Source organism: Pelobates fuscus, chromosome 9 (genome assembly GCF_036172605.1).
Source record: "Pelobates fuscus isolate aPelFus1 chromosome 9, aPelFus1.pri, whole genome shotgun sequence".
Classification (NCBI taxonomy): Eukaryota; Metazoa; Chordata; class Amphibia; order Anura; family Pelobatidae; genus Pelobates; species Pelobates fuscus.
This window is the reverse complement of record NC_086325.1, coordinates 171,554,279-171,609,206: the sequence shown is the minus strand read 5'-3', so window position 1 is coordinate 171,609,206 and position 54,928 is coordinate 171,554,279. Positions and strand designations below refer to the sequence as shown.

At 51.8% G+C, this 54,928-nt stretch overlaps 1 protein-coding gene across 1 annotated transcript; it reads right to left on the bottom strand.

The window, feature by feature from the left end:
- Positions 1–411: 411 nt before the first annotated feature.
- On the bottom strand, positions 412–20,499 carry TFE3 (transcription factor binding to IGHM enhancer 3). The gene is made up of 10 exons (XM_063433155.1): positions 20,277–20,499; positions 9,555–9,672; positions 8,395–8,622; positions 7,137–7,382; positions 6,966–7,058; positions 6,614–6,725; positions 6,474–6,530; positions 4,448–4,523; positions 2,843–2,990; positions 412–2,760 (listed from the first exon to the last, which is right to left on the bottom strand). Exons 1-10 carry the CDS (start codon positions 20,378–20,380, stop codon positions 2,398–2,400), a joined length of 1,545 nt encoding a protein of 514 aa, XP_063289225.1. The 5' UTR covers positions 20,381–20,499; the 3' UTR covers positions 412–2,397.
- Positions 20,500–54,928: the final 34,429 nt, after the last annotated feature.

Here is a 54,928-nt window from a genome sequence, read left to right as displayed (position 1 = left end):
GAGAAAGAGAGAGAGAGATGTGATCAATAAACGTGTTCATTTTATCCCCTGAAGATAGTCTTGGCTAATGTGGGGGGGGGGGAGGGGGAGGTAATTAATCATTGCCTTTCTACATGGGAGAAGGTATACAGAGAAAGGTCTATAACCATGGTAGTCCTTCCAGCAAAAGACAGGTCCCAGAGATCCTGGATCTAGCTTTGATGACTATGTGTGGAGCGCTCCATAATGGCCTGGGTTCCTCCGTTACACTCATACTCCCTATATTCTCCTTACTGGCCGAGGTATGGCTCTGTGTTGTTCTGCAGTTTGGTACCTGGGGGAGGTGTGGGATACAGTGTGCTTGCTGCTGTGGATGGTTTTGATACCACCCCTCCCAGAGATATAACACCAGAAATTGTCTTACTTTAAAGATAATGTAAAATGTTTTATTAAAGAATTTGCAGCTATATGTAATAATTTTGTAATATGCAAAATACATGACAATCCTAAATTATATAGAAGCACAAAGAAGATATGGGGTGAGGCCTGCTCCCCCAATATACTCATAACAATGTCCCCCAATACAAATATAGCCCTGTCCACACACACACACACACCCCAACATATTTTATACATCATTACTCTGTTTACAGATAGAGTAATGATATAAGTCCCAGCAAAAACGACATACTCTCACAGCTCTGTCCCGGCACGCTCCGCATACACCGCATACACTCACAGCTCTGTCCCGGCACGCTCCGCATACACTCACAGCAGTGTCCCGTAACAGTCCGCATACACTCACAGCTCTATCGTCGCCCACTCCACATACACTCACAGCTCTATCGTCGCCCACTCCACATACACTCACAGCTCTATCGTCGCCCACTCCACATACACTCACAGCTCTATCGTCGCCCACTCCACATACACTCACAGCTCTATCGTCGCCCACTCCACATACACTCACAGCTCTATCGCCGCACACTCATTACTATATTGCAAATTTTCCCACATTATAACTAATCCCATCCAGGCATGTCTTTAGCCATTATTCATTATATGACACATTGCTTCTCAGTCCCCCTCCATCTAGGTAGGGGCATGCACTTAAACAGTGCAGCCTAGTTTTACAGCGACTTTTTAATTTGTAGAGAGTCCTTCAGGATTATTAGAAGAGGGTTAAATAATGTGGCGGCACCTCGCTGTGGCTAGACAGTTAGGACTCTGCCGTCAGTGTGGGTTCTGTCTGCAGTAACAATCACTTAATTTCTGCATCAATAAAATGAATCTTGCCCCATTCCCAAAGCTCGCCCTGGGATCATCATACAACATCCATAGCAACATTACCTTTCATCTACAGAATGGCTACAATTAGCCCTGACATGAGAGCCCACGGTCACAGCATTGTCCTAAACCTCCACAGCATATCTGGTGATTATTTTATTTTTAAATAAAAACTTATTGTGGTTGAAGAATACGAGAGATCTGTCCACCTACTGCGGCCTCTGGTATAATAATGTCCATGTACTGTGGCCTCTGGTATAGTAAAAGAAATGTCCACATATGGTGGCCTCTGGTGTGAGACCTGTCCACCTACTGCGGCCTCTGGTATAATAATGTCCATGTACTGTAGCCTCTGGTTTAGTAAAAGATCTGTACATCTGTAATGACCCCCAGTATAATAAGAGAAGAGCCCACATATGGTGGCCTCTGGTGTGAGACCTGTCCACCTACTGTGGCTTCTGGTATAGTAAGAGGCCTTTCCACCTACAGTAGCCTCTGGTACTACCTGTAAAGTAGCATCCTTTAGCGCCTTCTCCTATGCCATGTCTGGGGTAGTGGGGGACATTCTACTCTGCAAATTACCATCAAGAAAATTTGAGGACATCTTAAACCGAAAAAAATAAAAGTAGTATGTTCCAATAACACGAAGGAACATGCATGTTTTAAGAAATCCATGGAGTGCTTGGGGGCAGAAAAGTTCATATTTATCAAACGTCATCGTTGCCCACTATATGTGTAAGCCGGAGTCATACTAGGGAGAATGCTTATGAATTCAGTATGTACTCTGCCAGGGAATGTTTATTGGCCCAGCCAGTGATCCCACCAGGGTTCTTTCTTGCTTTAATGCCATTTTATGTTAGATTAGAACCCACATATTTACAACCACGGGAGACGAGACCCCAGGACTGAAAACGTCACCACCACTCCATTTAGTAGGCAAGGCTGATGGAAATGAAATCTCATGAACAGCTAATTAGTGAAGATATGTGTTCTGTAGCTACAGTTGGTCTACCCTAGAGCGTACCTCCAGGGTCTGTTTGACGGGACTTGCTCTGTAGGTCAGTTTTATAGGCTTATGGTTGTAGATCGGAGGCCAGCACTGGGGTCAGTTTGGTAAAAGTTTAAATCCAGTCAAGGGTCGTCCTCCATGCTGAAGGTGCTGTGCGGACTGCTGGTTTTGGAGGCACCAGGAGAAACCGAGGAGAGGAGAGGATCTTCTCTGCCCATTGGGGACAAGGCATCATCCATAAGAATGTCTTCAATAGCCGAGTCTCCTGTCAGATTGAGGTGAAAACTTAGGCTACTGTCCACCAAGTCACTCAGTGGGTCAGAGTAGGTGGCAGTTCCCAAGTCTAAAGAGGATGTATTGAGGGGCTGAGAGAGGTTGGTGAAGAAATCTGACAATGCTTCGGATGTGGACTCTGTCTTAGGAGTGTCTGCGGAGATGGTGGAATGAGGGTTGAGTCCATGCATCTGAGCCTGCATCTCCAACTCCTGCAAATGACATGTACAGTAAGTGAGGAACACATGTGGAATGTCAGTGTCTGTCAGTGTACAGAGCTGTACTCCCGGTTACCTGGATACGCAGCATCAAACTCTGGTTAACATGCTCCAGTTTGCGCTGTCTGCCTTCCAGCTCACGGACACGCTGTTGTTCTTTTTGCAATTTTCGGATGTACTCAACAGACGCCTTTAGGATAGTTCCTTTATTCCAGCGAACCTCCCTGAAGGAACAGGAGGAGAGCATACAGACTAGGACTACCACTAACCAGGAAAGAGGACAGTGTCACATGTGTGCAAGATAATAGTGGGTGAACAGGCGTACAAGATAATGGGGAGGTTACAGGTGTGCAAGATAATGGGGAGGTAACAGGCATGTGAGATAGTGGGGGGGGGGCTAACAGGCATGTGAGATAGTGGGGGGGGGGCTAACAGGCATGTGAGATAGTGGGGGGGGCTAACAGGCATGTGAGATAGTGGGGGGGGCTAACAGGCATGTGAGATAGTGGGGGGGGCTAACAGGCATGTGAGATAGTGGGGGGGGCTAACAGGCATGTGAGATAGTGGGGGGGGCTAACAGGCATGTGAGATAGTGGGGGGGCTAACAGGCATGTGAGATAGTGGGGGGGGCTAACAGGCATGTGAGATAGTGGGGGGGGCTAACAGGCATGTGAGATAGTGGGGGGGCTAACAGGCATGTGAGATAGTGGGGGGGGCTAACAGGCATGTGAGATAGTGGGGGGGGCTAACAGGCATGTGAGATAGTGGGGGGGGGCTAACAGGCATGTGAGATAGTGGGGGGGGCTAACAGGCATGTGAGATAGTGGGGGGGGGCTAACAGGCATGTGAGATAGTGGGGGGGGGCTAACAGGCATGTGAGATAGTGGGGGGGGGCTAACAGGCATGTGAGATAGTGGGGGGGGGCTAACAGGCATGTGAGATAGTGGGGGGGGGCTAACAGGCATGTGAGATAGTGGGGGGGGGCTAACAGGCATGTGAGATAGTGGGGGGGGGCTAACAGGCATGTGAGATAGTGGGGAGGGCTAACAGGCATGTGAGATAGTGGGGAGGGCTAACAGGCATGTGAGATAGTGGGGGGGGCTAACAGGCATGTGAGATAGTGGGGGGGGCTAACAGGCATGTGAGATAGTGGGGGGGGCTAACAGGCATGTGAGATAGTGGGGGGGGCTAACAGGCATGTGAGATAGTGGGGGGGCCAACAGGCATGTGAGATAGTGGGGGGGCCAACAGGCATGTGAGATAGTGGGGGGGCCAACAGGCATGTGAGATAGTGGGGGGGCCAACAGGCATGTGAGATAGTGGGGGGGCCAACAGGCATGTGAGATAGTGGGGGGGCCAACAGGCATGTGAGATAGTGGGGGGGGCCAACAGGCATGTGAGATAGTGGGGGGGCCAACAGGCATGTGAGATAGTGGGGGGGCTAACAGGCATGTGAGATAGCGGGGGGGCTAACAGGCATGTGAGATAGCGGGGGGGGCTAACAGGCATGTGAGATAGCGGGGGGGCTAACAGGCATGTGAGATAGCGGGGGGGCTAACAGGCATGTGAGATAGCGGGGGGGCTAACAGGCATGTGAGATAGCGGGGGGGCTAACAGGCATGTGAGATAGTGGGGGGGCTAACAGGCATGTGAGATAATGAGGGGATAAATTTCCACTCACGGGTCACTGGATTTTGGGATTAATGTTCCAAGCTCCTTAATTCGGTCATTAATATTAAATCTTCGCCGACGTTCAACTGCATACAGAAGAGAAGATAGAAACATACATTTTGTTACGTTTGAAAGAAGGAAATCGTCTGCAATGGCAAGTAGAGCCTCGGAATCACATTGCTTCCTTTTTGTAATAATACAGGAACAAAGTATTATTAGAGGGGAACGAGGAGGCCTGGATCGGCTCGTCTGGTGAACACAGTAGGTTATAGAACGCCTGTCTCTCTCCTGCAGGCCCAAGCTTGTGCTGGTCAGACCGGTTTGGGTGCGGTTCTTACATACCTGCCCATTTATTGTTCCCAGAATAAATACGCTCTCTGTACTAACTGCGTCTCTGGTTAATTTGATTACTGTATCACCATTATGTGTAATAGAGAGGGAGACTGGCTTCCAGTCTTTCAGTAGACTTCAGTCAGTGGGGGCTACGTAAAGAGCTCAGCTGGAAAGGCAGTGTTTAGCGCTCTATGTGGCACACTCCACACACTTACAAAGACAACATTGTGCAGGACATCATTTTTAGCTCCTCTCCCTTCTCTTACAGGAGGAAGACATGAGAACGAGCTAATTGTACCCTGGTGCTGGCCGGGCCGGACTACGTTATAAAGAATACTGCTCCTCCGTTTCCCTCCACTAATGACAGAACCAATGTCTTCTACAAGAATGGAAGCATTTGTTGCAAATAAAAACCTACCAATCAACATGCAAAGGCATTGCCAGGGCTCAGCAGGATTATACAACAAGCTACAATTGGGGAATTGCCTAAACTCCAGCTATCAGAGAATAATACACAGTGATTTGAATAGTTGCTGGGGACAGGTGACACAATTCAGCTCCGGCTGGGAAATATCAACCAGAAATTGTGTTTAAAGAGACGCTGTGGGCTGGAGCGGACGCGTTATTTTGTGATGGACTTGATCGAGAATACATAGAAAATAGAGGCAAAAATAAATTTAAAAAAAAAGTGTTTATACATGAAATGTCTGTATGTTCTGCTGATACCAAACTGGGATTGAAGGCAAAATATTAAAACAAAATCTAAAAAGATAAAATCCAGCCGTGTGAGCTGGGCCATCATTTCCTGTCTTACTGTGGCCGATTTCTATTCTAGATTAAGAGTTAGATCAAGTCCCTAGAGCAAATCCTGCCGGATCTTGATGGCGGCTTATACACTGCGCTCCCTGCATTCTAATGGGGATGACATGACAGGGAGTGAAGGGGTTCACGTGACGCAAGGTGCGTGGGATAATCACTATTCCACAAGTATCATACATTGATGCTCCATTAATGGTCCCTCTGCTCCAGCTACTCCAATCATGGACCCCGTCCCCATCACGTCTTAACAGACTTCCCCTTCCATCTTCTCTACTAATGGTAACATGCCCCATTCATGATTCCCCTACCCGGTCTCACCAATCATGGACCACCAAGCCTATGTCCCCAATGAAAGACATTCCCTCCATTCATGGTTCCCCCACTCTATGACCCCTATTCTCTGTCTGCTGGACAGACTTCCCCATTCATAGTGTCCCCCACTGTAGCGCTATCACTCTCAATCTCTTGGCCCATCTCACCCATTCAAGGTGTTCTCCACTGTAGCTCCCCCATTCTCGGTCTGCTGGACAGACTCTTCCCTTTATGGTGTTCCCCACTGTATGTCCCCAATTCTTGGTCTCCTGGCCCATCTCCCCCATTCATGATGTCCCAATTGTATGTCCCCCTATTATCGGTCTCCTGGACAGACTCCCCAACTGTATGTCCCCCTATTCTCGGTCTCCTGGACAGACTGCCCCGTTGTATGTCCCCCTATTCTCGGTCTGGACAGACTCTCCCGTTGTATGTCCCCCTATTCTCGGTCTCCTGGACAGACTCTCCCGTTGTATGTCCCCCTATTCTCGGTCTCCTGGACAGACTCTCCCGTTGTATGTCCCCCATTCACGGTCTCCTGCCCTGTCCCTCCCCATTAATTATCCCCTTACTCAGGTTGTGATTGTCTTTCTTCTGTCGCTCCTTGGACAATGCTTTCACTTCGTGATCTGAAAGAGGAAGACATGGATGAGATTATTTGCTGGGCAACTCATTGATTTGTTGAACTGGTAATGAGCCTCCATTCACCCACCTGGATATTCTTTCTTTATATTGGTCAGGTCAGCCGGACAGGAATTGCTCACAGTGATCACTGGGGCGGACATTCCAGAAGTGCAATAAACATCAAGAATATTTCCAGGTAGCTGTATGCAAAGTCAGTGGGTTAAACACAGACAAGGTCACGTGTTTCAGTATTTTTACTGAGTGTTTTGGCATAGAAAGGACAACATATAGGCCTCTAGACCACTCTTTCATGTATTCCTGAATTTCAGGGCATTATCACTGGCTTTACCAAGGGCTAGATCACCAGATAGAAAGGCTATTTGCCCCATTACCATGCAAGATGTGTCCACATTGTTACTGGAATCCATTTAGTGACTTACTGTACTAGGCAGCTGACTTCTGTCCACAAATCCCATCATTTCATCATTAAAGCTGGATTCTAGGCTAATGATTTCATCAATGACATCATCAATCTAAAAAGTTAATGATAAATATAAGCAATAGCAGGAAAGTCCTATTCACTTCACTGGTCTCAGAGTGCAACTACTCACCTCTTTTTCGGAGTTTGAGCCAATGTTGAGCATTGCCAGGGGACTGTTCGGGGCACTGCTTGCTGACGGCATGGCAGGCTGCGCTGGGAGCGGAGATGTGCCAGCGTTGTTGGCAGTGCTGGTACCTGGAGCAGAGCCTAGAAGGGGCAGTTTGGCCCCCATGGTTGTGGAGAGATACTGCTTAACTTGCTGGCGCTGTGACTGCTGGATGTGGTACTTGGTTGGGTTTTCCAGGTGGGTTTGGACCTGCAATGTAACAGGTTTATAGAGAGCTTGTTGATAGCCATTGGGAGGGAAGCAATCCTATGCTGCACAGCACTGGTGATTAGCAGCAGACTCCATGTCTGAACGTGGCAGACATTTTGTATATAGACCATCCCTAAAACAAGAGTCTAAACATGGAGCGCTCACCAAGGAAACAAATATAGTATGCCTGCCCTTTGTTCCACGTTTAGCACTTGTTCTTCATAGAGTCTCCCTGTAGGTACACGCTGGGGGTACTCGGGGGGGGGGTTCTCCCTGTAGGTACACGCTGGGGGTACGCGAGGGGTGGTTCTCCCTGTAGGTACACGCTGGGGGTACTCGAGGGGGGGGGGGGGTCTCCCAGTATGTGTACGCTGGGGGTACTCGAGGGGGGTGGGGGTCTCCCAGTATGTGTACGCTGGGGGTAATCGAAGGGGGGGTCTCCCAGTATGTGCACGCTGGGGGTAATCGAAGGGGGGGGTCTCCCAGTATGTGCACGCTGGGGGTAATCGAAGGGGGGGTCTCCCAGTATGTGCACGCTGGGGGTAATCGAGGGGGGGTCTCCCAGTATGTGCACGCTGGGGGTAATCGAGGGGGGGGGGGTCTCCCAGTATGTGCACGCTGGGGGTAATCGAGGGGGGGGGGGTCTCCCAGTATGTGCACGCTGGGGGTAATCGAGGGGGGGGGTGGTCTCCCAGTATGTGCACGCTGGGGGTAATCGAGGGGGGGGGGGGGTCTCCCAGTATGTGCACGCTGGGGGTAATCGAGGGGGGGGGGAGGGGTCTCCCAGTATGTGCACGCTGGGGATAATCGAGGGGGGGTCATCAGGGGGGATGGGGGGGGCACCCTGTATGTGCATGCTAGTGGTACTCGGGGGGGGGGGGGGGGCAGGCACCCTGTATGTGCATGCTAGTGGTACCCGGGGGGGGTCTCCCTGTATATGCATGTTGGGGGGTATTTGAGGAGTCTTTTGATGAAAGAGTAATTTCTGCAGGTAGCTTGCCACAAAACTTACCTTTAGTACCTCTAGTGGCACCTGTGTGGGGCGGGTTACATTGTTAACGCTGATGGCTGGTGTGGCGGGTATAGGATTCCCACGTTCTATCAGGTTCTGAGCTGCCTGTTGCTCCTGCTCTCTGCGCTCCTGTTCCTGGGTCTGAGCCCTCATCAGCTGCTGGCGTTGCAGTACCCGCAATGTCATTGTGCCAGGTGTCTGTAGGGGTGCTAACGGAGTCTCTTTGTTCTGACTATGAAAAAAACCCAAATGTGAGTTGGCATAATATGTGCAGGTATATTCTGAGACTGGCATTAAAACCACTATAACTCTTGGCCTGGGCTTTAATGTGCCACTCTGACCGTGTTTGCTCTAGAATGCCACCTGTCACTGTGCCGCCCTCTGTGTCTGTTGTATAATGCCACCTGTCACTGTACGTCCTGTGCCACCCATCGTTGTACGTCCTGTGCCACCCTCTGACTGTACCCGCTGTATACCACCTGTCACTGTACGTCCTGTGCCACCCATCGTTGTACGTCCTGTGCCACCCTCTGACCGTACCTGCTGTATACCACCTGTCACTGTACGTCCTGTGCCACCCATCGTTGTACGTCCTGTGCCACCCTCTGACCGTACCTGCTGTATACCACCTGTCACTGTACGTCCTGTGCCACCCTCTGACCGTACCTGCTGTATACCACCTGTCACTGTACGTCCTGTGCCACCCTCTGACCGTACCTGCTGTATACCACCTGTCACTGTACGTCCTGTGCCACCCTCTGACTGTACCTGCTGTATACCACCTGTCACTGTACGTCCTGTGCCACCCTCTGACCGTACCTGCTGTATACCACCTGTCACTGTACGTCCTGTGCCACCCTCTGACCGTACCTGCTGTATACCACCTGTCACTGTACGTCCTGTGCCACCCTCTGACCGTACCTGCTGTATACCACCTGTCACTGTACGTCCTGTGCCACCCTCTGACTGTACCCGCTGTATACCACCTGTCACTGTACGTCCTGTGCCACCCTCTGACTGTACCTGCTGTATACCACCTGTCACTGTACGTCCTGTGCCACCCTCTGACCGTACCCGCTGTATACCACCTGTCACTGTACGTCCTGTGCCACCCTCTGACTGTACCCGCTGTATAATGCCACATTTTTTGTCTAGTACACTTGCCTTGTCGCAATGGGTTGGCTCTTTAACTGGTAGAATTGCTCCTTGTTTGTTTCAAGAGCAGTTTCCACATCAATATCTTCAACAATTCCAGATTCGGGCAGGAGGGGGCTCAAACTGTGTGCGGAGAACAGCGTTAGTATGTTATACCATCCTCTCACCACAGACATCAGGACACGTACCTCTCACCTCCTAATACACAGACATCAGGACACCTACCTCTCACCTCCTCCTAATACACAGACATCAGGACACGTACCTCTCACCGCCTCCTAATACACAGACATCAGGACACCTACCTCTCACCTCCTAATACACAGACATCAGGACACCTACCTCTCACCTCCTCCTAATACACAGACATCAGGACACCTACCTCTCCCCTCCTCCTAATACACAGGTATCAGGACACGTACCTCTCCCCTCCTCCTAATACACAGGTATCAGGACACCTACCTCTCACCTCCTCCTAATACACAGACATCAGGACACCTACCTCTCACCGCCTCCTAATACACAGACATCAGGACACCTACCTCTCACCCCCTCCTAATACACAGACATCAGGACACCTACCTCTCACCTCCTCCTAATACACAGACATCAGGACACCTACCTCCCACCTCCTCCTAATACACAGACATCAGGACACCTACCTCTCACCTCCTAATACACAGACATCAGGACACCTACCTCTCACCTCCTCCTAATACACAGGTATCAGGACACGTACCTCTCATCTCCTCCTATTACACAGACATCAGGACACGTACCTCTCCCCTCCTCCTAATACACAGACATCAGGACACGTACCTCTCACCGCCTCCTAATACACAGACATCAGGACACCTACCTCTCATCTCCTCCTATTACACAGACATCAGGACACGTACCTCTCCCCTCCTCCTAATACACAGACATCAGGACACGTACCTCTCACCGCCTCCTAATACACAGACATCAGGACACCTACCTCTCACCTCCTAATACACAGACATCAGGACACCTACCTCTCACCTCCTCCTAATACACAGACATCAGGACACCTACCTCTCACCTCCTCCTAATACACAGGTATCAGGACACGTACCTCTCCCCTCCTCCTAATACACAGGTATCAGGACACCTACCTCTCACCTCCTCCTAATACACAGACATCAGGACACCTACCTCTCACCGCCTCCTAATACACAGACATCAGGACACCTACCTCTCACCCCCTCCTAATACACAGACATCAGGACACCTACCTCTCACCTCCTCCTAATACACAGACATCAGGACACCTACCTCCCACCTCCTCCTAATACACAGACATCAGGACACCTACCTCTCACCTCCTAATACACAGACATCAGGACACCTACCTCTCACCTCCTCCTAATACACAGGTATCAGGACACGTACCTCTCCCCTCCTCCTAATACACAGGTATCAGGACACCTACCTCTCACCTCCTCCTAATACACAGACATCAGGACACGTACCTCTCCCCTCCTCCTAATACACAGACATCAGGACACGTACCTCTCCCCTCCTCCTAATACACAGGTATCAGGACACCTACCTCTCACCTCCTCCTAATACACAGACATCAGGACACGTACCTCTCACCTCCTCCTAATACACAGACATCAGGACACCTACCTCTCACCTCCTCCTAATACACAGACATCAGGACACCTACCTCTCACCTCCTCCTAATACACAGGTATCAGGACACCTACCTCTCACCTCCTCCTAATACACAGGTATCAGGACACCTACCTCTCACCTCCTCCTAATACACAGGTATCAGGACACCTACCGCTCACCTCCTCCTAATACACAGACAACAGGAGGAGGTGAGAGGTACGTGTCCTAATACATAGACATCACTACTACAAGTGCTATGGTATCATCATTTTGCTAGTCTTTATATAACTTGTTTCCCTCTATGATACAAGGAATGTATGTGTAAAACACATAGTATGTAGGAGGGTATCGCAGAGCTCCAGAGTTAATAAAACTCACAGTAATATGCAATGTGTATGAGTAATCACAGAGCTCCACAGCAATAAAGCTAGAAGGTCATTTAAATAATATTTAAATTGCAGACAATGTATTTTCTTTAAGTAGATCTTCCCCAAGCGAGCTCCTGTCTTGTTTATTAATTGTCATTACAATGTGACCCAGCACGGCGACCATTACTGCGTGACCCAGCACGGCGACCATTACTGCGTGACCCAGCGCGGCGACCATTACTGCGTGACCCAGGACGTCCCAGCGCGGCGACCATTACTGCGTGACCCAGGACGTCCCAGCGCGGCAACCATTACTGCGTGACCCAGGACGTCCCAGCGCGGCAACCATTACTGCGTGACCCAGGACGTCCCAGCGCGGCAACCATTACTGCGTGACCCAGGACGTCCCAGCGCGGCAACCATTACTGCGTGACCCAGGACGTCCCAGCGCGGCAACCATTACTGCGTGACCCAGGACGTCCCAGCGCGGCAACCATTACTGCGTGACCCAGGACGTCCCAGCGCGGCAACCATTACTGCGTGACCCAGGACGTCCCAGCGCGGCAACCATTACTGCGTGACCCAGGACGTCCCAGCGCGGCAACCATTACTGCGTGACCCAGGACGTCCCAGCGCGGCAACCATTACTGCGTGACCCAGGACGTCCCAGCGCGGCAACCATTACTGCGTGACCCAGGACGTCCCAGCGCGGCAACCATTACTGCGTGACCCAGGACGTCCCAGCGCGGCAACCATTACTGCGTGACCCAGGACGTCCCAGCGCGGCAACCATTACTGCGTGACCCAGGACGTCCCAGCGCGGCAACCATTACTGCGTGACCCAGGACGTCCCAGCGCGGCAACCATTACTGCGTGACCCAGGACGTCCCAGCGCGGCAACCATTACTGCGTGACCCAGGACGTCCCAGCGCGGCAACCATTACTGCGTGACCCAGGACGTCCCAGCGCGGCAACCATTACTGCGTGACCCAGGACGTCCCAGCGCGGCAACCATTACTGCGTGACCCAGGACGTCCCAGCGCGGCAACCATTACTGCGTGACCCAGGACGTCCCAGCGCGGCAACCATTACTGCGTGACCCAGGACGTCCCAGCGCGGCAACCATTACTGCGTGACCCAGGACGTCCCAGCGCGGCAACCATTACTGCGTGACCCAGGACGTCCCAGCGCGGCAACCATTACTGCGTGACCCAGGACGTCCCAGCGCGGCAACCATTACTGCGTGACCCAGGACGTCCCAGCGCGGCAACCATTACTGCGTGACCCAGGACGTCCCAGCGCGGCAACCATTACTGTGTGACCCAGGACGTCCCAGCACGGCAACCATTACTGTGTGACCCAGGACGTCCCAGCACGGCAACCATTACTGCGTGACCCAGGACGTCCCAGCACGGCAACCATTACTGCGGGACCAAGAGCCTCTCCCTACGGCGGCCATTACTGCGTGACCAAGGGCCTCTCCCTACCGTGGCCATTACTGCGTGACCAAGGGCCTCTCCCTACCGTGGCCATTACTGCGTGACCAAGGGCCTCTCCCTACCGTGGCCATTACTGCGTGACCAAGGGCCTCTCCCTACCGTGGCCATTACTGCGTGACCAAGGGCCTCTCCCTACCGTGGCCATTACTGCGTGACCAAGGGCCTCTCCCTACCGTGGCCATTACTGCGTGACCAAGGGCCTCTCCCTACCGTGGCCATTACTGCGTGACCAAGGGCCTCTCCCTACCGTGGCCATTACTGCGTGACCAAGGGCCTCTCCCTACCGTGGCCATTACTGCGTGACCAAGGGCCTCTCCCTACCGTGGCCATTACTGCGTGACCAAGGGCCTCTCCCTACCGTGGCCATTACTGCGTGACCAAGGGCCTCTCCCTACCGTGGCCATTACTGCGTGACCAAGGGCCTCTCCCTACCGTGGCCATTACTGCGTGACCAAGGGCCTCTCCCTACCGTGGCCATTACTGCGTGACCAAGGGCCTCTCCCTACCGTGGCCATTACTGCGTGACCAAGGGCCTCTCCCTACCGTGGCCATTACTGCGTGACCAAGGGCCTCTCCCTACTGTGGCCATTACTGCGTGACCAAGGGCCTCTCCCTACCGTGGCCATTACTGCGTGACCAAGGGCCTCTCCCTACCGTGGCCATTACTGCGTGACCAAGGGCCTCTCCCTACCGTGGCCATTATTGTGTGACCAAGGGCCTCTTACTACGGCAACCATTACTGCGTGACCAAGGACGTCCCAGCACGGCAACCATTACTGCGTGACCCAGGACGTCCCAGCACGGCAACCATTACTGCGTGACCAAGAGCCTCTCACTAAGGCGGCCATTACTGCGTGACCAAGGACGTCCCAGCACGGCAACCATTACTGCGTGACCCAGGACGTCCCAGCACGGCAACCATTACTGCGGGACCAAGAGCCTCTCCCTACGGCGGCCATTACTGCGTGACCAAGGGCCTCTCCCTACCGTGGCCATTACTGCGTGACCAAGGGCCTCTCCCTACCGTGGCCATTACTGCGTGACCAAGGGCCTCTCCCTACCGTGGCCATTACTGCGTGACCAAGGGCCTCTCCCTACCGTGGCAATTATTGTGTGACCAAGGGCCTCTCCCTACCGTGGCAATTATTGTGTGACCAAGGGCCTCGCCCTACCGTGGCCATTACTGCGTGACCAAGGGCCTCTCCCTACCGTGGCCATTACTGCGTGACCAAGGGCCTCTCCCTACCGTGGCCATTACTGCGTGACCAAGGGCCTCTCCCTACCGTGGCAATTATTGTGTGACCAAGGGCCTCGCCCTACCGTGGCCATTACTGCATGACCAAGGGCCTCTTACTACGGCAACCATTACTGCGTGACCAAGGGCCTCTCCCTACCGTGGCAATTATTGTGTGACCAAGGGCCTCCCAGCACGGAAACCATTACTGTGTGTAACGGATCGCCCTGTACACCTGGCTGGGTACCACCACCAAGGACCGCTTCCTAGCTGAAACAGGGGACAAACCGCAGCACTTCTGCCCACAGTTGCCGTGGCTTGACTGGGGTCCTAGAACCGCTCTGCTCTAGACACCCCCAGGCACTGGACGATACTTCGTCCTGGGAGCTCTAGTCCTTACAAGAACTTTCCCCGCTGAATCCTCCACACTGGAACAGTGATTAAAGAATAGCCCTTTCCCCTCCCAGTAACCAGACGACACATAGTTCAGGGAGTACAACCTGGAATATGTTTATTGGCAGCCACAATTGGCCTTATATGCAGGTCCCCATGCAAGGGGCACACCCACTGGACCTGAGAGTAGACTACAGTAAAAACATACACACGATTACATTGGCTCTCAGGTGCAGGTCATTTACATACAAAACAAGTTAATCCCTCCCCTGTGCCTGGGAGATAATGGAGTCAAGCACTGTATTAAACTCAATTATACACCTTTCCCAAACACCCCAAAAGTACCTTAAAAATACATAAAAAATAGAAAGAGACCACATAAAGTATCTGGGGATTCACCTAACCCGAGACCCGACCAAATTATTCCAACAAAATTACACACCACTCATGCACACCCTGAGGCGGGACATGGAGAAATGGATAGATAAACCCATATCCTGGATAGGCCGTATTCATGCTATCAAAATGAACATACTACCCCGTATCCTGTTCCTTTTCCAAGCACTACCTGTTAAACTCCTTAAATCAGATTTAGCCCCACTGCAAAAGGCCATAGGGGAATTTGTGTGGCAAAACCGACGCCATAGAATATCCCGAAATATATTATACAGGCAGAAACAGAGGGGGGGGTTAGGATTGCCACATTTATATTTTTATTATTTGGCGGCACAGCTCGCACAGGTGGCTATGTGGCACGCGCCCCTAGACATGAGGAGATGGGTAGATCTGGAGTCCCTCCTTACTGGCCCCGACCTGCCCCAATATCACATGTGGGTATCTAGGGATGAAAGACCCATCCTGAGAACCGACTGCCCCGCAATACTGAACTCCCTACGAATATGGGACCTATCGGCACACAAATACAAATTGGCATCATCACCATCCCCATTAACACCCCTGTTGAGAAATAGGGCCTTCCCCCCTGGTATGGCACCCAGAGAGTTCGCAAATCTCGAAAACGTGGGACTACAAAGAATATGTCATATGTTTCAAAATAACGAGGTCATATCATTCGAACACCTCAAACAGAAAGCACACCTTACACCAGCGGATTTTTTCCGCTACCTACAACTACGGGACTACATACAGCACCCCCAAATACAAAAAGCGGGCAAGGGTCCTCTGACCTTTTTTGAGAGAATGTGCCTTCGCGAAGCAACTCCACAGAGCCTAATATCCACGTTATATGGGCACATTAGCTCCGAAACTGAGGAATGGGGCACATTGACATACACAGACACATGGGAAAGGGAATTAGGAGAAGTACTGGAGGGGGTGGAATGGAGGGACATATGGGAGGCCAACAACTCAGTATCCATCAGCGTAACTCTTCAAGAACAATCCCTCAAAACAATGCTTAGATGGTACACCACCCCGGTCAAACTATTCCACATGAAACAAACTCCATCTGATGACTGTTGGAGGGGGTGTGGCCACAGGGGCACCTACCTCCACATGTGGTGGGAATGCCCTAAGGTACAAATTTTTTGGAAGCAAATATACAACATTATTGAGAAAATATTTCAGAGAGCCCCGGAGCTCAACCCTTGGACATACTTATTAAACAGACAAATAGACAACTGGACAAATAGGGAACTGAGGTTAATACAAAAACTGACGTTAGCAGCTAGGAGAGCCTTAGCTCAATCGTGGCTTAAGATAGATATGCCGCCAATTAAACGGGTCATATCCAATATTAAAGAAGTCTACCTGATGGACAACCTCACAGCTAGAGTTCGGGGTACCACGTCCAAATTTGAAAGGATGTGGGAACCTTGGGTAAATAGCGAGTACGCCTGACCCACCCCAGACCACCCCACTGAGAAACAGGAAAAGGACTCGAGGCATAGCCGCACTCTGCACCACACCGGCGCACCTCCCCCCCCCCCTCCATACCTCCCTCTATCCCTTCATCTTCCTCTTAAATACTCCCCCCCCCCCTCTTACTATCCTCTTCTCACCACTGTTCTCTACTCTTTCTTCTTTCCGTACACGGGAAGGGACACGAACGCAGAACTCACCACAAGGGATCACACAACAGACCTCCGACACTAGACGGGGATCACATTAACGAGCTTAGCAAAAAGTCCCATCCCACATACTCTACATGACCATAAGCCACCACAGGCTGTTCATTATAGAAAGTTTGTTGAAATGCTCACCGCTGGTATTTTTTCCTCCGAGTTATATAATAACGAAACTGAAAGATCACCGTTCCAACTAGTAACAAATTGTCATACCGAATGTAAAACGACATGTTGTTGTTATCATTGAGACTAACTCATCCTATAAGTCAAATGCCACTACTCTGACACGTATGGTATTGTAATTTTTTCAAAATGATCTTTCATACAAAAATAAAGTTTACAAAAAAAAAAAAAATACATAAAAAGCCCTAAAAGGTATCCAAAAAATCACCCAGATCGGTTTATGGGTTTAGGATTTTCCTGGAACTCATAATTTGACCGACCACACGATCCTATGTCAAAAATAGTTCCACAGAATTGCGGCTAAGGGCCGCTGGGGACCGACTGGGAACCACAAAGTCTTGATGCCGAAAATAGTTCCAGGGAATTCGCTGCTAAGTCCCCCTGAAATCTATTAGCGGTTTTGGTCCATGTGAACGGCTGCCAGGGAGCTAGCGTTCTGTTCTATGCACACGAATTGAAAGTGCCAAACCAGGGGGAATTAAATATGGGTCTTTACAGTCGGTGGGCAGGAGGCCAGCTTCCACACTCCTCCAGAAGTCTGTGGCAAACGTCTGTGGAAAGTGGCGTTTGTCACATATATTCCCCCTTCTGCGGAGACTAACCAGACCCCAGAGCTCCAACCGGTCTGGGTCTGTGTTAGTCTGGTGACCCTTCCCAAAAGGGTCAGCTGTAAAGAGGGCCTCCTGCCACAAGGTTCCGTTTGTAAATTCCAGGTCCTGTTGGGGAGGAAAACTGCTGCACTCCACTCTGTGTAGACCAAGTTGTCGCTGGGGATGAAGGGTGCAATTATCCTCTCTAGGTGAACTCCTGCCGCTAGGAAGTGGGACCAGCTGTCCCCACTCACAGTAACTTGCACTGCTACTGGGGAAAGAGACCGGTTGTCTCCTCTCCCTGTAAAAAGCCCTGCCACTGGGGAGAGGGACCGGCCGTCTCCTCCCCCTGGGACCCACACTGCTGCTGGGAACGGAGGACGATACTCTCCTCTCCATGGGTTGCACACTGCTGCTGGGGAGTGAGAACGACCGTCTCCACTCCCTGTATAGTACCCTGCCCCTGAGGAGAGAGGACGATACGCTCCTCTCCCTGTTATGCACACTGCCGCTGGGGAATGAGACCGACCGTTTCCACTCCCAATAACTCGCCCTGCCGCTGGGGAGTGGAACCAGTTGTCTCCACTCCCTGTAACATACTTGGCCGCTGGGGAGTGAGACCGACTGTCTCCACTCCCTGTGTTGCACACTGCTGCTGGGGAGTGAGACCGACCGTCTCCACTCATTGTAACTCATACTGCTGATGGGGATGGAGGACAATACTCTCCTCTCCCTGTAAGTCTGTCTGCCGCTGGGGAGAGAGATTGTTTGTCTCCTTTTCCCTGCATGATACACTGCCGCTGGGAGGGAGACCAATGGTCTCTTCTCCCAATAACACACTGCCGCTGGGGAGGAAGGACGTCACACTTCCCTCCCTGTAATTCGCTCGGGAGCAGGAGGGGGGGGAGGGGGGGAACAGACTGTCCCCACTCCTAACATCTCCATCTGGGGTTGGAGAGCTGGGCAGGCTGCTCAGCTTCCCTGTATGGCCGGTGGATACCGAGGTCCTATCCCCACCTGCCAACTAGGGGTCTTCCCAGGACCAGTCGATAAGTTCTCTTATCTCTGGGGTTGTTTGGGAAGTAGGTGGTACAGTACCCAGGTCTCCTGATGACAGGCTTAGTTGCTTGGGAGGAGGGACGAAATTCAATGCTGCCGGTGGTATACAGCCCATAAGTCCCATCATGTCGGAGACAGATGGTTACACTTTGGAGCAAGCGAGCATAGACCTGTTATGGCTCCAAGCATGGCGTGACCCACAGCGACCAATGACCAGACCCCCGCCATGGAGCTCCAAGCATGGCGTGACCCACAGCGACCAATGACCAGACAACCGCCATGGAGCTCCAAGCATGGCATGACCCACAGCGACCAATGACCAGACACCTGCCCGGAGATCCAAGCATGGTGTGACCCACAGCGACCAATGACCAGACACCTGCCCGGAGATCCAAGCATGACATGACCCACAGCGACCAATGACCAGACACCCGCCATGGAGCTCCAAGCATGACATGACCCACAGCGACCAATGACCAGACACCCGCCATGGAGCTCCAAGCATGACATGACCCACAGCGACCAATGACCAGACACCCGCCATGGAGCTCCAAGCATGACATGACCCACAGCAACCAATGACCAGACACCCTCCACAGACTGCGCAGTTTGCACCTTTTAGGACAGCGTTTCTTGGTCTAGGAGTTGATGCTGATGACACCCAAACAGTCAAAATTGTGCAGTTTCTGGTCCATACTTTGTTTTGAAAAAAACTGTTCAACACAGCATCCATTTTGCCTGTCTGATCTCATTTGCATGTTGAGTTGGGCATTCTTGGAGAATTGTGGAAACAATTCCTCTAGGCTTTTCCCAGTGTCCTCCTTGAGATAGACAGGCGATGCACAGCGTTCATTGCGGAATAAATATATTTTATTGTGATTGGTCTCACTCACTACATATTCACCAAGCTTACCTACACATTCTACTCACAGATAGAGATTAGCCCCGCTCAACTGGATCACCAACACATGCCCTCATCTCGGCCAGATCTTGCTACGTGCTCACTCATCCCAGCCGGATCACGCCACGTGCCCCCATTCCAGCCAGATCTCACCACATGCCTCCTATCCCAGCCCGATCCTGTCACGTGCTTCCAATCCCAGCCCAATCCTGCCACGTGCCCCCAGCCAGATCTCGTCACGTGCCTCCAATACCTCAATGTGCCCACCCATATCTCACCACATTCCCACTCTGATCCCGCCACATGCCCCCATCTCAGCCAGATCCCGCCACGTGTCCTCATCCCAGCCAGATCCTACCATGTACCCACCCATCCTGCTACGTGCCCAAACATCACACACCGATCCTGCCAAGTGCCCCCCCCACCAGATCTCGTCACGTACCTCAAATCCCGCCACATTCCCACACATCCCAGTTTGATCCCGCTGCGTGCCCACCCAGATCCCACCACGTGCCCCCATCCCAGTCAGATCCCGCCACGTGCCCCCATCCCAGCCAAATCCTACCATGTACCCACCCATCCCGCTACTTGCCCAAACATCACACACTGAGCCTGTCACGTGCCCCCCATCCCAGCCAGATCTCGTCACGTGCCCCCATCCCAGGTGGATAGAGTTCCACACTAGAAAATGCATGTAGCCCGTACTTCACCGCCATGGGAATTACTACAAAATAAGCATATAGAGCAGTGCTGAGTATTAGACCTGCTTTACCTGAGCAGCTGGATGCTGTCAGCACTGGAGTCCACCAGGACATAGACAGTGTGCTGTGTGGGGCTGTGCAATGTGGGGGTCTCACAGCCTATATCATGAGACATCGCAGGGGAGAGTCCTGTCTAGCAGGCTGTCTCTGTCAGTCTCCCGTCTATTTGGGGGTCTGTTTCAACTGATTGGTGTCTTCTTTCCTGTCTTGGCTGGATTGGAGCCTCAATCGGCTGTATGTGGGGGGGATAGGGGGGCTGTATGTGGGCTGGCTGAGGGTGTCTCTCTCTGTACCCTGGCTGGCTGAGGGTGTCTCTCTCTGTACCCTGGCTGGCTGAGGGTGTCTCTCTCTGTACCCTGGCTGGCTGAGGGTGTCTCTCTCTGTACCCTGGCTGGCTGAGGGTGTCTCTCTCTGTACCCTGGCTGGCTGAGGGTGTCTCTCTCTGTACCCTGGCTGGCTGAGGGTGTCTCTCTCTGTACCCTGGCTGGCTGAGGGTGTCTCTCTCTGTACCCTGGCTGGCTGAGGGTGTCTCTCTCTGTACCCTGGCTGGCTGAGGGTGTCTCTCTCTGTACCCTGGCTGGCTGAGGGTGTCTCTCTCTGTACCCTGGCTGGCTGAGGGTGTCTCTCTCTGTACCCTGGCTGGCTGAGGGTGTCTCTCTCTGTACCCTGGCTGGCTGAGGGTGTCTCTCTCTGTACCCTGGCTGGCTGAGGGTGTCTCTCTCTGTACCCTGGCTGGCTGAGGGTGTCTCTCTCTGTACCCTGGCTGGCTGAGGGTGTCTCTCTCTGTACCCTGGCTGGCTGAGGGTGTCTCTCTCTGTACCCTGGCTGGCTGAGGGTGTCTCTCTCAGTACCCTGGCTGGCTGAGGGTGTCTCTCTGTACCCTGGCTGGCTGAGGGTGTCTCTCTCAGTACCCTGGCTGGCTGAGGGTGTCTCTCTCAGTACCCTGGCTGGCTGAGGGTGTCTCTCTCAGTACCCTGGCTGGCTGAGGGTGTCTCTCTCTGTACCCTGGCTGGCTGAGGGTGTCTCTCTCTGTACCCTGGCTGGCTGAGGGTGTCTCTCTCTGTACCCTGGCTGGCTGAGGGTGTCTCTCTCTGTACCCTGGCTGGCTGAGGGTGTCTCTCTCAGTACCCTGGCTGGCTGAGGGTGTCTCTCTGTACCCTGGCTGGCTGAGGGTGTCTCTCTGTACCCTGGCTGGCTGAGGGTGTCTCTCTCTGTACCCTGGCTGGCTGAGGGTGTCTCTCTCTGTACCCTGGCTGGCTGAGGGTGTCTCTCTCTGTACCCTGGCTGGCTGAGGGTGTCTCTCTCTGTACCCTGGCTGGCTGAGGGTGTCTCTCTCTGTACCCTGGCTGGCTGAGGGTGTCTCTCTCTGTACCCTGGCTGGCTGAGGGTGTCTCTCTCTGTACCCTGGCTGGCTGAGGGTGTCTCTCTCTGTACCCTGGCTGGCTGAGGGTGTCTCTCTCTGTACCCTGGCTGGCTGAGGGTGTCTCTCTCTGTACCCTGGCTGGCTGAGGGTGTCTCTCTCTGTACCCTGGCTGGCTGAGGGTGTCTCTCTCTGTACCCTGGCTGGCTGAGGGTGTCTCTCTCTGTACCCTGGCTGGCTGAGGGTGTCTCTCTCAGTACCCTGGCTGGCTGAGGGTGTCTCTCTCAGTACCCTGGCTGGCTGAGGGTGTCTCTCTCAGTACCCTGGCTGGCTGAGGGTGTCTCTCTCTGTACCCTGGCTGGCTGAGGGTGTCTCTCTCAGTACCCTGGCTGGCTGAGGGTGTCTCTCTCAGTACCCTGGCTGGCTGAGGGTGTCTCTCTCTGTACCCTGGCTGGCTGAGGGTGTCTCTCTCAGTACCCTGGCTGGCTGAGGGTGTCTCTCTCAGTACCCTGGCTGGCTGAGGGTGTCTCTCTGTACCCTGGCTGGCTGAGGGGGTCTCCCCTGGCCCTGTCTCTTCCTCCTGGCCGTGTTCTCTGTGTCAGCATTTACTGCACTTCCCATAAGTAGGACAGAGCAAAACAACCCCCTCCTCCCTGCTCCCCTCCCCCTCCCAGCCTCATTAACCCCCTGTGTCCCGGACAGGAAGCTGGCCCTGCCCTGGGCCCGGCTGTCTGGCTGTCCACTCCGGCCCTGCAGGGGTTAATGGCTGACTCATAGGGAATGGGGAATTCCGGGGCAGCCGGCAGCCAATCAGCAGCCTGGGAGCTGCCACGTCACACATTAACCCCTTCCCTCCCAGACACTGATTGTTTACACATTATCCTTCAATAAAATAAAGAAATGGGAATATTTCATAAAATACCAAAAAATCCTCCGCAAAACACCCAACATGGGCTTAAATGGCCAGACTATAGGGACCACAACTACATTATGGGGGGCTGTATGTGGGGGGGCAGGGGGCTGTATGTGGGGTGGCAGGGGGCTGTATGTAGGGGGGATAGGGGGGCTGTATGTGGGGGGGGGGAAGGGGGCTGTATGTGGGGGGGGGGGAGGGGGCTGTATGTGGGGGGGCAGGGGGCTGTATGTAGGGGGATAGGGGGGCTGTATGTGGGGGGGGAAGGGGGCTGTATGTGGGGGGGATAGAGGGCTGTATAAGGGGGGCGATAGGGGGCTGTATGTGGGGGGGATAGAGGGGCTGTATGTAGGGGGGATAGGGGGGCTGTATGTGGGGGGATAGGGGGGCTGTATGTGGGGGGGATAGGGGGGCTGTATGTGGGGGGGGAAGGGGGCTGTATGTGGGGGGATAGGGGGCTGTATGTGGGGGGGGGGCAGGGGGGCTGTATGAGGGGGGATAAGGGGGGCGATAGGGGGCTGTATGTGGGTGGGCAGGGGGCTGTATGTAGGGGGGATAGGGGGGCTGTATGTGGGGGGGATAGGGGGGCTGTATGTGGGGGGGAAGGGGGCTGTATGTGGGGGGATAGGGGGCTGTATGTGGGGGGGCAGGGGGGCTGTATGAGGGGGATAAGGGGGGCGATAGGGGGCTGTATGTGGGGGGGCTGTATGTGGGGGGTATAGGGGGCTGTATGAGGGGGGATAAGGGGGGGCGATAGGGGGCTGTATGTGGGGGGGATAGAGGGGCTGTATGTGGGGGTATAGGGGGCTGTATGTGGGGGGTATAGGGGGCTGTATGTGGGGGGTATAGGGGGCTGTATGTTGGGGGATAAGGGGGCTGTATGTGGGGGGTATAGGGGGCTGTGTGTGGGGGGTATAGGGGGCTGTATGTGGGGGGATAAGGGGGCTGTATGTGGGCGGGAACAGGGGAGCTGTATGTGGGGAGGTTAAGGGGACAGGGGGCTGTATGTGGGGGGATAGAGGGGCTGTATGTGGGGGGAACAGGGGGCTGTATGTAGGGGGATAGGGGGCTGTATGTGGGGTGGATAGGGGGGCTGTATGTGAGGGGGATAGGGGGGATGTATGTGGGGGGATAGGGGGTCAGGGGGCTGTATGTGGGGTATAAGGGGGCTGTATGTGGGGGGACAGGGGGCAGTATGTGAGGGGATAGGGGGCTGTATGTGAGGGGATAGGGGGCTGTATGTGGGGGATAGGGGGGCTGCATGTGGGGGGATAGGGGCTGCATGTGGGGGATAGGGGGGCTGCATGTGGGGGGATAGGGGGGCTGCATGTGGGGGGACAGGGGGCTGTATGTGGGGGGACAGGGGGCTGTATGTGGGGGGGATAGGGGGCTGTATGTGGGGGACAGGGGGCTGCATGTGGGGGGACAGGGGGCTGTATGTGGGGGGGATAGAGGGGATGTATGTGGGGGGGACAGGGGGCTGTATGTAGGGGGGATAGGGGGGCTGTATGTGAGGGGGATAGGGGGCTGTATGTGGGGGACAGGGGGCTGTATGTGGGGGGGATAGGGGGGCTGTATGTGGGGGGGATAGGGGGCTGTATGTGGGGGGGATAGGGGGATTGTATGTGGAGGTACAGGGGGCTGTATGGGGGGGGACAGAGGGGCTGTATGTGGTGGGAACAGGGGGCTGTATGTGGGGGGATAGGGGGGCTGTATTTGGGGGGATAAGGGGACAGGGGGCTGTATGTGAGGGGATAGGGGGGCTGTATGTGGGGGGATAGGGGGACAGGGGGCTGTATGTGGGGGGCATAAGGGGGCTGTATGTGGGGGGACAGGGGGCAGTATGTGAGGGGATAGGGGGGCTGTATGTGGGGGGATAGGGGGACAGGGGGTTATATGTAGGGGAGACAGGGGGCTGCATGTGGGGGGATAGGGGGACAGGGGGCTGTATGTGGGGGGGATAGGGGGGCTGTATGTGGGGGGATAAGGGGACAGGGGGCTGTATGTGGGGGGGATAGGGGGGGCTGTATGTGGGGGGGATAGGGGGGCTGTATGTGGGGGGGATAGGGGGACAGGGGGCTGTATGTGGGGGGCATAAGGGGGCTGTATGTGGGGGGACAGGGGGCAGTATGTGAGGGGACAGGGGGGCTGTATGTGGGGGGATAGGGGGACAGGGGGTTATATGTAGGGGAGACAGGGGGCTGCATGTGGGGGGATAGGGGGACAGGGGGCTGTATGTGGGGTGACAGTATGTGGGGGGATAGGGGGCCCTATGTGGGGGGACAGAGGGGCTGTATGTGGTGGGAACAGGGGGCTGTATGTAGGGGATAGGGGGGCTGTATGTGGGGGGATAAGGGGACAGGGGGCTGTATGTGGGGGGATAGCAGGGCTGTATGAGGGGGATAAGGGGGGCGATAGGGGGCTGTATGTGGGGGGGATAGAGGGGCTGTATGTGGGGGGTATAGGGGGCTGTATGAGGGGGGATAAGGGGGGGCGATAGGGGGCTGTATGTGGGGGGGATAGAGGGGCTGTATGTGGGGGGTATAGGGGGCTGTATGTGGGGGGTATAGGGGGCTGTATGTGGGGGGTATAGGGGGCTGTATGTGGGGGGATAAGGGGGCTGTATGTGGGGGGTATAGGGGGCTGTATGTGGGGGGATAAGGGGGCTGTATGTGGGCGGGAACAGGGGAGCTGTATGTGGGGAGGTTAAGGGGACAGGGGGCTGTATGTGGGGGGATAGAGGGGCTGTATGTGGGGGGAACAGGGGGCTGTATGTAGGGGGATAGGGGGCTGTATGTGGGGTGGATAGGGGGGCTGTATGTGAGGGGGATAGGGGGGATGTATGTGGGGGGATAGGGGGTCAGGGGGCTGTATGTGGGGTATAAGGGGGCTGTATGTGGGGGGACAGGGGGCAGTATGTGAGGGGATAGGGGGCTGTATGTGAGGGGATAGGGGGCTGTATGTGGGGGATAGGGGGGCTGCATGTGGGGGGATAGGGGCTGCATGTGGGGGATAGGGGGGCTGCATGTGGGGGGACAGGGGGCTGTATGTGGGGGGACAGGGGGCTGTATGTGGGGGGGATAGGGGGCTGTATGTGGGGGACAGGGGGCTGCATGTGGGGGGACAGGGGGCTGTATGTGGGGGGGATAGAGGGGATGTATGTGGGGGGGACAGGGGGCTGTATGTAGGGGGGATAGGGGGGCTGTATGTGAGGGGGATAGGGGGCTGTATGTGGGGGACAGGGGGCTGTATGTGGGGGGGATAGGGGGGCTGTATGTGGGGGGGATAGGGGGATTGTATGTGGAGGTACAGGGGGCTGTATGGGGGGGGACAGAGGGGCTGTATGTGGTGGGAACAGGGGGCTGTATGTGGGGGGATAGGGGGGCTGTATTTGGGGGGATAAGGGGACAGGGGGCTGTATGTGAGGGGATAGGGGGGCTGTATGTGGGGGGATAGGGGGACAGGGGGCTGTATGTGGGGGGCATAAGGGGGCTGTATGTGGGGGGACAGGGGGCAGTATGTGAGGGGATAGGGGGGCTGTATGTGGGGGGATAGGGGGACAGGGGGGTTATATGTAGGGGAGACAGGGGGCTGCATGTGGGGGGATAGGGGGACAGGGGGCTGTATGTGGGGGGGATAGGGGGGCTGTATGTGGGGGGATAAGGGGACAGGGGGCTGTATGTGGGGGGGATAGGGGGGGCTGTATGTGGGGGGGATAGGGGGGCTGTATGTGGGGGGGATAGGGGGACAGGGGGCTGTATGTGGGGGGCATAAGGGGGCTGTATGTGGGGGGACAGGGGGCAGTATGTGAGGGGATAGGGGGGCTGTATGTGGGGGGATAGGGGGACAGGGGGTTATATGTAGGGGAGACAGGGGGCTGCATGTGGGGGGATAGGGGGACAGGGGGCTGTATGTGGGGTGACAGTATGTGGGGGGATAGGGGGCCCTATGTGGGGGGACAGAGGGGCTGTATGTGGTGGGAACAGGGGGCTGTATGTAGGGGATAGGGGGGCTGTATGTGGGGGGATAAGGGGACAGGGGGCTGTATGTGGGGGGATAGCAGGGCTGTATGTGGGGGGATAGGGGGGCTGTATGTGGGGGGATAAGGGGCTGTATGTGGGGGATAAGGGGGCTGTATGTGGGGGGACAGTGGGCTGTATGTGGGGGGGATAGAGGGGCTGTATGTGGGGGGGATAGAGGGTCTGTATGTGGGGGGGATAGAGGGTCTGTATGTGGGGGGTATAGGGGGCTGTATGTGGGGGACAGGGGGCTGTATGTGGGGGATAGAGGGGCTGTATGTGGGGGGAACAGGGGGCTGTATGTAGGGGGATAGGGGGGCTGTATGTGGGGTGGATAGGGAGGCTGTATGTGAGGGGGATATGGGGGGCTGTATCGGAGGGGGGATAGGGGGTCAGGGGCTGTATGTGGGGGGGATAAGGGGGCTGTATGTGGGGGACAGGGGGGCTGTATGTGGGGGGGACAGGGGGCTGCATGTGGGGGGATAGGGGGGCTGCATGTGGGGGACAGGGGGCTGTATGTGGGGGGATAGAGGGGATGTATGCGGGGGGATAGAGGGGATGTATGTGGGGGGATAGGGGGGCTGTATGTGGGAGGGATAGGGGGGCTGTATGTGGGAGGGATAGGGGCTGTATGTGAGGGGAACAGGGGGCTCTATGTGGGGGGATAGGGGGCTGTATGTGGGAGATAGGGGGGCTGTATGTGGGGGACAGGGGGGCTGTATGTGGGGGGGATAGGGGGGCTGTATGTGGGGGGGACAGGGGGCTGTATGTGGGGGGGATTGTATGTGGAGGGACAGGGGGCTGTATGTGGGGGGGCAGAGGGGCTGTATGTGGTAGGAACAGGGGGCTGTATGTAGGGGGATAGGGGGCTGTATGTGGGGGGATAAGGGGACAGGGGGCTGTATGTGGGGGGATAAGGGGACAGGGGGCTGTATGTGGGGAGCATAAGGGGGCTGTATGTGGGGGGACAGGGGGCAGTATGTGAGGGGATAGGGGGCTGTATGTGGGGGGATAGGGGGCTGTATTTGGGGACAGGGGGCTGTATGTGGGGGTATAAGGGGTCTGTATGTGGGGGGACAGTATGTGGGGGGATAGGGGGGCTGTATGTGGGGGGACAGGGGGGCTGTATGTGGTGGGAACAGGGGGGCTGTATGTAGGGGGATAGGGGGGCTGTATGTGGGGGGGATAAGGGGACAGGGGGCTGTATGTGGGGGGATAGGGGGGGCTGTATGTGGGGGGGATAGAGGGGCTGTATGTGGGGGGGATAGGGGGACAGGGGCTGTATGTGGGGGGCATAAGGGGGCTGTATGTGGGGGGACAGGGGGCAGTATGTGAGGGGGATAGGGGGGCTGTATGTGGGGGGATAGGGGGCTGTATTTGGGGGACAGGGGGGCTGCATGTGGGGGATAGGGGGACAGGGGGCTGTACGTGGGGGGATAAGGGGTCTGTATGTGGGGGGACAGTATGTGGGGGGGATAGGGGGGCTGTATGTGGGGGGACAGGGGGCTGTATGGCGGGGACAGGGGGGCTGTATGTGGGGGATAGGGGGACAGGGGGACTGTTTGTGGGGGGCAGGGGGCATTATGTGGGGGGATAGTGGGCTGTATGTGGGGGGCATAAGGGGGCTGTATGTGGGGGGACAGGGGGCAGTATGTGAGGGGATAGGGGGGCTGTATGTGGGGGGATAGGGGGCTGTATTTGGGGGACAGGGGGGCTGCATGTGGGGGATAGGGGGACAGGGGGCTGTACGTGGGGGAATAAGGGGTCTGTATGTGGGGGGACAGTATGTGGGGGGGATAGGGGGGCTGTATGTAGGGGGACAGGGGGCTGTATGTGGGGGACAGGGGGGCTGTATGTGGGGGATAGGGGGACAGGGGGGCTGTTTGTGGGGGGCAGGGGGCATTATGTGGGGGGATAGTGGGCTGTATGTGGGGGTACAGGGGGCTGTATGTGGGGGGACAGGGGGGCTGTATGTGGGGGGACAGGTGGTTGTATGTGGGGGGACAGGGGGCTGTATGTGGGGGGACAGGGGGTTGTATGTGGGGGGACAGGGGGTTGTATGTGGGGGGACAGGGGGCTGTATGTGGGGGGGATAGGGGGCTGTATGTGGGGGACAGGGGGAGGGGGCTGTATGTGGGAGGGACAGGGGGACAGGGGGTGTATGTGGGGGGATAGGGAGACAGGGGGCTGTATGTGGGGGGATAAGGGGGCTGTGTGTGGGGGGATAGGGAGCTGTATGTGGGGGGATAGGGGGCTGTATGTGAGGGGATAGGGGGCTGTATGGGGGGACAGGGGGGCTGTATGGGGGGGGATAGGGGGGGACAGGGGGCTGTATGTTGGGGGGATAGGGGGATTGTATGTGGAGGGACAGGGGGCTGTATGTGGGGGGCAGAGGGGCTGTATGTGGGGGGAACAGGTGGCTGTATGTAGGGGGATGGGGGCTTTATGTGGGGGGATAGGGGGCCTGTATGTGGGGGGCATAAGGGGGCTGTATGTGGGGGACAGGGGCAGTATGTGAGGGGATAGGGGGGCTGTATGTGGGGGGATAGGGGGCTGTATGTGGGGGACAGGCGGGCTGTATGTGGGGGGATAGGGGGGCAGGGGGTTATATGTGGGGGGACAGGGGGCTGCATGTGGGGGGATAGGGGGACAGGGGGCTGTATGTGGGGGGATAAGGGGGCTGTATGTGGGGGGACAGTATGTGGGGGGATAGGGGGGCTGTATGTGGGGGTACAGGGGGCTGTATGTGGGGGGGTAGGGGGTTGTATGTGGGGGACAGGGGGGCTGTATGTGGGGGGACAGGGGGCTGTATGTGGAGGGATAGGGGGACAGGGGGCTGTATGTCGGGGGATAAGGGGACTGTATGTGGGGGGCAGGGGGCTGTATGTGGGGGACAGGGGCAGTATGTGAGGGGATAGGGGGGCTGTATGTGGGGGGATAGGGGGCTGTATGTGGGGGACAGGGGGGCTGTATGTGGGGGGATAGGGGGACAGGGGTCTGTATGTGGGGGGACAGTATGTGGGGGGATAGGGGGGCTGTATGTGGGGGTACAGGGGCTGTATTTGGGGGGTAGGGGGTTGTATGTGGGGACAGGGGGGCTGTATGTGGGTGGATAGGGGGACAGGGGGGCTGTATGTGGGGGGGACAGGGGGCTGTATGTGGGGGGATAGGGGGGCTGTATGTGGGGGGCATAAGGGGGCTGTATGTGGGGGACAGGGGGCAGTATGTGAGGGGATAGGGGGGCTGTATGTGGGGGGATAGGGGGCTGTATGTGGGGGACAGGGGGGCTGTATGTGGGGGGATAGGGGGACAGGGGGTTATATGTGGGGGACAGGGGGCTGCATGTGGGGGGATAGGGGCTGTATGTGGGGGGGGATAAGGGGTCTGTATGTGGGGGGACAGTATGTGGGGGGATAGGGGGGCTGTATGTGGGGGTACAGGGGTCTGTATGTGGGGGGGTAGGGGGTTGTATGTGGGGGACAGGGGGGCTGTATGTGGGGGGACAGGGGGCTGTATGTGGGGGGATAGGGGGACAGGGGGCTGTATGTCGGGGGATAAGGGGGCTGTATGTGGGGGGCAGGGGGCATTATGTGGGGGGATAGGGGTCTGTAGCTGGGGGGACAGGGGGGCTGTATGTAGGGGGACAGGGGGCTGTATGTGGGGGGACAGGGGGCTGTATATGGGGGGACATGGGGCAGTATGTGAGGGGATAGGGGTCTGTATGTGGGGGGACAGGGGGTTGTATGTGGGGGGACAGGGGGCTGTATGTGGGGGGATAGGGGGCTGTATGTAGGGGACAGGGGGGCTGTATGTGGGGGACAGGGGGGCTGTATGTGGGGGGACAGGTGGGCTCTATGTGGGGGGGATTAGGGGGCTGTGTGTGGGGGGACAGGGGGCTGTATGTGGGAGGGACAGGGGGCTGTATGTGGGGGGGACAGGGGGCTGTATGTGGGGGATAGGGGGTGTATGTGGGGTGGGACAGGGGGCTGTGTGTGGGGGGACAGAAGGCTGTATGTGGGGGGATAGGGGGGCTGAATGTGGGAGGGACAGGGGGCTGTATATGGGGGGATAGGGGGACAGGGGTCTGTATGTGGGAGGGACAGGGGGCTGTATATGGGGGATAGGGGGACAGGGGTCTGTATGTGGGGACAGGGGGCTGTATCTGGGGGATAGGGGGCTGTATGTGGGGGGGACAGGGGGCTGTGTGTGTGGGGGGTCAGGAGGCTGTGTGTGGGGGGGTCAGGAGGCTGTATGTGGGGGGATAGGGGTCTGTATGTGGGGGGATAGGGGGGCTGTATGTGCGGGGTATAGGGGGACTGTATGTGCGGGGGACAGGGGGCTGTATGTGGAGGGGACAGGGGGCTGTATTTTTTTAGGGGGACAGGGGGCTGTATGTGGGGGGGATAAGTGGGCTGTATGTGAGGGGGACAGGGAGCTTTATGTGGGGGGGACAGAGGGGCTGTATGTGGGGGGGACAGAGGAGCTGTATGTGGGGGGGACAGAGGGGCTGTATGTGGGGGGATAGGGGGGCTGTATGTGGGGGGGAAAGGTGAGCTGTATGTGGGGGGGATAGGGGGGCTGTATGTGGGGGGGACAGGGGGGCTGTATGTGGGGGGACAGGGGGGCTGTATATGGGGGGACAGGGGGCTGTATGTGGGGGGATAAGGGGGCTGTATGTGGGGGACAGGGGGGCTGTATGTGGGGGGACAGGGGGCCGTATATGGGGGGACAGGGGGCTGTATGTGGGGGGATAAGGGGGCTGTATGTGGGGGACAGGGGGGCTGTATGTGGGGGACAGGGGGGCTGTATGTGGGGGACAGGGGGGCTGTATGTGGGGGGATAGGGGTGTTGTGGATCAAACCAAGTGTTTGTTTATTTGAGTATCTGTTATGTACTTTGTAGCACTCTACTCTCGGGTCCAGTGGGGAATGCCCCTGGAATATGTAAAAGGAAACCCCTTGCATGGAGTTTCACATAAAAGGACGTGTGTGGTCCCATTAAAACCAGTTCCTGCTTACCCTCAACACAGAGCCTCGCGATTATAGGGAACCGTTATACCTGCTTTGTTACCACTTGGATTACTGCTTGGGAATACTTCAGCATTGCTCATACTAGGGGAAAAGGACATCTCTGGCGGTGGAAACCCCTCTTCTCTCGGGGTGGCCGCCACAACGTTGCAGAGGCATCCCTGTAGGTCTGGTGCAGAGACCTCTTTCCCATCTGCACCGTCTATGGCACCGCTGCTGGGGAGTGGGACAGGTCGTCTCCACTCCCAGTATCTCCGGCTGCCGTTTGGGAGGGGGACCGATTATCCCTTCTCCCTGTATGGTATGCTGCTGCTGAGGAGTAGGACCACCTTTCCTTCCTCCTGGTACTTCCAGCTGCAGTTGGGGATCTGGGCTGGCTGCCCAGCATCCCTGTAGGGCCGGTGGAGAGACGTCGGTCCCATCTCCATCTGCCAGTTGGGGTTTCCCCCCAGGACTAGTCTATAAGGTCCCCCTGTAATTGGGAAGAGGGACCAGCTGTCTCCTCTTTCGGCATCTCCGGCTGCCGCTGGGGAGAGGGATCGGTTGTCTCCTCTCCTGAATCTCGTTCAGCATCCTTTTACTGGCGGCTTCAGGGATACGGTAGGGATTTTGCCATAGGGGGTTTTCTCCCTGGGTCTCAACTCTGTGGACCGCAGCAGAGAGATGTACCCTTGCAATGAGGAGAACATGTCCCCCGTATCCCTGGAGCAGTCGGGTTGCCTTGGCCCTGGTTTAGTTGGTATCCTAGGTTGACCTGTTCTACCATACCCGGGGACGGTGTGAGCAAATTAGGTAGGGGAAGCCCCTCGCTATCTTCTAACGAGGGGGCACATACTGCAGCCACATCCTCTACCCACTTAAAGTAGGGTTTGAGCATGTTCACATGAAAGGATCTCCGTATGCTTTCATCCAAACATTTTCCCACAATGTAGGTAGTGTCGCTTATGCGCTCCACTACTCGTTAGGGTCCCTGCCAGGCAGCCTGAAGCTTGTCTTTCTTGGTCGGCTTCAGGGCTAACACCTTCTGTCCTATTTCTAGAACTCGATCTCGGGCACCCCTATCATACCATCTCTGGTGTCACTGAGCCGCCTGCAGACCCTGACAGAGTTAGTGAGACCCCTCAAGCGATCCCTCAACTCCAGAACATACCGCAGGATAGCTACTGCCTCCTCTCCTGTTTTACCCTCCCAGTGCTCCGGTATGAGATCCAGGTGTCCCCGTAAAGGCATAAAGGAGATCGAGAATCCCGTAGATGCCTGGGGCACTTCGCGGTAGGCAAACAGGAGATGGGGAAGGAACCTTTTCCACTGGAGGCTGACAGGAGGCTGCAAACATCTTAAGCATCTGCTTGAGCATGCCATTAAAACGTTCACAGAGTTTGTTTGTCTGTGGGTGGTAGGGAGAGCTAAACAGGAGTTTTATGCCGCAACTTTGTCATAACTGTTGGGTCACAGTTGCTGTAAACTGGGTCCCCTGGTTCAAAAGAATCTCCCTAGGGAAGCCTACCCTAGTAAAAATTTTCACTAGGGCTTCCACCACAGTCTCTGCCTCTATATTAGAAAGGGCTATGTAGCGGAGAGCTCCACAGGTTATCTCCACTCAAGATCCCAGTGTGGCTCAGGAACAAGTATTAAAAATCCATAAGGCAATAATTACAGCAGGCAAGTCAATCCAATAATATCCCAATATAAATCCCAATGACTGGACGACACACAGCATCAGAAGCAGAACTGAACTGTGGAGAGAGGCACTGAGGCTAGTGGTGTTGTGCAGAGAGGCACTGAGGCTAGTGGTGTTGTGCAGAGAGGCACTGAGGCTAGTGGTGTTGTTGAGAAAGGCATTGAGGCTAGTGGTGTTGTGCAGAGAGGCACTGAGGCTAGAGGTGTTGTGGAGAGAGGCACCGAGGCTAGAGGTGTTGTGGAGAGAGGCATTGAGGCTAGTGGTGTTGTGCAGAGAGGTACTGAGGCTAGAGGTGTTGTGCAGAGAGGTACTGAGGCTAGAGGTGTCGTGGAGAGAGGCACTGAGGCTAGTGGTGTCGTGGAGAGAGGCACTGAGGCTAGTGGTGTTGTGGAGAGAGGCATTGAGGCTAGTGGTGTTGTGCAGAGAGGCACTGAGCATAAAATCTAGAAACATAGAAACATAGAAACATAGAATGTGACGGCAGATAAGAACCATTCGGCCCATCTAGTCTGCCCAGTTTTCTAAATACTTTCATTAGTCCCTGGCCTTATCTTATAGTTAGGATAGCCTTATGCCTATCCCACGCATGCTTAAACTCCTTTACTGTGTTAACCTCTACCACTTCAGCTGGAAGGCTATTCCATGCATCCACTACCCTCTCAGTAAAGTAATACTTCCTGATATTATTTTTAAACCTTTGTCCCTCTAATTTAAGACTATGTCCTCTTGTTGTGGTAGTTTTTCTTCTTTTAAATATAGTCTCCTCCTTTACTGTGTTGATTCCCTTTATGTATTTAAATGTTTCTATCATATCCCCCCTGTCTAACCTAGCCTAATAAAAGTGAGTGAGGCGAACATAGAGTCCGTTTGGGTTACGTTAGAATTTGGTAATCACACAGTAATTCGTGTAGGTGTGATCTATAGGCCCCCGGGACAAATTGAAGAGTTAGATAATCTACTAGTTGAAGAAATAGCTAAAATGACAATGAAGGGGGAAGTTATCATCATGGGTGACTTTAATCTTCCTGATGTGAATTGGAAAAAAAAATAGCTGCTTGTGCCAGGAGCACACATATTCTAAACTCCCTACTGGGATTGTCTCTAAAACACAGGGGCGGGCTGGGCCGGGGGGCAGGGAGGCAATTGCCCCCCAGGCCGCCCGAAATTCTTTTAGGACCGGCTGCGGTGGGCCGGCCCTCTAAATGCTGCAGCCGCCGAGCGCTCTGTAAAGAGCGCTCAGACGGCTGCAGCAGCTTTTCCCTACCTCCCCTCCCCTGTAGCGTGGCCGAGCTGCTTTCCGGTCCGCGGTGCCCGGCCGGAGTGATAGGAAGGTGCACACTGAGTGTGCACTTCCTGTCAGTCCGGCCGGTTACAGGAAACAGAATCTCCTGTTCCGCGCGGAGTTCCTGTTTCCTGTAACCGGCTGGACTGGTTACACCTTCCTATCACTCCGGCCGGGCACCGCGGACCGGAAAGCAGCTCGGCCACGCTACAGGGGATGGGGTAAGAAGAAGGGGGGGGAGTAAGAAGAGGGGAGGGGGGGAGTAAGAAGAGGGGAGGGGGGGAATAAGAAGAGGGGAGGGGGGGAATAAGAAGAGGGGAGGGAGGGGAGTAAGAAGAGGGGAGATAAGAAAAATAAGGGGTTGAGTAAGAAGAGGGGGGAGTAAGAAGGAGGGGAGATAAGAAAAAGAGGGGGGTAAGAAGAAGAAGGGGAAGTAAGAAGAAGAAGGGGAAGTAAGAAGAAGAGGGGGAAGGGGAGTAAGAAGAGGGGGAGTAAGAAGGAGGGGAGATAAGAAAAATAGGGGGTAAGAAGAAGGGGGAGTAAGAAAAAGAGTGGGGAGTAAGAAGGAGAGGGGGAAGTAAGAAGAAGAGGGGGAAGTAAGAAGAAGAGGGGGAAGTAAGAAGAAGAGGGGGGAGTAAGAAGAGGGGGGAGTAAGAAGAAGGGGGGGGATGTAAGAAGAAGAAGAGGGGGTAAGAAGAAGAAGGGGGGGGTAAGAAGAAGTAGGAGGGTTAAGAAGCTCTAAGGGACAGAAGGGACAGCTCTATAGGACAGGTGGCAAGACAGGGAGCTCTTTCACACTATGCGCACACACACACAATGCATCCCTATAAATACACAGAAACACACAATGCATCCCTATACACACACACACAATGCAACCCTTACACACAAAGACAATGCATGCTTTGCACACATACACAGAAACAGACAATGCAAACACACACACACACTGCTTTTCTTACATACACACAGAAACACAATGCATCTCTTACACTCAATGCACACACATACATACACACACTTTGCATCCCTTACACACAACTACACACTGCTTCCACTACACACAAACACACTGCATCACCTGCACAAACTGGTATCCCTATACACTACATACCATAAGCACACATATTAGATCCTCTACAATAACTCATAACACATCCCCTACACACTCCACTCCCTGTGAGCGAACTCATGGGTGGGTGGAACATATAAGTGGACTTATGAGTGGACCTTATGGGCATACCCACCGTCAGGCCCTGGGGCCCAGACCTTGAGCCCAAAAAATGGAGCTGCTTCTAATTCTCCCAGAACATTGCATTTTGTGACCACAGTTGCAAACAGCCTCCAGAGATCCTGTTCTACACCAGATCAGTGGAGCCAAACTGCAGCCCATCCTCATCCTCATCTAATTGTAAGTAGGCAATCTAGTATATTATTAGTGACACTAATCTATAATTTACCTCACATTAAAGGGACACTATAGCTTAATGAAGTGGTTGTGGTGTCTATAGCTGGTCCCTGCAGGCTTTTTAATGTAAACACACACTGTGTGCAGCACTGGCGTTAGTTCATATGGCAGATCATATGGGTGGGGCATTGTGATGTCACATGGGGGGGCGGCAAATTTATATTTTGTCTAGGGCGGCAAAAATCCTTGCACCAGCTCTGATCCTGGGCAGGTGCACCAGTCTACTGGTGACCCACAGGAGGGGAGTGCACTGATTGCACTGCACTCTCCTTCTGCCCAGACCCGTCTTGACCGCAGTGCAAGTGCCCTCTGCCCCTAATTTACAGTGGCTCACACTCACAACAAGCAGTGCCTGGAGCCCTTTGCAGAGGTGGAAACAAAGAGGTTATGGGGCAGCTGGCCGTCCTCAGGGCCGGCGCTACCATAAGGCGGCCCAGGCGGCCGCCTTAGGGCGCACCGGCCCTGGGGGCGCAAAACCAGGCGGACCGGAAGGAGGGAAGCGCACTGCGCTCCCCTTTATCCGGCTACTACTTGTAGCGTGGCCGAGCGCAGCCCTTACCGTTCCGCCTGCAGATCCCAGCCTCCGCCCGCCCATCTCCTACCCTGCTGTCTGCCGCAGGCTGTGTGGAAGGGGCGGGGATATGACATCATATCCCTGCTCCCTGTGGATCACACAGCGTGGCTGGCGCACAGTGATGAGGCTGCGCTGCAGGACAGGACACCAAGGAGCCGGACAGCATGCACCCCAGGGACACGCTTTAACAGATGTAAGTATGTAATTTTGTATGTATGCATGCATGTATGTTTGTTTGTATGTAACTAATACAGAGTAATGGGGAAGAAAACTAGGGCTTAAATGGCTAAATGTATTTTTACATTGCTTTGTAATAAAAAAAGGAAATGAAGTCTGTGTAAACATGGTGTTGAAATAAAAGAGGTTTACATTTTCGGAATGAGAAATTATGGATACATTTTAAACATGTGTTGAATACTGCTGAAGGAAAGTAAAAAAAAAAGTACATTACTGTACAATATACATTTGTGAATAAAGCTAAACTATTACCTTTATAATAAACACAATATATACCATTGAAACTCATAGGAAAGTGCTTCAAGTTAGGTTTAGAAGTATAGTATAATGTGGAAAAAAATGATTAAGATTTTTTGTTGCTTAAAAAATCATAATATTCCAGTCCTAAACCACATCTATTTTGATTGTATGTTTGTCTCTGAATGTCTATATATATGTCTCTGTATTCATGTATGTAACTGTATGCCTTTATGTTTCTGTATGTATGTATGTATGTATGTATGTGTCTGTATGCCTTTATGTTTCTGTATGTATGTATGTATGTATGTGTCTGTATGTATGTGCCTGAATGTCTTTGTATGTATGTTTCTGTATGTCTGTCTGTATGTATGTATCTGTATGACGGTATGCCTCTGTATGTATGTATGTGTCTGCATGCCTGTATGTCTTGTACGTATGTTTCTGTATGTCTCTGTATGCATGTATGTAACTGGATGTATGTTTGTCTCTGAATGTCTGTATATATGTCTCTGTATGCATGCATGTAACTTTTATGTATGTATGTGTCTGTGTGTCTCTGTATGCCTGTATGTCTTTGTATGCATTTTTCTGTATGTATGTATGTATGTGTCTGTATGACGGTATGCCTCTGTATGCATGTATGTCTTTATATGCCTGCATGTCTCTGTATGCATGTATGTCTCAGCTTGTATGTCTCTGACTGTATGTCTCTGTATGATTATTTCTGTCTTTGTATGCCAGTGTACCTGTATGACTTTGACTGTGTGACTGAAAAATGATGCCTGTGTGCCTGTGGCTTGGGAGGAAAGACACACAGGTGAAGATGCATTTTTTTATATTTTTTAATGAGGGTTGGGGGCGCCAAAATGCATCTTCGCCTGTGTAACTAAAAATCCTAGCACCGGCCCTGGCCGTCCTGCAAGCATTACATTAAACAGCTGTTCCCCATGCAGCCACAGGTGGCGCTGTGCTGGGAGAATGTGATTACTCTTCACTTCCTCCCAGCCTACAGAGCAGCGCATGGGGGAGAGAGGAGGAGGCATGATTTAATCTTACAATAAATCCTCTAAGCAAACCTTTATAAATTTGGGGGGATCAGCTCTGTTTCCACGGTTTATTGGTGTTTACTCTGATGTCTGTATTAATATTGAGGGATGTCTAAGTAGTAACGTCAGTGTGTGTCAGCAGGGCCAGCCGTTGGGGTGGGCAAGCTGTGCGGTCACGCAGGGTGCCATGACAACAGAGGCACCCGGCGGCCAACACAGCTCACAAGTTGGGTACACCAGCATATTTAATTTAAACGATTCGCTGGTGGTCCACTGGTGCGCACCAGCAGTAGGTGCAGTCAGATCATATCCTCTCCCTCGTGGTTCCGGCGCTCAGTTAGTGAGTCAGAGCACAGGCTCAGAGATTCTCAGCCTGTGCTCTGACAACAATGAAAGTCAGAGCCGTGAAGGAGTGGGTATGGCAAAGAGCTACGGATTAGCATAACATCAATATCCGTTATAAAACCAGGAAAAGGTGGGCATGGATGGTGAACTGATTTGGTGGCGCAATGGGCCACTTGACTGGTTTTGCCCCCCAGGCCTAAGGCTGCCAGCCCTCCCCTGCTAAAACAAGTCGTTGAGGAGCCAACTTGTAAAGAGGCCATACTAGATTTAGTGTTAACAAATGGCGATTTGGTTTCAGATATTACTGTAGGTGAAAGTTTAGGATCCAGTGATCATCAGTCAGTGTGGTTTAAAATAAGAACAGTGACTGAGTCACACCACACAAAAACAAAAGTTTTAGACTTTAGAAAAACAGACTTTTCTAAAATTAGAATATGTGTAAAGGAGTCATTATCAGACTGGAGCAATTTAAATGGAGTCCAAAAGAAATGGGATTATTTAAAAGCTGCACTACTGAAGGCAACAGAAAATTGCATTAGGCTTGTCAGTAAAAGCAAAAAATTCAAGAAACCACTGTGGTACTCTGCAGATGTGGTCAAAATAGTAAAAAACAAAAAGTTAGCATTTAGTAATTATAAAAAAAAACTGAGTAAGGAAGACAGAATGATCTATACGATTAGGCAGAAAGAGGCTAAGCAAGTTATAAGAGCTTCCAAATCACACACAGAAGAGAAAATAGCACAGTCAGTAAAAAAGGGGGACACAACGTTTTTTAGATACATAAATGAGAAAAGAAAAGTAAAACAAGGATTAGTTAGATTAAAAACAAAAGAAGGAAGGTATGTAGATGAGGATAAAGGTCTAGCTGACTGCCTCAATGAATATTTTTGTTCGGTATTTACAGCTGAAAATGAAGGAAAGGGACCTCCGTTAAGAAAAAGGATAAATGAGTCATTTATTACACGTGAGTTTACAGAGGAAGAGGTTCTATTTCAACTGTCAAAAGTAAAGACAAATAAGTCAATGGGACCTGATGGAATACACCCAAAGCTATTAAAAGAGCTTAGTGGTGTACTAGCAAAACCATTAACAGATTTATTTAACCAATCATTGTTAACAGGAGTAGTCCCAGAAGATTGGAAGTTAGCGAATGTTGTGCCCATTCACAAGAAAGGTAGTAGGGAAGAGTCAGGCAACTATAGGCCAGTAAGCCTGGGGAAAGTGATGGAAACCATGTTAAAGGATAGGATTGTTGAACATCTAAAAACACATGGATTTCAAGATCAGAGACAACATGGGTTTACTTCAGGGAGATCATGCCAAACTAATCTTATTGATTTTTTTGATTGGGTAACTAAAATTATAGATCAGGGTGGTGCAGTAGACATTGCTTACCTAGATTTCAGTAAGGCTTTTGACACTGTTGCACATAGAAGGCTAATCAATAAACTGCAATCTTTGAGTTTGGATTCCAATATTGTTGAAAGGGTAAGGCAGTGGCTGAGTGACAGGCAACAGAGGGTTGTAGTCAATGGAGTATATTCGAAGCTTGAGCTTGTCACCAGTGGGGTACCTCAGGGATCTGTACTTGGACCCATTCTCTTTAATATTTTTATTAGTGATATTGCAGAAGGTCTTGATGGTAAGGTGTGTCTTTTTGCGGATGATACTAAGATATGTAACAGGGTTGATGTTCCAGGAGGGGTAAGCCAAATGGCAAGTGATTTAGGTAAACTAGAAAAACGGTCAGAGTTGTGGCAACTGACATTTAATGTGGATAAGTGCAAGATAATAGATCTTGGACGTAAAAACCCAAGGGCAGAGTACAAAATATTTGATAGAGTCCTAACCTCAACATCTGAGGAAAGGGATTTAGAGGTGATTATTTCTGATGACTTAAAGGTATGCAGACAATGTAATAGAGCAGCAGGAAATGCTAGCAGAATGCTTGGCTGTATAGGGAGAGGTATTAGCAGTAGAAAGAGAGAAGTGCTCATGCCATTGTACAGAACACTGGTGAGACCTCACTTGGAGTATTGTACGCCGTACTGGAGACCCTATCTTCAGAAGGATATTGATACCTTAGAGAGAGTTCAAAGAAGGGCTACTAAACTGGTTCATGGATTGCAGGATAAAACTTACCAGGAGGGGGGCGGGGCCTGAGCGGCATGGCGGCTGGTCGCACTTTGCATGAGCTCCGATCAAGATACTCCTTCAACCAGGCATATATAGCACAATTGCACACCTCGACATACCTAAGCGACTACCTGCAACTGCTACCTGACCAGGGTGCCATGAATCGAGAGACTGATTATCCTGGCGAAACCCGGGGAAGCTGCATGGCGGGTGAGATGGCCGCCCTCCTGTCAGGCGGAGTGCCAAGCCAGCTACATGTGCTATACAGCCCTGTCTCCCCCCCTGTTGGCCGGGGGGGATATCCCGGCCTCCACAAGCAGGCAGACCGACGCCCAGCAGACTCCAGAGACACTGCCGATCAAGTGAGCAACCCAGCTACACAGCCCAAGATGGCGGCGGGGCCTATCACTTGCGAAGTCGGGCCTACATCACCTGGCCTTGCCCACTCCAATCTAGCTGATCGCATGCTACAGCGACTCGAGGGCCATTTCGCACGACTCTGGGCTTCTTTGGAGGCATGTCTGCAATCATCTGAACCCCAACATCGAACTGTGAGTAGAGACAGCAGTTACCGAACGAGGATAAAGCCGCTTATGGGCAATCCCCCACCCCCTGCTCACCCATCCACCAAGACAGGCCCAACCAAGCCAAGAGCCAAGCAGAGCACGACCTCGAAGTGGCACCCACATAGACAGACAGCGACTTCACTAAAGCCCGTGCCTCCTACTACTGGCCTACCCGGCCCGCAGGCCAACCTGGGCGCAGCCCCGAGGCATCGCCCACACAGGCGGAGGGCTCGCCGCAGCAATCAGCGGCTGCCCACCGGAACCCCCCGCCACTCCCAAAGGGTGAGAGATCCAGCCCCTCGTGAATGCTGGGCCCACAGACCCAAGATGTCTGCCTTGATATCCGTCTGGGGCTGGAGGGTGGACTTACCTTGCTCCCACCGAGCCGCCAACTCTGATCTCAGCCCGGCTCCATGTGCCACCAACTGTGAACAGAGGACTGCTGCACCAACAGCCTGTAACAGGGCAATGCCTAATGGACTTACCCACACTCTGAGAGCAAAGCCCAACCAGGGGATCGGATGAAAACGCAACTTGCGACGGACACTCTACCTTCCCAGATGACGATCACCGCACGCCTCCGACGACCCAAAAGCCAAACATCTGAAAGACCTCAGCGATAATCTGGACAGTAACATACCGTCATACTATGCCCTAAGGGTCACCCCTTTAGCTTTTAAAAAGGCCATGCACCGCTATGTTACCACTAGGCCCTCGCCAGACCGAATTTAGCTATACAATGCGCTGTTAAAATAACAAGGTCCAGTGAATAACCATCTCTAGCTAGGCTATATCAATTGCGCTTATTTGTGTTTATTCAGCGATATATGTCTCAATTGAGGCAAGTTCCCCCCCTACGGGTCAGACAGCCTCTGTAAAATGCAGGGCGTTCCACTGATTAATCTGTTTCAGCCTATGCCTAGCCACAGCTAATATGCCTGATCGAATGAGGTAGACATGTATGCGCAGCGGAGCTATGCAACATACTTTTCAAGCGAGGCAATTATTGTTTTAGCTCTAACGTGAGCAATTTTATTCTCTGCAACCTAGAATGTATTGTTGAGAAATATGTCACACAGTATGACCCTAACTGTTTGTACACTACAGGGCTAGACAGATCATTAGCAGCTGAATGTTGTTGACCTTCTGAACCTCAGTTATATTGTTCAATCAGATTGTTCCTAGGAAAGTTTTGAGATATATTTGTTCGAAGTATTCTTAGCCTAGGTTCCCAAGCATGTTATTATTTTCACGGCAAGGAATATAATCTATATTTTAATCACTCTTTACTAAAATTGCCGATGTAACTATTCTACTCGCAACGCCCACTGGTATGTATACCAACTATTTCATAACAAAAAATGTGCAACTGTATACCGTCATGACTTTGTATGCATTATTCCACCGGTGCCTGCTGTCGTGGCACCACAGGAATGTATGTTAATTCTATTTGCACCAAAAATAAAGAATTAAAAAAAAAAAAAAAACTTACCAGGAAAGGTTAAAGGATCTTAACATGTATAGCTTGGAGGAAAGACGAGAAAGGGGGGATATGATAGAAACATTTAAATACATAAAGGGAATCAACACAGTAAAGGAGGAAACTATATTTAAAAGAAGAAAAACTACCACAACAAGAGGACAGTCTTAAATTAGAGGGACAAAGGTTTAAAAATAATATCAGGAAGTATTACTTTCTTGAGATGGTAGTGGATGCATGGAATAGCCTTCCAGCTGAAGTGGTAGAGGTTAACACAGTAAAGGAGTTTAAGCATGCGTGGGATAGGCATAAGGCTATCCTAACTATAAGATAAGGCCAGGGACTAATGAAAGTATTTAGAAAATTGGGCAGACTAGATGGGCCGAATGGTTCTTATCTGCCGTCACATTCTATGTTTCTATGTTTTTATGTAATCACTCAACCTTCTTTTAAAGCTTTTTCCCATGCAAGGGAGGGATTTACAGTAATTATACAGTACACCAATCATACACGAGTTGCCACCCACACATCCCCTCCCCTTAGTATGACACATAATCCCATTATGCAGGACACAGTTCCACTGGTTTTCTGGATGTACCCCTAAACATAGGGGTACCCCTTTAAAATGTTACATCCCCTGGTAGCCCTGATCTGGGTGAGGGACATATTCAAAAATCACCCAGATCAGACCAGGGGTTCGGGAAATTCCTGGAGGTAGTAAAAAGACAGACTGCGCTGGAGGTAACAGCCGAAATGGGTTCCATACATTTTGGCCCTGCGGTTGGTCACAGAAAAAGGGAATAAAATGCATGAACGGCTTGGGTTATGGATTCGGATAAACCCCCTTGTTCATGGGGTTCTTTCTACCGAACGGGAAGCCGTTCGGTAGTTTCTACACGAATTGAGGGCAGTGTGGAGGTCTCAGCGGTGTTCGCCTAACCGAGTGTCCGATTTGGGTTCCAGACACTCGATGGCAAAACACCGCTGTTCGGGAGTTTAAGATGGCCGCCGCCACGTGTTCGGCTCCCGAATGGCGGCCACCCAGAGGACAAAGCACACACTGCACTGATTGCCAATTACCCGTTTGCAACATTGTTGCGAACGGTAATTGGAGGCACACTTACTCCTGGGGTGGTCTGATTGTTCGGTAGTTTCACTCGCATAATAACTGGAGTGATTTTACCGAACAATCGAATGCTGCATACACTTCACATATTCATGTTAAAATTCAACCAAACACATAGGAATAAATGCCATTTTTAGGACAGCCCAATGCCATCCTCTACAATTGTGTCCTAGAAAACAGCATAAAAATACATAACTTCGACATTTTAGGGGGGCTATAGTTCATTCCACTATTCATTCGGTAGCTTTGATCTGGACGCATCAGGTTTCCGAATTTCGCCCAGATCCCATGAACAGAACGGGGAGTTTCTGCCATATAAAGTCTTATTCGGTACTTTGGTCGCGAACCTCTGATGGAGGCCATGTTTTGAGTCTGGTCAATGGACAGCGGGACCTCGACCTAACACTTATGGAGTGTAGGTCGGATACATATTTACACGAATCCCCGCTCTCAGTATGGTTGTCCCGGGCGTTCGGGAGATGAATGGAGACAGCCCGGAAGGGGGTACTTAAGCTGCGGTTAACCACAAGATCAAAGTTCTAATTGATGCCACATGCCTGAATGTAGGTGGTCCCCCATCGTGAGTCTTTCGGCAGTTTCCCTTCAGGGAAATGTATACAAACATGGATCCCCTGTGACCGTCAATTAGTTGGTGGTTAACCGCAGACCGCAGCTCCTTGTGCGGTTAATGAGAGGCACACTCCACTCGTAGGGTGGTCGGTTATTTGGTACTTTTAGAGGTGACGGGGGTTAAGTGGCGGCACACGCCAAGGGCTGGGTGGTCCATCGTTCGTACAGACGAATGTGTCTTTATAATGGTTCGTGGAGTGAGTTTGTCCGGTCTGAATACCGACATAATAGGGGTTTTAACGAAAAGAGGTTATTTTGTAACAGTGCATAGCGTCCTTGTAACAGCTAATATGAGCATCAAATACTGATTATTATGGACTAACTATGCCCTCTTAACAAAGTAAGGGCAATATGAGGACTTTCGCAACTCTTCGCCAAATGACGAAAACCGAAAGTGACGCGAAATGCCGGAAACCGGAAGTGACGTTCCGTTTTAATCACAGAAGTCACGTGACGATGGGGAAACGTCTGGACAGCATGGCCACATTGAAAAGGGCAAATCCATGACGGGGACACGATACACCCACAACAGCCCAAGGATGATTGTGACTAGGTGACCCTAGAATACCCATACTTACTTCGTGAAACGTGACACCTTGATAGGTGATCCCCGTCTGACAGTTGACTTCTGGTAACTAGCGACCTCCCGTGGGCGCCACCCAGGCGAGCTTCATGTAACCACACACAAGGTATAGGCTGAAAGCTCGCAAAGTACCCGGGCACTCGGACGAACGCAGTACATACACATGTTCACAACCCAGAATTACAGGTGCTCCACCATTGGGAATCATCCTCTCACTACAGCACTCACCAACCTTACTAATACCCGCAAGGAATCCCCACACTAAGTTATCACTTAATACAAAGATTTAACTATACCGGACCTATATATGAGGAACCTGGGCAAAGCGTAAAATCTAACCCTCATCACTCGCCGGCAAGGTGCAGGAGAGAGAGCCCCCTAGCTTCCCATTTCCCCTCACCTTAACCCTATGTACTCCCCTAATACTGGCTTATTGCCGAAAACAAAGCCTACAATATAATTATCCGACTAGCCTACCCTGGAGCACAGATGGCATAACACTACTAGCGATCTCTCTTACGTGTTGCCCTTTACAATATTGTTGTGAAATACTCACTAGCACTACTCATCTCAATAACATTAAGAGGCTCGCAGTCACTCAGAGATACCGTACGGTACATTGTATCTTACCTCCCTCACATCGAACTTTGTTGCCTTCCTATCCCCACTCTGTACCCCGCTTAACTTTATGCCTTCATGACTCAAAAGGTGACTAATATGCCTCCTCAGAACCATAGTTTGTATTTCTGACTCAGGCTTATTGCCAAAACTTATCTTATTTAGCTCTTAAAACAAAATCTGAAAACAAAAAATAAGGCATCGTACTTTGGAATTATAATCTATTCTTGCTGTTTGTTGTATCAAACCCATACTGTTACTTAATCGTATGTTTCCCACCGACTTTTCTTCTGTATCCCATATTTACTGCCTTTAATAAAAGAAAGATTGACAAAAAAAAGAAAAGGGCAAATCCCTTGTCATCTATAAGAAATGAAGCACATATCCACCATGATGGAAGGGGAAGAAAAACGGAAGCACCTTACATGGACCTATGTGGGTGGGTTCTATATGAATTAAACACAGATGTTCTTGATTTTGTTATCAGTGGATATGGTATTTAAACTTGTTACTGTTATCTTTGTTCATTGCACCTGAGGAAGACTAGGAGATTGGTCGAAACGCGTTGTGCTATTTTGAATATGAATTTTATTTCTTAATAAAGAGTTACCTTTATACTTATTTTGGTTCCTGGATTTTCATCGAAAAGGAGAATTTCTCTTTGCTGGGGGACCGTCATCTCTACTACAGAAGCTTTACGGGAGTTACTTACGCGCTACTACAGTTCAGAGCCGACTAATAAGGCTCATAAGATTGTGAGTGCTCCAAGTTATATTCCTATTTTGTATGCTATGAATATATATTGCCCTATGAAAGTTTTTTGTATTTTACAGACTTAAAATACCTATCCATCGTGTGCGCAAACCTGCTTTCCCTGTATCCAATTCCAGGAATAGAACAATGTCAAGGACTAGGAACTGGCTCAAAGGTAGATAGCAGGCCCAGGACAGCAAAGTACCCAGGTTCTTCTAGGGGGACCACGTCTGGATGTCATGGTGGGAACTGACACTGGAGCAGAAATATAGACTCCACATTGGACACAAGGAACTCCTCGAGACAGGAATTTTTTGCTTTTCACAAAGTCTGATCCATAATATTCGCAAAGCTAACAGGTTATACTATGAGCACTCAAATAAATGTGGCCGTCTCCTGGCATAAATGCTCCAAATACGGAGACATATGTGCCACATAGTGAAGATCAAAGATAGAAAAGATACAATAACACACTTGCCAGATAAAATACCTAATGAATTTCATTGCTTCTATTCAAACTTATACAATTTACACTTAATTAATGAAGGAACGGACTCCACACCCCACGTAAACCTCATACAGGACTATCTCACTAAACATGTCACGAACACGCTGACACAAGATAGAAACAGATCGTATTTGTTGAACTCCAAACGGCACTCAAAGACAAATAAAGCACCTGGCCCCGGACACGCTCCCGAACACATATCTTGAAATCTCTGAGGATATGCCACGTCCAGGCAAGCCTCAAAACGGCAGGTGAGATTATATTCTTATTGGAATGAAACCAAAGAGCCTCCATTTTGTTTAAATGTACATACGGATTTGAGCTGTTAGATACAGCCACTGTTTCTGTGAGCGCAGTGCTTTATTTTGTGTTTGTATCACACAGCTATGTTAGATTGCTGCCAGCCCCCCCATGTTTGTCTTATTAAGACTTTATAAGTATGTAGGGGCAGCACCCCTTCCTGTCTCAACAGAGAAATGTGCCTTTTACCTGATACCGGCACGGTGATTTGTATGTGTTATAGCCCTATTCAGGGTTACTAAGTATGTAGGGGTTTATAAAACACCCCTTCCTGTCTCATTAGAAACGTTTACCTTTGATACCAGCAAAGTTTATTGTATGTATAGAAGCCCTATAAGGGGTTAAATGTTAAAGGGTTTATAAAATACCCCGTCCTGTCTTACTGGAGATTCTTGGCTGATATCAGCATATCTAATGGCTAGTGTAGGACTGACCTATTGAGGCTTGCCTTGACGCGGCAGGTGAGCTTATATCCAAATGGCCATTGGAATAAAACTAAAGAGCCTCCATTTTGTTTAAATGTACATGGGGATTTGGGCCAGAGCGCATAACAGGGTTAACCTATGGAGGCACGAGTCACTATCGTTGCATATGCTGATGACCTGCTCTTTTTCCTAGAAGAACCAATGGTATCACTACTGAACTTGCTGCAGGCCTTTAAAACATATGGACGACTTACCAACCTCAAACTCAACGCAGACAAATCTGAAGCCCTACCTGTTACAATTAGGCAGTCTGAACTGATCATGCTACGCTCCAATTTCTTGTTCAAATGGTGTGTCGACCACATCACGTATCTCGGCATTTGGCTGACTAGTGATCCGACCAGGTTATGCTCTGAAAATTTCCTGCCCATACTACAAACACTGCAACAGACCTGTCAAGATGGGAAGGACTGTATGTGTATTGGTTTGGTAGGATCAACGCAATAAAGCTCAATCTGCCCCCAATACTGCTCTTTTTATTTCAGACCATCCTGATCCCGAAGGCCTTTTTTTCAGTAAATCAGCTCTGCCATCATAACATTTGTCTGGAAATCAAAATCGCCTGGGATAAAGCAAGCTGACCTGAACCAGCCGAAATGACTAGGGGTAGTCGGACTCCCATCCATACTGACATATTGTGCAGCTCACCTCCTGTGTGTGGTCGATTGGCATGCAGCTGACACACAGAGACAGTGGATCCCACTTGAGAGGCTACAGACAAGGGGGGCATCCCTTCCATGATCTGGCTGCATTAACCACTGAGGAATAGAACTGTCTGGGACCACCCACTCCTCAGTGCCAATCTGAATGTCTGGTGCTCTGTACAAGTGGCACACCAACTTACGACTACACCTTCCTCGTTGACTCCCATCACTCATAATCTAATTATAGCAGAAGGCATGACGTCCTCCATAATACTAGGCCTCATGACATCTGACTGGGGATTTTTCCATCAAACAAACTTTCAGCCGCTGGAGAAGTTACTTACCTATCTATACTTGGTGGTACCTCCGGTTTCGGTACCACCAAGTATAGATCTATTTTAGGACATTGACAAGAAAGCACCTCCTCACCCATGAGCTTACGACGTTTGAAGGCCTATGGGAACACATAGGTTGGGGGTATTGACCCTTTACTCCATGCTCTTATCAGCAACCCAGGCAGCCCCAATGGCCTATATGGCAGCATGAGAGCAGAGCACGGGAATATCATTGAGCGATCCCAAATGGAAGAAAATTCATATCCTGGCACAACAGGGTACGACCGATTCCAGGTTTCAAGAACTCACCCTGGACCAAACTCCTGGATCCAGCTCCCAGTGAGAAGACCTCTCCTCCAAGAGAGTATTGCAGTGTAGCTCTTACAAGAGCTAGTGATTATAGCAGTCCAAAGAAAAATCCCAGGAGCAGGGATTATAGCTGGTATAGTTTTCCCCTACAAGCACGAGATGAGGCTCTGTGTTGAGTGTAAACTGGAACTCGTTTATTGGCAGCCACAATTGGCCTTGTATGCAGGTCCCCATGCAAGGGGCACTCCTCCCTGGACCAGAGAGCAAACTACAGTAAAAACATACACACGATTACATTGGCTCTCAGGTCCAGGACACTCCACATAAAACAAGATAATCCCTCCTCTGTGCCTGGGAGATAATTGAGTCAGAGACTGTACTAAAATCAATTATCTTCAGTTACAGAAGATCCCAGGAGCAGGGATTATAGCAATCCAAAGGACAATCCCAGGAGCAGGGATTCTAGCAATCCAAAGGACAATCCCAGGTGCAGGGATTATAGCAATCCAAAGGACAATCCCAGGTGCAGGGATTATAGCAATCCAAAGGACAATCCCAGGTGCAGGGATTATAGCAATCCAAAGGACAATCCCAGGTGCAGGGATTATGGCAATCCAAAGGACAATCCCAGGAGCAGGGATTCTAGCAATCCAAAGGACAATCCCAGGTGCAGGGATTATGGCAATCCAAAGAACAATCCCAGGTGCAGGGATTATAGCAATCCAAAGGACAATCCCAGGAGCAGGGATTCTAGCAATCCAAAGGACAATCCCAGGAGCAGGGATTCTAGCAATCCAAAGGACAATCCCAGGTGCAGGGATTATGGCAATCCAAAGAACAATCCCAGGAGCAGGGATTCTAGCAATCCAAAGGACAATCCCAGGTGCAGGGATTCTAGCAATCCAAAGGACAATCCCAGGTGCAGGGATTATAGCAATCCAAAGGACAATCCCAGGTGCAGGGATTATGGCAATCCAAAGGACAATCCCAGGAGCAGGGATTCTAGCAATCCAAAGGACAATCCCAGGAGCAGGAATTATAGCAATCCAAAGAACAATCCCAGGAGCAGGGATTATAGCAATCCAAAGAACAATCCCAGGAGCAGGGATTATAGCAATCCAAAGGACAATCCCAAGAGCAGGGATTATAGCAATCCAAAGGACAATCCCAGGAGCAGGGATTATAGCAATCCAAAGGACAATCCCAGGTGCAGGGATTCTAGCAATCCAAAGAACAATCCCAGGAGCAGGAATTATAGCAATCCAAAGGACAATCCCAGGAGCAGGGATTATAGCAATCCAAAGGACAATCCCAGGTGCAGGGATTATAGCAATCCAAAGGACAATCCCAGGAGCAGGGATTATAGCAATCCAAAGTACAATCCCAGGAGCAGGGATTCTAGCAATCCAAAGGACAATCCCAGGTGCAGGGATTATAGCAATCCAAAGGACAATCCCAGGTGCAGGGATTCTAGCAATCCAAAGGACAATCCCAGGAGCAGGGATTATAGCAATCAAAAGGACAATCCCAGGAGCAGGGATTCTAGCAATCCAAAGGACAATCCCAGGAGCAGGGATTCTAGCAATCCAAAGGACAATCCCAGGTGCAGGGATTCTAGCAATCCAAAGGACAATCCCAGGAGCAGGGATTATAGCAATCCAAAGGACAATCCCAGGTGCAGGGATTATAGCAATCCAAAGGACAATCCCAGGTGCAGGGATTCTAGCAATCCAAAGGACAATCCCAGGAGCAGGGATTCTAGCAATCCAAAGGACAATCCCAGGAGCAGGGATTCTAGCAATCCAAAGGACAATCCCAGGTGCAGGGATTCTAGCAATCCAAAGAACAATCCCAAGAGCAGGGATTCTAGCAATCCAAAGGACAATCCCAGGTGCAGGGATTCTAGCAATCCAAAGGACAATCCCAGGAGCAGGGATTCTAGCAATCCAAAGGACAATCCCAGGTGCAGGGATTCTAGCAATCCAAAGGACAATCCCAGGAGCAGGGATTCTAGCAATCCAAAGAACAATCCCAGGTGCAGGGATTATAGCAATCCAAAGAACAATCCCAGGAGCAGGGATTCTAGCAATCCAAAGAACAATCCCAGGTGCAGGGATTCTAGCAATCCAAAGGACAATCCCAGGAGCAGGGATTCTAGCAATCCAAAGAACAATCCCAGGAGCAGGAATTATAGCAATCCAAAGAACAATCCCAGGAGCAGGGATTCTAGCAATCCAAAGGACAATCCCAGGAGCAGGGATTCTAGCAATCCAAAGGACAATCCCAGGAGCAGGGATTCTAGCAATCCAAAGGACAATCCCAGGTGCAGGGATTCTAGCAATCCAAAGGACAATCCCAGGTGCAGGGATTCTAGCAATCCAAAGGACAATCCCAAGAGCAGGGATTCTAGCAATCCAAAGAACAATCCCAGGTGCAGGGATTCTAGCAATCCAAAGGACAATCCCAGGAGCAGGGATTCTAGCAATCCAAAGGACAATCCCAGGAGCAGGGATTCTAGCAATCCAAAGGACAATCCCAGGAGCAGGGATTCTAGCAATCCAAAGGACAATCCCAGGAGCAGGGATTCTAGCAATCCAAAGAACAATCCCAGGAGCAGGGATTATAGCAATCCAAAGGACAATCCCAGGTGCAGGGATTCTAGCAATCCAAAGGACAATCCCAGGTGCAGGGATTCTAGCAATCCAAAGGACAATCCCAGGTGCAGGGATTCTAGCAATCCAAAGGACAATCCCAGGAGCAGGGATTATAGGAATCCAAAGGACAATCCCAGGAGCAGGGATTATAGCAATCCAAAGGACAATCCCAGGAGCAGGGATTATAGCAATCCAAAGGACAATCCCAGGAGCAGGGATTATAGCAATCCAAAGGACAATCCCAGGTGCAGGGATTCTAGCAATCCAAAGGACAATCCCAGGAGCAGGGATTCTAGCAATCCAAAGGACAATCCCAGGAGCAGGGATTCTAGCAATCCAAAGGACAATCCCAGGAGCAGGGATTCTAGCAATCCAAAGGACAATCCCAGGTGCAGGGATTCTAGCAATCCAAAGGACAATCCCAGGTGCAGGGATTATAGCAATCCAAAGTACAATCCCAGGAGCAGGGATTATAGCAATCCAAAGAACAATCCCAGGAGCAGGGATTATAGCAATCCAAAGAACAATCCCAGGAGCAGGGATTATAGCAATCCAAAGGACAATCCCAGGAGCAGGGATTATAGCAATCCAAAGGACAATCCCAGGTGCAGGGATTCTAGCAATCCAAATGACAATCCCAGGAGCAGGGATTCTAGCAATCCAAATGACAATCCCAGGAGCAGAGATTCTAGCAATCCAAAGAACAATCCCAGGAGCAGGGATTCTAGCAATCCAAAGGACAATCCCAGGAGCAGGGATTCTAGCAATCCAAAGGACAATCCCAGGAGCAGGGATTCTAGCAATCCAAAGGACAATCCCAGGAGCAGGGATTCTAGCAATCCAAAGGACAATCCCAGGAGCAGGGATTATAGCAATCCAAAGAACAATCCCAGGAGCAGGGATTATAGCAATCCAAAGGACAATCCCAGGAGCAGGGATTATAGCAATCCAAAGAACAATCCCAGGAGCAGGGATTCTAGCAATCCAAAGAACAATCCCAGGAGCAGGGATTATAGCAATCCAAAGGACAATCCCAGGAGCAGGGATTCTAGCAATCCAAAGGACAATCCCAGGAGCAGGGATTCTAGCAATCCAAAGGACAATCCCAGGAGCAGGGATTCTAGCAATCCAAAGAACAATCCCAGGAGCAGGGATTCTAGCAATCCAAAGGACAATCCCAGGAGCATGGGTTATAGCAATCCAAAGGACAATCCCAGGAGCAGGGATTATAGCAATCCAAAGGACAATCCCAGGAGCAGGGATTCTAGCAATCCAAAGAACAATCCCAGGTGCAGGGATTATAGCAATCCAAAGAACAATCCCAGGTGCAGGGATTCTAGCAATCCAAAGGACAATCCCAGGAGCAGGGATTCTAGCAATCCAAAGGACAATCCCAGGAGCAGGGATTCTAGCAATCCAAAGGACAATCCCAGGAGCAGGGATTCTAGCAATCCAAAGGACAATCCCAGGAGCAGGGATTCTAGCAATCCAAAGGACAATCCCAGGAGCAGGGATTCTAGCAATCCAAAGGACAATCCCAGGAGCAGGGATTCTAGCAATCCAAAGGACAATCCCAGGAGCAGGGATTCTAGCAATCCAAAGGACAATCCCAGGAGCAGGGATTATAGCAATCCAAAGGACAATCCCAGGAGCAGGGATTATAGCAATCCAAAGAACAATCCCAGGTGCAGGGATTATAGCAATCCAAAGGACAATCCCAGGAGCAGGGATTCTAGCAATCCAAAGAACAATCCCAGGTGCAGGGATTCTAGCAATCCAAAGGACAATCCCAGGAGCAGGGATTCTAGCAATCCAAAGGACAATCCCAGGAGCAGGGATTCTAGCAATCCAAAGGACAATCCCAGGAGCAGGGATTCTAGCAATCCAAAGGACAATCCCAGGAGCAGGGATTCTAGCAATCCAAAGGACAATCCCAGGAGCAGGGATTCTAGCAATCCAAAGGACAATCCCAGGAGCAGGGATTCTAGCAATCCAAAGGACAATCCCAGGTGCAGGGATTCTAGCAATCCAAAGGACAATCCCAGGTGCAGGGATTCTAGCAATCCAAAGGACAATCCCAGGAGCAGGGATTCTAGCAATCCAAAGGACAATCCCAGGAGCAGGGATTATAGCAATCCAAAGAACAATCCCAGGAGCAGGGATTATAGCAATCCAAAGGACAATCCCAGGAGCAGGGATTCTAGCAATCCAAAGGACAATCCCAGGTGCAGGGATTCTAGCAATCCAAAGGACAATCCCAGGTGCAGGGATTCTAGCAATCCAAAGGACAATCCCAGGAGCAGGGATTCTAGCAATCCAAAGGACAATCCCAGGAGCAGGGATTCTAGCAATCCAAAGGACAATCCCAGGAGCAGGGATTCTAGCAATCCAAAGGACAATCCCAGGTGCAGGGATTCTAGCAATCCAAAGGACAATCCCAGGTGCAGGGATTATAGCAATCCAAAAGACAATCCCAGGTGCAGGGATTATAGCAATCCAAAGGACAATCCCAGGAGCAGGGATTATAGCAATCCAAAGGACAATCCCAGGTGCAGGGATTCTAGCAATCCAAAGGACAATCCCAGGTGCAGGGATTCTAGCAATCCAAAGGACAATCCCAGGAGCAGGGATTATAGCAATCCAAAGGACAATCCCAGGAGCAGGGATTCTAGCAATCCAAAGGACAATCCCAGGTGCAGGGATTCTAGCAATGCAAAGGACAATCCCAGGTGCAGGGATTCTAGCAATCCAAAGGACAATCCCAGGAGCAGGGATTATAGCAATCCAAAGGACAATCCCAGGTGCAGGGATTCTAGCAATCCAAAAGACAATCCCAGGAGCAGGGATTCTAGCAATCCAAAGGACAATCCCAGGAGCAGGGATTCTAGCAATCCAAAGAACAATCCCAGGAGCAGGGATTTTAGCAATCCAAAGAACAATCCCAGGAGCAGGGATTATAGCAATCCAAAGGACAATCCCAGGAGCAGGGATTCTAGCAATCCAAAGGACAATCCCAGGAGCAGGGATTCTAGCTAGTATAGCGGTTCCCTCAATCATGAGATGAGGCTCTGTGTTGAGGGTAAGAAAGAAATAATTTATTGGTAGTCACAACTGGCCTTATATGCAGGTCCCCATGCAAGGGGCACTGTGGCGAAACCGACCTCGCCACGTATCCTTGGAGGGGGCTGATTGCCCGCCTCTTGCCTTTGGACTATGGACCAGACTTTATGGGAATGTGATACCCCAGATAGCCATACCATGGAGCCTATTCATATAATGAAAGACTATGGGAAAGACTTTAGCTCCATGGCAATTGTACTGTATGAGTAGGATCTGCGCGCTAT

Bases quoted from the DNA above. Each gene is read 5' to 3' on its own strand.
- TFE3 (XM_063433155.1), bottom strand. From the start codon at position 20,380: ATGTCTCATGATATAGGCTGTGAGACCCCCACATTGCACAGCCCCACA. The intron at 7,383-8,394 runs GTAAGTTTTGTG...GTTACATTGCAG, and splicing joins TGCCACTAGAGGTACTAAAG to GTCCAAACCCACCTGGAAAA. The intron at 6,726-6,965 runs GTAAGTCACTAA...CTTTGCATACAG, and splicing joins GAAGTCAGCTGCCTAGTACA to CTACCTGGAAATATTCTTGA.